This window comes from Primulina tabacum, chromosome 12 (assembly GCF_025594145.1).
Source record: "Primulina tabacum isolate GXHZ01 chromosome 12, ASM2559414v2, whole genome shotgun sequence".
Lineage (NCBI taxonomy): Eukaryota > Viridiplantae > Streptophyta > Magnoliopsida > Lamiales > Gesneriaceae > Primulina > Primulina tabacum.
In genome coordinates, this window is record NC_134561.1 from 8,383,994 (window position 1) to 8,456,082 (window position 72,089).

The window sequence follows — 72,089 nt, forward strand, 5'->3', positions numbered from 1 at the left end:
AAAGTAAAAAGCCTCTATGAGTCCATTCAAGATTCTTACTCAGAAATATTCTGAGATCTATTCAAAAGAAAAAATGATCGAGGTTTATATTGAAGAAATGAAAAAGGATCTTTTCCATAATATTGGATGTTCTGATTCAAAGTCAGATAAATCTATGGCGTCTGAATCCAACGAAAATCAATTCATACATCTAATGTAAATGCAAGATGTACAGGATCCAGAGGATGATACTCCTCAATTATCTCAAATTGATGACATCTTTGAAAATTTGAAGAAATCTTTAAAGAATAATATCAAAGATGATTAAAATCGTTGCAAGTGGAATCTCACTATTCAAAGTTGGTGGAATAACACATCATGGCATATCGTGACAAAAAGTGGGTGGCATATCACTTTTACTTTTTGAATTTTGTAACCATGTTACTATTTGCTTTAATAAAGCATTTTACTATTTTTATTTAGAGATGGAATTCGGGGTTTGATGTCCGGCTTTTCTATCTATTTATAGGTTACTTCTGTGTCTTTAGTTGGACACGGTCGAGTTTGCTCCCCTCTATTCTCTCTTGTAAAAAACCCTTCTGAAAGTATATCAATAAAAGCTTGAAGTTCTGGTAACAACTTTGTAAGTTCTTACTGTTTTTATTTTTTGTTTTTTTATACTGTTTTAAATTTTTATTTTTCATAAGATTAGCCTGAATGACAGGCTAAAGTATTCGTGCTAAATTATTACCTTACTATGACATGATCTATATTTATTTGTTTTTGAGATCAGATTGAGATAATAAAAGATTTATTTAATTTTTTGGAATTTAATGTAATATAAGAGTCTTTGGTTAGAATATAAGGTAAAAAGATGAACCAGGAAATGGTAAACACAAGGTTTGAGTTTAACCAGGAAAAATAAATTCATGTTGTAGCCCTTCGGCCTGCTTAGCCGAGAGATGGCGTTTAAGGCATTTATGGGTGTTTTTTATGAATTTATGATTCTTTGGGATCTCAGTAAAATCCTTTGTTGTTTAATTTCTTTGGTATATCTTTTATAAATCCTTTTATGTTTTGTAAAAGTTCCAAATAAGAATCTTATATTCATTATTATTCTGAGATTTAAATTCTTCCTTTTCTTAGCTCAGTGTGAGTTGAAAATGGTATATAGGCTGGAAACCAATAATCTCCATGTGTGCGAAAGCCACTAAGGAAAAATTTGGTAAAACAATGCCACGTATCAGATTCCTCACTTTGATCCCAAGCCTCAGATGGTTTTAACGCCGGTATATCCCTTTGAACCAGTCAAACGATCAAATTTTCCAAAACTCAAAGCTTGAAACTTCTATATCTTTGAATTTTCTACGTTATATCCAAATCTCAAATCATTTGGACTTAATATGACTAAGATATGTCACTAATTACCATTTTGCCCTTAAAATTAATTCATTAATTTTTAACTTATTTACGAAAATGTCATCAAAATAAATTGAATATTTTTCAACTTATTTACCAAAATGTCATCAATACTATTTTATTTTCGGGATCTCACATACTTAAACATGCTTCTAGACCACTCATTTAAATAACTTTTCAAATAATTTCATGCATGCATGTGGTTAGTGTGTTCGGGTTTTCGGGCGTTACAGAATATCACCTCTTGAAAAATAATCATTATTTGCTCATATTTCATGCTACCCGAGAGATAGCAGCAGCGCAGGAGGGCTCGCGGCTGGGGTCATGGGTCCAGGCTAGTTCGGTTAGGGTCTTGAGAGGGTTCACGAGGGGCTGGGCTAGGTGTTGGCTCGATGGTTGAGGTCCTACCTGGAGTATCGAAGAGTCTTAGTCTATTAAGGTTTCTCGGTCGCAGCACTCACCTGGTGCAGGAAGCTTCGGCGTGGGTTAGGGCTAGGTCCTAGGGGTCCAGTAGAGTCCATAGAGGTCTTGGGATGGGTTTGGCTCGATGAAATCGAGACTTGGCTCGAAGGTGCTTGCTAGGATGGTTCGAAATTAGGGTTTAAATCTTTAAAGCTTGAACCATGGGTCCACGGGGGTGGTCCATGGGTCACAAGGGTAGATTAAGTAATTAAAAGCTATGTTTAAAATTTGAGAATTTTATATTAAAGTTTGAATTAATTCAGGAATTAAACGCTGCGTGAATTAATAATTAAAGAATAAATAGAAATCCTAGAATTTAAGCTAAATAAAAATATGAGAAATTTAATTTAATCTTAAATAATTATTTGGGATGGTCTAGAGTAAATGAAAGTAAGAAAAAGATAAAATCGTGAAATTTTACGTCTATGAGTAAAACGGTCATTTTATACATGAAAAATAGTAAACGTTATGGAAGTGCTCTGAATACTGTAAAATATGTTAATATGATTATTTTATATGTTTATGGAATTTTATGATGAAACGTTAACGCTAAAAGATATGTTGCATGCTTGGTTTAAAAGAAAAAAGATTATTATATGCATGAATTTTATAAAGTCATGAAAATATAAAATGTTGAAGGAAGTAAAGTAATTGGGAGTGATACGATGATACGTAAGGTTAAGGCTCAGTTGACGGGTGAGAGTATCGCTGATGTCCCCGTCGCCCAGTATTGTGGTTACATGTAGATGGATCCATCGACCTTTAATACGAATACGAAAGTCGCAATTAACTTTCTGAATTCAACGAAATGGAAAACATATACGTATATGATGATATGGAATATGTTTATGGTGATATGGAATATGTTTATGTTGATATGAAAAATGTTTATGTTTATGCATGTTAACTAAAAGTATTTTCATTGTTGCATGTGATTGTATACGTATTACTTGTTATAAGGATTATGGTTTGCTGAGCTTTTAGACTCACTAGGTATGACTGATGCAGGTGAATATGATACTAATATTGACGGAGGTCTTGATGGTTTATCTTGCTGGACTGAAGATGCACATAACCCGAGGACCAATTCTAGTTTTTCGCATTTATGATTTAATGTTTATGTTAAAAATTTATACGACTTTTATTACGCTTTTGAGTTGTTTTTGAGAGGTTGTTAGAGTTAGCTTTATTTTGAAATATTGCTAGTTTATGTTGGTAAAACATTTGACGATTTTATGCTTTGAACTATTTCATTTGGATTTTCAAATATAGTTGGTTGTTTTATTTTTAAAACGGTGCAAAGTATTTTAAAATATAGATATATATATGCATATATATATATATATATATATATTAAGTTCGGCCAATTCATGAGAGAAAAAAATTAGTACTTTTTAAGAAAACAAGTAGTGGACGACTAATTGAGCTTTTCAAAGTCAATGATGATCTTGAGAAGGCCTAAAAAACACTTGCAAAATTCAACTCGAGTTCAAAAAAACTTTATTCAATGCTAATGGGAAAGGAGAGTAGAGCTTGTCTTGGATACATAAAAAAGTACATATGAACATGAAGAAATTTCCAATTTTGGATCACAATAAACTGTTTTTGTAAAGGAAAGGAAAATCACTCCAATCCCCTCGAAGATTGATCCTTTGGTGAAGACTCCTCTAACCAAGAATCCAGTTTCAGTTCAAAGGCCGAAACAAAGCAAGAGTATTTTTATTTGCCACTAATATCACAAGCCAGGTCACATCAAACCTTTTTGTTTTAAACTGAAAGATGACTACATGAACTGGCACGCAAATCGGGTGTTGCCCAACCCCAAGTGCAACACAGTAATCAATAAACCTCCCGTGAAGAAAATTTGGGTACACAAAACTGTAATTCAATGCGATGTCATTTATATGTCATTTAAAACTAACATTGTAGGTTTATATTATTTCGACAATGGGTGCTCACACCACATGGCTGGGTCCAATGAACAGCTCACTGACTATGTTGAAGTAAGAAGTGGACGTGCAACCTATGGAGGTGGATCAAAAAAGAGAATTGTAGGCAAATGAACCCTAAATGTTGTTGGAATTCCTAAACTTCACAACGGATATCTTTAAGTAAGAAGCGGGTGTGTAACCTGTAACGCCCGAGATTCGACGACTGTCCCCACCGTACCAAGACGAGTCTTTCAAGCGTGCTTATGTTATCGCTCACACGCACCCTAGGAAAATTCCCAGGGGTCATCCATCCCATAATTTCCCCAAGTCAAGCACGCTTAACCTTGAAGTTCTTATATGATGAGCTATCGACAAGAAGATGCACTTTCTTGATATGAGTATTACCTATCAAATCTTTTAAGCCCTCCTCAACTGCACAGTCCCAGACCTAAACAGTTTTTGGAATCCCTCTCTGACCGACGATTTCGGTTGGGAATAAATCTAGCAAGCAGACTAGTTCAAGTAATAGTAATTGGATGATGAGTCCAGGTATCGTACCCACAAAGATCGATGTTTTATTATTATAATATGAATTATTTTTCCTAATTTAGGCTTGAGATGAGATAAATTAATTGAAATTAAATTAAACAACTTAAATAATTAACTAAAACAAAAATAATCCAAACTATTATTTTAGACGGAAATTCAAATTATTTAAAAATGACTAAGGCGCACAACGGTATCGAGACAAACTTATAATCACGTGTCAATTTCAAATTCAATAAATTGTTTATTTAATTCACGAAGAAATTTTAAAAATTATTTATTAAACGATTTCTCGAATTAATAAATCTAATTAAATCTAACAGTCCAATTATTTCTAACTGAATTTAATTATATTCAACCGCATCAATACACTGTCAAATTTCAGTTTCTCAACCTAAAGTCACACACTGAAACCGAATACTATTTCTAGTCAATTGAACCATGTGTTGATTGATGGATGAAGCAAATATTAATCTATTGCCTTTCGATTTTAGATTAATCAACAAATATTCAATTTAATTTGCCAGATTAAAAGAACACATAATAAACGACATCACTCAATAAATAAAATAAATAATAGAATTGAATCAAACTCAAAAAATCAAAAATAATTTGTCTCGGCCCTATCGTGGCTTTAATCTATAAAAATATACTCCATAAATTCAAAACAAAAGTGCAAATCCATATTTAAATTCAATGAAGAAAACATAATTAAGAAAGAATGAAATGAATTCTCAGTGATTTGTAGCGTGTGTGAGGAATTCCTCCTGCTTCTGCCTTCAATCTTCCTCCCTTTTGCACTTCGTCACTGTTGTTGTTCACTTCCTGCTTCTTTTGTACACTTCCGTCTCTGCTCTTCTGCTCTCCTTTTACTATTACGGCTTTGCTCCCTTTCACTACAAAAAAAAGGCTAAAGACAACGGTGAAAAACTGTTGTCGTAGGTCGTGTAAAACCGTTGTTAAAGGCCCTGAGGTTAAATGGTGTGCTCAAAGACAACGGTGAAAAACCGTTTTCGTAGATGTCTAAAGAAGATGGTGAAAAACCGTTGTCGTAGATCATGTAAAACCGTTGTTAAAGGCCATGTGGTTAAATAGTGCGCTCCAATACAACGGTGAAAAATCGTTGTCGTAGACGTCTAAAGACGACGGGGAAAAACCGTTGTCGTAACACTGAAAAATCATTGTTAAAGGTCAATTAGCGACGGTTTTTCATATTATTTCCGTCGCTAAATAGCGACGTTGTTTATATGCTTTCCGTCGCTAATTAGCGATGGTTTTTCATAAGATTTTTGTCGCTAATTTTTTACGTGAAATAAAAAAATTAATTTTATAATATAATAAATCTAAAAAAAAAACTTACAATCTTACTAAACTAATAATATTTACAATCTTAACTAAAAGTAAAAAATTTATGAAGAAATCAAGAATTGAAAGGAAATTAAAATCGTGAAAGAGTGAAAAATTTATTGTGGGAAGAAAATAGATCCAAGACGCGAATATTTATAGACAATTTGCGACGATTTTTGTTTAAATCGTCGCTATTAGCGATGCTTTTGTCATAAACTGTCGCTATTAGCGACGACTCTTAATAGCGACGGTTGTTTAAACAACCGTCGCAATTTTTAAATTAGCGACGGTTTTGTTAAACTGTCGCTAAATATATCGACAGTTTTATTGTCGCTAATTTAAAATTGCGACAGTTTTGTTAAAACTGTCGCTTAATATAGCGACGATTTAAAAAAAAACAGTCGCTAATTAAAAAATGCGACGGTTTTATGAAACCGTCGTTATATTTAGCAACGTAAACATTTTTTTTTCTACCAACAACGGTTTTTTTAAATCGTTGTCTCAAGCCCTAAAAATGTACATAGACAACGATTTTATAAACCGTTTTCGTAGCTACTAAAAAACCGTTGTCTTTCACCGACGTTAATAGACAACAATTTTTAAAACCGTTGTCTTAGCTTCATAAAAACGCGCTCATAGACAACGGTATTAATAACCGTTGTCGTAGCTACTAAAAAACCCGCTCATAGACAACGGTATAAAAACCGTTGTCGTAACCAATAAAAGACAATGGTTTTAACAAAAATCGTTGTCTTTCGCTGACGTTAATAGACAACGGTTTTTAAAACCGTAGTCTTAGCTACATAAAAACGCGCTCATAGACAACGATATTAATAAACGTTGTCGTAACTACTAAAAAAACCTGCTAATAGACAATGGTATAAAAACCGTTGTCTTAACCCATAAAAGACAATGGTTTTAACAAAAACCGTTGTTTTAGCTAAATAAAAAACCAGCACAAAGACAACGATATTGAAAACCGTTGTCTTAGCAACCAAAAAGCACACACATAGACAACGTTTTTAGAAAACCGTTGTCTCGTTGACCCATAAAACAAAACAGTTTTTCAAAAACTGTTGTCTTTGAAAGGAAAAAATCACAAAGACAACGGGTTTTGTTAAAACAATTGTTAAAAGGAAAAAGACAATGGTTTATGATAAAACCGTTGTCTTTTGAGTGTTGTTGAATGTGGAATTTCTTGTAGAGTTTTATTATTCTTAATGGGCCTCCTTTCATTCTTTTTAAGCCCATCTCAAATTTTAACCTTGTAGATAAGATTGTATATTTTATTTTAAAATTTGAGATTTTATCTTTATCAAGATCTATATAGATTTTTTTCCAAAACTTCAATATTATCAAGGAATAAAATATTATATATTTTATTTCCTTTCTTTTGGTATTTTTTCATTTAAAGTCTTGTAAATTTATTTTATATCTCAATTTAAGCATTTTTTCTCTTTTATTCAAATATACAATTATTAATTCAATTAAGCATATAATTAGGGATAAAAATTCTAGATAAGGGAAAATATTATAAAATCAAATCCCTAAAATCTTTGTAAGATTTGGCCTTATCAATCCTCCCACACTTAGCCTTTGTTCGTCCTCGAGCAAATCAGAGTTTAAAAATATACGAAGGAATATTCAATGATCCACCACAAAAAATGACACAATCAACACTTTTCAACCTATCAAATTCCTCCACACTCAATCAAATGATCACACTTCGAAAATCATAAAATTCACCTTCGTTGCAACTTTAAAACTCAAGCATTCACTAGAAAAGATCAAAATAATGAGACGTGTGTAGTGTGAAAGTCAAAACTCATATTCCTCAAAGGTGTTTTAGTTAAAAAAGTTCTCATGTTTTCTGAATTTTTTTTATATATAAAGAAACTCACCATAAGCTTATCTTCCATATCTTTCTCCACTAAATGTTGGAGGAATAAGACCCGTTCAATAGGTCTTGTCAAGCTTATAACGTTAGGCCACGGTTCAAGGCTACAATAAAGGTAGGGAATTAAAAATGAGAGAAAATAAACAATTTAATCATACATCGCACTCCTTCATCTCTTATCTTCCCCTCTTATTGATATTCATCATCCTCCATCACACTTTTTCATCTTCCTTCTACTTTCGTTCATCTTCCCCCATCTTTTTTCTCTCTTCCTTCAGCTTTTTTTTTTCCAATCCTCAACAACATTTCTTTTTAGTTTTTTTTTCGATCACCATATTATATAACATTCATTCCTCATTTCCTTTTTCATTATATATATTTATATATATTTTGATCAATCCCCTTCCCTTTTTTCATAATCTTTTTTCAAACTCCTCCAATTTTTCTTAGCAGTTATCAACACATGTGAGTTATTGAAAATTTTAAAATTCTAAAGGGGTTTATTTCTCTCAAAATTAAGGTAGAAGAATAGTGTATATGCTAAAATTTGGGTAGTTGATGTGGGATTTTGAAGGAATACGAATGGAGGCTAATTGTATGTCTTTGACACACTACATTCAATTTTTATAGGCTCAAAATGGGGTACTAAGTATATAATGATGCATAGGGTAGGCTCGAAAGGCTCAAACGGTCCAATGATCTCCTAAATCATTCCCAAGTCATTTTCCTCTGTATTTTCGCCTCGAAAGATAATCAGACAAGTTCTAGATTGTTGCTTTTCTATTTTTTTTCTTTTTTTATGTATTTTATTTTTTTTTATGGGCACACCTCTTGCCAATTCAAAATGAGTTCATTCTATGCACTTTAAGTCATACTTATTATTACATGACACATTAGTTTTTGCTCAAATCCTTCGGCTACAACTACAGCTCATCTCAATTAATTCAAGGTGTGATTCAATCTCTAGAGTGATCAAAAATCCAGAAAACCAATTAGTGTGTCATGTAATCACAAGTGCAGTTTCTCAAAGAATAACCAGAAAAAAATTTCATGCCCGAGCATTAACCATTGAAGCGCATGCTAAGTGTTGTTTAGTAATCCCCCCCCCCACACTTTAGATTTACACTGTCCTCAGTGTCATGCCATTCTAAAAGAATATAAAACTTTGATGTTGAATAACAAGAAAGAACTTCCCTGGCAGTGTTGCTTTGAGATCCATGAAATGCTTTATGCGGCTGGTAGAATTCCTCAATGCTTGTAATATTTTATTTCAGCAGTTTAAGCTTTCCAGAATCAAAACATCTTGCTTCAGTCCAATATTCCCTACACACACCAAAATCACCGAGGATTAACCTAACAAAATGAAAAAAACTAATAAAATGAAATTAAATAAAATAAACCACTGGGTTGCCTCCCAACAATCGCTAAAGTTATTGTCTATAGCTAGACAACTCCCTTTAGAAATTAGTTCGGTTCATGCAAAAGAGTACTCGGATCCTCTTGCTCCAAAATTCCTTCATGAAAAATTTTCAGTCGATCTCCATTCACCTTAAAGGGATTTCCAGAATCTCCACGGATTTCTACAACATAAAATGAAAAAAATTCAGTAACAGTAAAAGGCCCAGACCATTAGGAACGAAGTTTACCTGACATGAGTTTCAAACGAGAATTATAAAGAAGCACATTTTGTCTAGACTCAAATTCCCTATTCACAATCCTTGCATCATGCCACTTCTTTGTCTTTTCCTTGTAGATTTTTGCATTCTCATATGCATCAAGATGAAATTCCTCTAGCTCATTGAGTTGTAGAAGACACTGATTACCTGTAGCTTGCACATCAAAGTTCAAAAATTTAGCATCCCATAATGCCCTATGCTCTAGTTCAACAGGAAGGTGACAAGCTTTTCCATAGACCAAGCGAAAAGGGGAAGTTCCTATAGGGGTTTTGAATGCTGTTCTATATGCCCACAATGCATCATCCAATTTATTAGCCCATTCCTTCCTCGAAGATCCAACGGTCTTCTCAAGAATTTTCTTAGTTTCCCTATTTGATACTTCTACTTGATCACTAGTTTGAGGATGATAAGGTGTTGCCACCTTGTGCGTGACCCCATATTTAGCCAAAAGAGATTCAAAATTACGAGTACAAAAGTGTGTTCATCTGCCGCTAATAATGGCTCTAGGTGTGCCAAATCTTGCAAAAATATTTTTCTTTAAAAATTGGATCACAACCTTAGAGTCATTAGTTCTACAAGCACTTGCTTCCACCCACTTAGATACGTAATCCACAGCCACCAAAATATATTTATTTCCTAAGGAATCTGGAAAAGGCCCCATGAAATCAATTCCTCACACATCAAACAATTCACATACTAAAATATTATTTAATGACATTTCGTGTCTCCTTGAAATATTATCAACACGTTGGCATTCATTGCAATTAAAAACATAAGTGTGTGCATCCTTGAACAGTGTAGGTCAGTAGAATCCAGCTTGAAGGATTTTTGTGGTCGTTTTACTTGCCCCAAAATGTCCTTTAGTTGGACCACTATGACAATGAGCAAGTATAGAACTTACCTCTTCCGCTGGAATACAAGTACGAATAATGCCATCTGCACAGATTCTAAACAAAAGAGGATCTTCCCAAAGAAAATATTTTAAATCCAAAAAAAACTTCTTTTTCTGTTGATATATAAGATGAGAAGGAATAAATTTGCATGATAAATAATTGACAAAATCAGCATACCATGGTAAATTAGAGATGGCATATAGTTTCTCGTCAGGAAATTCATCTCTAATTACATACTTACTTTCCTCGGGTTTCTCCAATCTCGATAGATGATCAGCAACTTGGTTTTCAGTCCCCTTGCGATCCACGATCACTATGTCAAATTCTTGCAGCGGAAGGATCCATCTTATCAATCTTGGCATGGCTTGGCCTCCTTGTTTAAGAGATACTTCAAAGCTGAATGATCCGTGTGGACTATCACTTTACTCCCTACAAGGTATGGCCGAAACTTGTCCAAAGAAAAAACAACAGCCAGCAACACATTTTCTGTGGTAGAGTAGTTCAATTGAGCTCCTGAAAGTGTCATGCTTGCATAGTAGATTACATGCAAGAATTTGTTCCTCTTTTGCCCCAAAACAGCCCCTAAAGCAATAACACTTGCGTCACACATGAGTTCAAAAGGTAGATTTCAATCTGGTGCAACAATGATTGGGGTGGTGGTCAACTTTTGCTTTAATGCCTAAAAAGCTTGTAAACAATCCTCAAAAAAACAAAAGGAACATCTTTCATTAGCAAATTAGTTAAAGGCTTAGTAATACTTGAGAATTCCTTGATAAATCGCTTATAAAAACATGCATTCCCAATAAAACTACGAATTCCCTTGACATTAGTAGGGGGAGGAAGCTTTTCTATGATATCTACATTAGCTCTATCCACTTCAATCCATTTTTCAGAAATTTTGTGACCAAGGACAATTCCTTCCCTTACCATTAAATGACATTTCTTCCAGTTAAGTACAAGATTCGTTTCTTCACATCTCTTTAACAATTTTGACAAATTAACAAAACAAGAGTCGAAGGAAGAACCAAATACAGAAAAGTCATCCATGAAGACCTCAATATACTTTTCAACCATATCATAAAAATTGCCATCATACAACGCTGGAAAGTAGCAGGAGCATTACACAAACCAAATGACATTCTTTTATAAGCAAAAGTACCATATGGACAAGTAAAAGTGGTCTTATTTGATCTTCAAGGTCTATGGGGATTTGCATATATCCAGAGTAACCATCTAAAAAACAATAAAAATCATGACCTGCCAAACACTCTAATTTTTATCAACAAAAGGTAAGGGGAAATGATACTTTCTTGTGGTATCATTCAATTTGCCATAGTCAATAGAAACATGCCATCCAGTCACAGTTCTAGTAGGGATTAACTCGTTATTTTCATTTTCAACAACAGTGATTCCCCCTTTCTTAGGAACAACATGCACAATACTTACCCACTTGCTATCAGATATAGGAAAGATCATACCTGCATCAAGGAGTTTGATTTTTTTTTTTGACAACATCTTTCATAGTTGGATTTAGTCTCCTTTGAGGTTGAGTTGCGGAGGAGTGCTCCTTCTCCATTAAAATTTTGTGCATGCACATGGATGGACTAACCCCCTTGATGTCAGCTATGCTCCATCCAATAGCACATGTGTGATCCTTCAGCACACTCAAGAGCTTAACTTCCTCATCACATGTCAAGGAAGGAGAAACAATTGCTGGCAGTTTATCTTCTTACTTCAAAAATAAATATTTTCAATTAGGAGGAAGTGGTTTGAGTTCGAGGAATAGGATTTCTTCTATGGATGGTTTAAGTGATTTTGGAATATTTTCAAGCTCCCCAATCTTCGAATTCAACGATCTTGGCAGAGGCTTTGATCCTTCCAAGTAGTTCATACATTCCTCCACCTCTTCTCTGTCTGATTCCGTGGATTTTGGGTTCACCAAAAGCATCTCCAGTGGGTCTTCAATAAAAGTATCCTGCACACTACACTCAACAATATCATCAATAGCATCTATTCTATAACAATCAGAAGATCCAAGATACTTCATACTACGAAAAACATTAAAAGTTACCTTCTCATCATTCAACCTCAAAACTAACTCACCTTTTTCCACATCTATGAGAGCTCTTCCAGTAGCTAAGAAAGGACGATCTAAAATTAGGGGGATCTCACGATCCTCCTCCATGTCTAGCATAACAAAGTCAAATGGAAATATAAATTTATCAACTTTAACCAAAACATCCTCTATAACCCCTAAAGGATATTTAATAGATCTATCAGCAAGCTGAAGGGGAATAGTGGTTGGTTTAACTTCTCCAATCCCCAATTTCTCAAAACAAGAATAAGACATAAGATTTATGCTAGCACCAAGATCACACAATGCCTTGTTAAAATTAGAAATTCCTATAGTGCAAGGAATGGAGAAACTACCTGGATCTTTAAGCTTTGAAGGTAATTTATTTTGCAAAATAGCTGAACATCCTCAGAAAGCTTAACAGTTTCAAAATCAATAAGTTTCCTCTTTTTAGTCAAAATATATTTCAAGAATTTAGCATAAGAAGGCATTTGAGCCAGAGCATCTGCAAAAAGAATATTTATGTGTATTTTCTTAAAAACTTCAAGAAATTTTGAAAATTGTTGATCCAATTGTAGTTGCCTTGCTCTTTGAGGAAGATGAAGTGTATTAGTATCAATATTATTATTGGAATCAAACTCCTTACCTTTCTTACCTGTCTTTGTAGTGCTGGTGTGAGTGTTATGTTCCTTAGCATCTTCCATTTTCGATTTCATTCCTTCATCATTTTTTTCCACATCTGTAGAATTCTGTCTCTTCCGTTATTCTTTTTCGGCCTTGATCACTGTACTCACTGCATTTACTCCTTTCAGATTTTTCTCAGTATCACTTGGTAGTGTTCCAAGGGCTCGATTTGCTAACTGATTGGATATTCGACCCATTTGAGCTTCCAACCTTCGCAAGATAACATCATGAATTTGCAACCTCGTTTCCATCCCTGCAAAATGTTTCATAATAAAATCCTCGTAAATTGGTCTTTGATCTTCTTGCTTGAATCCTGGAGGTGCTGCAGGCACCAATAATCCTTGTTGTCTCACTTGTTGAGGAATGGACAGTGGAGGAATATGTGTTGGATTAAGGGAATTCTCAGTATTCTTCCAAGATAAATTAGGGTGATTGCTCAATCCTGGATTATACGTGGAACTGTATGGATTTTATTGCTGTCTCCGTTGATTCCCCATGAAATTCACCGCTTCCTCATCAAAATTGGGTTTTTCCTCGATAACTATTCCTTGGACTTGATTTGCTTGATTTGGTTGTAGCTGAGAGAATTTATGGGCCAACCCATCAATCTTAGCAGTAAGTGCATTCAACACATCCATTTCAAGAACTCCAGCCTTCTTTTCTCGTTTAATTTCTTGCCAACCCGCACTATTTTCGGCCATATTTGAAATTATTTCCAAGGTAACTCGTGGAGTTTTCCAATAAAAACTACCATTGGCTGCCGCATCTAGCATGGAACGCACGGAAGGATAAACTCCATTATAGAAAATCTGAACTTGTTTACATGAAGAGAAACCATGTTGAGGACATCTCCTCAATATCTTTCTAAATCTTCCCCAAGCTCTATGTAGTGTCTCCCCATCCTTCTGGCGAAAAGTTGAAATATCCATACGCAGTTGTGCTAGCTTGGTGGGTTGAAAATATTGATTCATGAACATTTCCACTAAACCATTCCATGTAGTAATAGAGCCAGCTGGCAGATCTCTAAGCCATTCTGCTGCTTCACCATGCAAAGAGAAAGGGAATAGTCTCAATCTTATAGCATCAATGCTCACTCCATTAAATTTGATTGTGTCACAGATAGATAAAAATTCTTCCAGATGCGCATTAGGATCCTCGGTCTGCGATCCTCAAAATCTCACTTGATATTGTATAATTCGAATGATGGATGGCTTCAACTCAAAATTATTTTCTTCCACAGTAGGACGAGTGATTCTAGAACCATAACCTCCAGTAGTTTGTCTAGTAAGATCAAAGACAGTGCGATCATCCTCCTCGTTGGCCATTGCTTCCATCCCTGCTATTTCAACCTTGTCCTCTGGTTTTAATTGTTCTTCCACGTTAGAGTCTGAGGATTTCTCCCTCTGTGCTCTACGTCTACGTCGAAAAGTATTTTCAATCTCCAGATCAAATGGCTCTAATTCTGTGTCTCCTTTAGCACGTCTCATGCACAGTTAGATAATTCGTGAAAATAAATAAACAAACTTTAAATGTACGAATATTTGTAAAATCAACAAAATTAAATAAAAACCTAATCTTAAGAAAATAATAAATCTTAATATTAAACAATTTAAACCCCGGCAACGGCACCAAAAACTTGACTGACGATTTCGGTTGGGAATAAATCTAGCAAGCGGACTAGGTCAAGTAATAGTAATGGGATGATGAGTCCAAGTATCGTACCCACAAATATCGATGTTTAATGATTAGAATATGAATTATTTTTTCCTAATTTAGGCTAATAAAATTCAAGTGAGATGAGATAAATTAATTGAAATTAAATTAAACAATTTAAATAAATTAACCAAAACAAAAATAATCCAAACTAATAATTTAGACGGAAATTCAAATTATTTAAAAACTACTAAGCCGCACAACGATATCGAGACAAACTTATAATCACGTGTCAATTTCAAATTCAATAAATAATTTATTTAATTCACGACGAAATTTCCAAAATTATTTATTAAACGATTTCTTGAATTAATAAATCTAATTAAATCTAACAATCCAATTATTTCTAACTAATTTAATTAGATTCAACTGCATTAAATCCCTGTGAAATTTCAGTTTCTCAACCTAAAGTCGCACACTGAAACTGAATACTATTTCTAGTCAGTTATCGTAAGGCCCTGGCCCTGTCCTCATACCCTGAAATCACAGTTCCTGGACTCAGACCAGCTTGCACTTACTCATCGGACTTCTCCACGCCAGGAAAGTTGAGTTTGTGCCTTCCCAGGATTCGACCCCTCAACCTCCTGGCATATAGGTATATTGGCTACAATCCTGGTAGCCACTTGAGCTGCCACTTAGCAGCTCAAGTGGCTACCAGGATTGTAGCCAATATACCTATATGCCAGGAGGTTGAGGGGTCGAATCCTGGGAAGGCACAAATTCCACTTTCCTGGCGTGGAGAAGTCAGATGAGTAAGTGCAAGCTGGTCTGAGTCCAGGAACTGTGATTGCAGGGTCTGAGGACAGGGCCAGGGCCTTACATAAATCCTCTCAAAATCCCTCAAAAGCATATAAGTCATAAAATCTTTAAAGTAATCCTAAATCATAAACACAATTTTGCAGAGAACTAGCGACGATCCTTGGGTTGTGTGCTCCTTCAGTCCAGTTAGTTCAACAATCAAGTCCTCCATCAATATCATGCTTACCTGTATTGATCACACCTAGTGAGTCTATTGACTCAGCAAACTTTAAACATGATAGCAAGTAATCCATATACATTCACAAGCAACAATGAAATATACTTTTAATAAAATAGCTTTTCATGAACATTAAACATTTTCTTTTCATCTTATACTTTTTCCTTTTTAGCATATACATATATGTTTCCCTTTTTATTGAATTCAGATCCTCAATTGTGACTTTCGTATTAGACTTAGGTCGATGGATCCATCTACGTATTACCACAGTACCAGACGGTGGGGAAATCAGCGACACTCTCACCCGTCAACTGAGCCTTGGATTACATATCATTGTATCATTATTAGTTACAATCAATTCACTTCCTTCAACTTTTTCTATTTCCATCACTTATAAAAATTCATGCACATATATATCATTTTTTTAAACAAAGCATCCAAAATATCTTTTAGAATTAACATTTCATCAGAAAATTCCATAAAAATTTTCGATAAATATTTTATTACATCATTCAGGGCTTCTTGTACCTCTAACATTTTTTCAGGTGTAAAATGACCGTTTTGCCCCTGAAACCCTAACTGCCCTATATGGATCGAACCCTAACTCATGTCACCCTCCAATCTTTTGACCTAGACCCTAACAAATTGGACCAGCCCCTGACCAACCCTCATATGACCTATACCGAACCCTTTAGGGTCTCTCTGGACCATCCCCTGAGAACCATGCATGATAGTCCCCTTCCTACGTTTGCCCCACGATCGCGCGGCCCTGGAGTGCGGCGTCAGCCTTTGCCCCCGGACCAAGTGCGACTCCTCCTATCCCAGACCACCTCATGACCCTCCTACACCCTCTGGATGCAGCCCATGCCTTGCACACAGCCTACACCCTCCAATCCCCACAAGCCGAAACCCTAGTCTCCTTAAAACGCCAATTTTCGTTCAAGCCATCAGCCCTTCATGTACAACCCTTATCTATGAATCTATGGACCCTTAACGTATTGTAAAAACGTCCCTTCAAGTACCCCTATCATAGCAGACCTTTGTGCATCAATAACAAGAGGTTTAAAAAATGAAAACTCTAGTATTATCATGTTTACACCATAAAAACAAAAATAAAATAAGTGTATCATGTTTTTCATGCAATCATATAACAAAACCCATAATATGGTGTGAAAGATGAGTGAAGAAAGATTAAGACGTGCCTTTGAGTATTTCATGCACTAAAAATAATTTGCGATGCGAGGGACGCTAGCGGCGAGACGGGGAAGAAGCTTGCTGAATTTTTCTTCAAACCTTGCGTGAATTCCTCTTGAAACGGATGGTGTGTGTGTTTATATAAGGTCTAAGAAATTCGAACTACGTAAGTTGACTGCATGCAATCTATGGTTTTATTTAAATTCGTGTTTAATGAGTTTTATATATTTTATTGCATGATTATTATATGGTTAGGTGTTTATTTCTTTGGTTGTTTAAGTTTCATGCATTAGGGTTTCAATTTGCATTTCGCACTCGAACGGGTAACGGAGATAGGGGTATATTCATGAAATTTTTTTATTGAATAATTATTTAAGATAAGATGTATTTATGGGAGAATTTTGAAAATGAGCCTTGGTTGGTTATTTTTACTCGTCGGGACGTATTTTAAACTGATACACAAATTTTATCAATTAGGAGGGCTTTTTGAGGGTTCGTGCATTATTTTTTCAAAAATGTACCAAAATAAAATATTTTTCGAGTGTGTTATCAGGCTCGATGGGTTTGTTTTAATGATGGGCTCAAAACCCTTTTAATCCTTTTAAAAATTTAATTAGGGCCCATTAGTGTGTTAATTTTCTACTTAAAAATTTCTAAACTAAACCCTAACCATAAAACTAGCAGCACTCGTCCCCTCTCTCACTTTTATCAGTAGCCACCTTCGAAAACCAGTAGCCTCTTGAATTTCTCCATTGCTTTCAAGCAAGCTCCTTCCCCGCCTACCCGGTTCACGTCCCGCTCGTAGTTCTTCGAGTTTTCAAGCGTATAATCGTTAAGGCACACCTTGTATCTTTATTTTTGCATTATTCATACTGTATTATGCTGTTATGCGTGCCATGTGTGAAGATTTCATTAGCCCTGCATGCGTTAAACATTTCTTGCTTCGGTTGTTCATGAAAACACATGTTTTTGCACATAACTCGCGTTTTTATGATTATTGTGCAAGGGGACAGCCGCGGTAGGTGGTTAAGGAACTCTACACATCGATGAATAGGGTGTCAAGGGTCTGGGGTCGGGTGAGGCTCGATTTCTAGCATAGGCCAATCGAGTTCCTTGGGTTTGCGGCTAGGTTGTGAGTAGATTAGTTTTTGGGGCTGAGCTGGCGGTGCAAGGGCCGATCCAAGCTATGAACCAGACCCTGGTGGGTCTAAGACATGGTCTATGAGGGCTCGGACACTACTGGATCTAACCCCAAAGCCGATCGATCGAGTTGAGGGAAGGTTGGCTCGGTTGGAGCATGTTTCATGTCATACAAGGAATGAGCGTACAACAACATGCATGGGGCTAGGGTTCATGGTTAGATTGGTCCACGAGGGGTCTAGGGGTGAGCTAGGTGTGGTGGTTCGAGGCTGGTTTGATTTGGTTAAGATTAGGGTAGAGGTTAGCTTGGATATGTGTGGATTCGTTTCTGTCGCAGGGTTAGCACAGTGGCGCTGCCATTTAGGCGCCGCAGCGCCTGTGATTCGAATTAAGTAGCGCTGCAGTGCTATTTTCAGGAGCCTAGGCACTAACCAAGCGCCGCAGCACCACAGTGTCAGCGCCTAGGCGCTAGTCTATGATTTGAGGAGCTTTTAGTTTAAGTGTGGTTTTCTCGTTGGGTATTAATACGTCGTTATGACCAAACTTAGTGAATGTTAGATTAGGTCATGTGAAGCTTGATTAGGAATATTTGAGTTATTATTTAAGCAGGGTAATCTTTGGGTAGACTTAGAGGTCCTGGCAGCGCACTAAACACGATTTTACATGTTTCAAAACGTTTATGTTATCATGTATATTAATTTTTATGCAAAATACGTTGAGTTGGAAAATTTCATGTTCCCAATCTTGATTTTGATGTTAACAAAACTAGTCAATTTATATATAATGATATATCGAAGTGCGCATGAAGATGAAATTGATGAGGCATCGAACTGATCAGTTACCGAACCAAAACTGAAGCTATCGAAGAAGTAACTGAAAAGCCAATTGATTGCTCAAAACTGAATCAGTCCAACTGATATACCAAGTGTAGTTCAACTAATTGTCCAGTTGATAGGTGGTTCAGTAGAAGACCTTCAGAAGCCCGACCAACTGATTAAGAAACCAACTGATAAATTCAACTGAATCATTGAAATTATTTCAGCTGATGAGCCAGCTGATTTCACCAAACCAGTTCATGGCTAGTTTAACTGACTAGTTCAGAGCATCCTGATTTCGGTCTTTAATCATCCGGTAGGGTTCTGAGCTTTACCTGTCAAGACGTTCAGCTAAACTGTTCAGTGGACAAGATTTCACCAGCAAGCCTACCAGTTCAGCTGATCAATAGATGGAACCCAGCTATGTTGAGATGTTGGATTATTAGGAGCTGAATCATCAGCAGTATACCACCGCTTCATTGCCATATCAAATAAAATAGCTGATCAATGTGGTTCAACATCAGTTGAGTCCAGTTTGAGTTAGCTTGACCAGTTAGCTAGAAAAGAAATCAAGTACAAGGAAAATTAGTTGATCTTCTGGCAAAGAGACTCAAGATCGATGCAACATTCAAAGCGGTCAAGCCAACCAATTGTTGGTACCTCCAATTCTGTCATGCATAAACTGATTGATATTTGATGTTGTTTAAAATATGCTAGTGCAATAGAAATTTTCCCTTACAACTGATGATGTACTTAAATGTACAATTCAAGTTAATTCTATTTGATTAAATAAACATCATGTTTATCTAATTAAGTTTCTATATGAAGGAACTGCTATATTCAGATTTCATGCCTAAACTGCTTGAATGATTAAGGCTGCTAAATTCCTTTTGGGCGTAGATAATTTTATTTTCAAGTATTTGTTTTTAATTCAGTTTTTGAGAGGGGGCTTTCTTATCCCTCGAACTGAAAGTTTTTTTACTCAGTTTTTAAATCAGTTGTTGAGGAGGATTTTCCTTTTAAAAGATCTCTCAAGCTGAAAAATGTTTTAAACTAGTTTTTAATTTAGTTTTTGACGGGAAGCGTTTAACTATTTTTTAAATATAATATCTCTCGAACTGAAAATTTCTTTTGCTTAAATTTTTTTTAATATACTTTTTTGATTCTCACAAAGGGGGGAATCAATTTTAAATTTTAATCACTTTGATTGTTCAAGTTTTGTGATCATAAAAAATGGAGAGATTGTTGGAACATTTCATGTTCGGAATCTTTATTCTGATGTTAACAAAACTTTTCATTTGTTTATAATGATTTATCGAAGTGCGCAGGAAGATGAAAATGATCAGTTACCGAACCAAAACTGAAGTTATTAGAGACGTAAACTGAAAAGCCTACTGATTGCGCAAAACTGAATCAGTCCAATTGATATATCAAGAGCAGTTGCACTGATTGCCCAGTTTATATGTGGTTCAGCAGAAGACCTTCAGAAGCCCGGCCAACTGATTAAGAGTTCAATTGATGAAGAACCCAACTGATCTATTCAACTGAATCACTAAAATCAGTTCAGCTGACGAGCCAACTGATTTCACCAAACAAGTTTAAGACGAGTTTAGCTGACTAGTTCAGAGCATCGGTTATGAATCAATCAATTTGTAGAACACAACAAATTTATCTTATGAAATCCAGCTACGCACAACGATACAAAATCATTTGCATTATCAATAGTACAATAATGGACATTGTAGCAAAAATTAAAGCAAAAATGTTCCAAAATGGCTGTCGGAAAATTCGAGACACAAATTTCAAAGAACGCATTCAATCTGCAACAGATACAATAATTGAGTCTCATTGTACGATCAAGCTTCCCGCGTATAAATAGAAGATGAAGATCAGTGAGAGGCAAGTGTGGAAAAACAAGAGAGAAAAGAGAGGGCACGCATATTGCATATCTGCTTATAAGGAACGAATCAGCCCAAAGGGAACACTTCAACGTGTTATCAGCTTAAGTATAGAACCAAAAATCCTCAATGTGTGAGAACACCGTTTCGTTGTATTCATTGTTCAGTTCTCACACACGCACACACAATCACGCACAAATATACAGAGAGTTGAGCTTATTAAATAGCTGAGTGAGTCTTACACAAAGAAAATAAACTTGTGTATGTAGTCTTTGAAACAGACGTTAAAAAAGTGTTGGCTGGAAGGTGATGCCTTCATTCTAGACTAAGAGTTCAGTTAGGCAGTTGGGTTAGTCCTAAGCTGGGTGGGTTTGTACAATCAGTTGTATAAATCAAAGTCTTCTAGTGTATCCTACCCAAGGAGGTAGAAGGGGTGACGTAGGAGAAGTTGAAATCTCCGAAAATCCATAAACATATCTTGTGCATTAACTGATTAACTGTGCTTAAACTGATTTATTCAGTTCAGATGATATTAGTTCAGTTCTCACCATAACTGAACTGATATAAGCCAGAACTGATTCCCCGTATTTCAGTCGATCAGTTTACACAAGTTAATATGCTTTAAAATCTATCAGTTTTCTTAACGAAGGATTATTTCGAGTGTATTCCACTTGATTTAAAATCAAACTCGATTTAATTCACCGATGTAATCATTCTTAGAACACGAGCTATTGCAGCTCGTGGGAAATATTCTTTTTGAAGCACCTCGAAGGTGACCAGCACACGTTGCTTCAGTTGGTATCAGAGCTAGTTGTTCTAATAAGAACATTTGAAAACTGACTAAAATTATTTTCTTTAAAATAGTTTTAAATGCTATTTAAAAGTACTTTATATTATTTTCAAAACTATTTGAAAATGTTAATCTAACGCTCATTACGAAGAGTAGAGAGGATTGGTTCTGCAACTAACATTGTAGTCATTTCTCTGGACTTTGAACTATGGGGCTTTAATCAGCCTGCAGTGTTCTGAGCTTTACCTGTCAATAAGTTCAGCTAAACTATTCAGTGGACAAGATTTCAGTTGCAAGCCTACCAATTCAGCTTCTCAATAGACAGAACCCAGCTACGTTGAGATGTTGGATGATTAGGAGCTGAATCATCAGTAGTATACTGCCGCTTCATTGCCATATTTGATTAAAGTAGATGATCAATGTGGTTCAACATCAGTTGAGTCCAGTTTGAGTCAGCTCGACCAGTTATCCAGCAAAGAAATCAAGTTCAAGGCAAATTAGCTGCTCTTCTGGCAAAGATACTCAAGATCGATGTAGCATTCAAAGCGGTCAAGGCAACCAGTTGTTGGTATATCCAGTTCTGTGATGCATAAACTGATTGATATTTGATGTTGTTTAAAATATGCTAGTGTAGTAGTAATTTCCATTATAAATGATGATGTACTTAAAATGTATACTTCAAAGGAATTCTATTTGATTAAATAAACATCAAAATGGATTTTTGTATAACCAGCTCTGGGAATCCATAGATGGATTTTGAAGTGTAAAACGTAATCGAATGAATCGATGCCAATGAGTAAGACATATGAGCTCATACCTTATGTGTTTATCCAATTAAGTTTCTATATGACTGAACTGTTATCTCCAGATTTCTTGCCTAAACTGCTTGAATGATTAAAGGCTGCTAAATTCCTTTTGGGCATAGATATTTTTATTTTCATGTAGGGTTTTTTCATTATGTTCTTGAGGAGAAACTTTCTTGTCCCTCTAACTGAAAGTTTTTTTTACTCAGTTTTTAAATCAGCTGTTGAGGGGGAGTTTTCTTTTAAAAGATCCCTCAAGCTGAAAAATGTTTTAAACTAGTTTTTAATTCAGTTTTTGTTTTAAAAGATCCCTCAAGCAGAAAAATGTTTTCAACTAGTTTTTAATTCAGTTTTTGAGGGGGAACGTTTAACTGTTTTTTATATATACTATCCCTCGAACTGAAAATTTCTTTTGCTTAAATTTTTTTAAATATACTTTTTTGATTCTCACAAAGGGGGAAAATCAGTTTTAAATTTTAATTGCTTTACTTATTCAAGTTTTGTGATTATAAAAAAGGGGGAGATTGTTGGAACATTTCATATTCACTATCTTTATTTTGATGTTAACAAAAATTGTCATTTTGTTTCTAATGATTTATCGAAGTGCGCAGGAAGATGAAACTGATCATGCTTCGAACTGATCAGCTACCGAACCAAAATTGCAGCTATCGAAGACGTAAACTGAAAAGCCAACTGATTGCGCAAAACTGAATCAGTTCAACTGATATATCAAGAGCAGTTCCACTGATTGTCCAGTTGATAGGTGGTTCAGCAGAAGACCATCAGAAACCCGACCAACTGATGAAGAGTTCAACTGATAAAGAACCCAACTGATCAGTTCAACTGAATCACTGAAATCAGTTCAGCTAACGAGCCAACTGATTTCACCAAACCAGTTCAAGACCAGTTCAACTGAGTAGTTCAGAGTATCATTTAGGAATCAATCAGTTTGCAGAACAAGATAAGCTTATCTTATGGAATCCTGCTACGCACAACGATACAAAAGAATCTGTACTATCAATAGTAAAATAAAGGATGTTGCAGCAAAGCTTAAAGGCAATATGTTCCAGAATGTCTGTCGAAAAATCCGAGACACAAATTCAAAGTAACGCATTCAAGCTGAAACATATACAATAATTGAGTCTCATTGTTCAATCAAGCTTCCAGCCTATTAATTAGAAGATGAAGATCAGTGAGAAGGAAGTATGGAAAAAAAGAGAGAAAAGAGAAGGCACGCATATTCCAGATCAGCTTATAAGGAAGCAATCACCCAGAGGGAACACTTCAACGTGTTATCAACTTAAGTATAGAAGCAAAAATCCATCAGTGTATGAGAAGACCTTTCTGTTGTATTCATTGTCCAGTTCTCACACATGCACACACAACCACTCACAAATATACAGAGAGTTGAGCTTATTGAATAGCTGAGTGAGTCTTGCACAAAGACAATAAACTTGTGTATGTAGTTTTTAACACACAGACGTTAAACAAGTTTGTTGGCTAGAGGGTGATGCCTTCAGTTTAGACTAGGAGTTCAGTTAGGCAGTTGGGTAATTCCTAAGTTGGGTGGGTTTGTACAATCAGTTGTATAAATCAAAATCTTCTAGTGTATCCTACCTGAGGAGGTAGAAGAGTGACATAGGAGCAGTTGATGTCTCCGAACATCCATAAACATATCTTGTGTATTAACTGATTAACTGTGCTTTTAACTGATTTATTCTGTTCAGCTGATATCAGTCCAGTTCTCACCATAACTAAACTGATATAAGCCAGACTGATTCCCCTTATTTCAATCGATCGGTTTACACAAGTTAATAAGCTTTAAAATCTATCAATTTTCTTAACGAATGATTACTTCGAGTGTATTTCGCTTAATTTAAAATCAAACTCGATTTAATTCATTGATGCCATCATTCTTAGAACACGAGTTATTGCAGCTATTGGAGAATATTCTGTTTGAAGCACCTCGAAGGTGACCAGCACACGTTGCTTCAATTGGTATCAGAGCTAGTTGTTCTAAGAAGAACATTTGAAAACTGACTAAATTTATTTTACTTTAAAATAGTTTTAAATGCTATTTAAAATTACTTTGTATTATTTTCAAAACTATTTGAAAATGTTTATCTAACGATCATTGCGTAGAATAGAGAGGATTGATTCTGCAATTAACATTGTAGCCACTTCTCTGGACTCTGACCTTTGGGGATTTAATCAGCCTGCAGTGTTCTGAGCTTTACCTGTCAAGAAGTTCAGCTAAACTGTTCCGTGGAAAATATTTCAATTTCAAGCCTACCAGTTCAGCTTATCAATAGATGGAACCCAGCTATGTTAAGATGTTGGATGATTAGGAGCTGAATCATCACAAGTATGCTGCCGCTTCAATGCCATATAAGATCAAAGTAGATGATCAATGCGGTTTAACATCAGTTGAGTCCAGTTTGAATCAGCTTGACTAGTTAGCTAGAAAAGAAATCAAGTTCAAGGAAAATTAGTTGCTCTTCTGGGATAGATACTCAAGATCGATGCAGCATTCAAAGCGGTCAAGGCAACCAGTTGTTGGTATATCCAGTTCTGTCATATATAAACTGATTGAAATTTGATGTTGTTTAAAATATGCTAGTGTAGTAGTAATTTTTCCTTACAACTGATGATGTACTTAAATGTATATTCAAGGGAATTCTATTTGATTAAATAAACATCATGTTTATCCAATTAAATTTCTATATTACTGAACTGTTATCTCCAGATTTCTTGTCTCAACTGCTTGAATGATTAAAGGCTGCTAAATTTCTCTTGGGCGTAGAAAATTTTATTTTCAAGTAGGAATTTTTAATTCAGTTCTTGAGGGGCAGCTTTCTTATTCCTCGAACTGAAAGTTTTTTCTTACTCAGTTTTTATATCAGCTGTTGAGAGGGAGTTTTGTGACACCCTAAAAAAAAGGTGCATAAATGCATTTTTATTAGTATAAATTTTATTATTTTCACTTTTAAAATTTTATCATATTATTTTTCGGTACAAATTTTATTTGTCCAATGTATCTAGAAATACATTAAAATACATCATAATACACTTAAAAATTCATCAAGCACTATGAGGTTCCCATTTCAAAATCAAATACACAAAATATAATAAAATATTATAATTGAACTCAACATATATGTTAAGTAATTAATTACAATAATTATTAAGTTCAATATAAGATAATTAGTTTCAATAATTAGATATACGAATATAATAATATTATGTTTGGATAAACATAACATTTTTTTCATTTAATAAATAATAAATAAATAATAATAATAATAATAAAAAAACGAGGGATAAACTTGAAGTTCGGCTATAAATAGCTGAACCTTTTCCTCACTTTCCCCGAGACCAGACGAGAGAAGAAAAAAAAAGGGAAGAAGGAAGAGGAAAAGAAGGAGAAGAGGAAGAAAGAAATAGAAGGAAAAAGCTATACTCTTTCCGAAAAATCCCAATAAATCACCAACTATTCACCTCAAATCATAAAGCAATATAGCCCTGAAGGTGACGAAAAAGGATCGCTCAAAAATCAGAAAAAAACAAACAGAGATATTCCGCAACGGCATCGGTATCCCGTATTCAAGCTAGGTACTTTTCATTCATTTTTCTTATAGCTATACACCATACTAGAGGTCGGTTTGAATATAAAAGTTGTACCTCTTGTTGCATGGATGAGGTACATACCGCCCGTCGTCCAAAAATATTGCCGGAACTAACATTTGCGGAATGCCGGAGTACTTAGTTAACCATACGACGGTATTTAAATCTGGTATCGATGGGTTAGGAATTTGACAAAACTTTCAACGGAAGAATTAAAGATCTTCAAAAGTTACATATGCTGGAAAAAAACCGGCCGCGCGTGACCGTCGGAAGGCCACTCACGCGCCGGCAACGTCGGCGCGTGTACTGCACGCGCCGCCGGATCTGCAATTTTCCGGCGGCCGAACGTTCCTGATGATATTCCCGAATTTTTGGCCAACTTTCGTAATGTTTGGATATACCTTCTAATTAATATGAATTTTGGAAACTTAACTAAAATCAACTGGGTTAAATTTTGAACAAAAAATAATCTGGAAATGATCAGCTAGTTACTTAAAAACCTCTAACATATAAATATCATTCATAATATATTTTTAGGACTTGCTTCAGGAACTCGGAGTATTAATCAAGCCTAAACTATAAGTTAACAGGTGAGAAAATTACTATTCATTCTTCTATTAAAGCCTTTGGCATTTGCCCTGGAAATTGCAATAGCATTTATTTAATGTTCAAATATCATCCACAGTTCATTTCAATTACTTATATACTTTCTTGCATATTTATGAATGGATTAATATATCATTAGTGAACGGAGTCTTGGACAACGGATTTCGGTCCGGAAATTGAGTCCACTGGACAACGTGGCTTCGGCCCGGAAAATGAGTCCAATGAACAACGGGTCAAAAGTCCCGGGTATATGGTTCATCTGAACAACGCGCACCGAATATTTCGGTCCGGAGAATGGTTCACCCGGCTCGTAAAAAGTGCTCAATTAGAGCCACCAATGTTAATTTAAGGAATTTTCATTTATCTATTATTTCATTGCATATCATTCATAATATCTAAATTGTTATGCCTATTATTTCATGCATAATTATGATAAAGTGTTATTTAAAATCCATATACTAATTTAAACTCACTAAGTCCTCAAAGATTTAACCCTCTGTTTCTTTTCGTCTATTGTAATTTCCAGACACAGGAACCCCCGAATTGGAACAAGAGGAAAATAACTGAAGCTGAAATAAGAGCATTTGAAAGTTGGGATGATCTGTTTATAACTGAATGTTAAACTTCCGCTGTAACATAATTGTACATATGAATGTTAAACTTGCGCTGTAAAATAATTGTACATGTTTGAAATAAGTATGTAAATATTTGTAGATAATCTTTAAATTATGGTAGAAAATATTTAAATTTTTATCTACAATATCTTTCTAATAATAACACTGGTAAAAATAAAAATAGAAGTTCAATAAAGAAAGATTGTAAAAAAATGTGGCACTTAGTAAGAGAATAATTATGAATTCCTAAACCGGGCGCCACAGAGGTGGTATCAGAGCCTAGGTTTCTTAGAGACTAGAATCTAGAGACAGGAGCCTAAGGTTTATTATAATGTCATACATTAATTTTTATGTTTTCCTCATAATTGAAATGTCTCTTTTCAGGATGACAGAGTCTAGTGGGACATCAAAGAAAAAACAAACTATAATCATCAAACAAATGGAGGAAGAAATACTAAAATTAAGCAAAGAAAACTCAGATTTGAAATGTCTAGTGAATATGTATCGGGAGCATTTTGAAACCTTTGGAACAACTGAAACTTTTCATGGATTTATTGAAGAACGGATGAGGGCTGATAATCTAGCATATCAGGGAGAATTAGGTCATGTACTGTATGAAAGAGACCGCACTCTTATAAACTTACTAGACATGCATGAATTCTATGACCGAGGTTTGATTAGTTTCTTAAAGGGAGTATCACACCCTTTGATCCACATTGACCACTTAATCATGCATGGGCGTGAACTGGTTTATCAATCTATCCACGGAATGGAACCTGGTGTTATCGGTCCATCTTACACAAATCAGACCACAGCTCCTCCCATCACTAGCACATTTGAAACCGGAGGTAGTAGTATTCCAGAGTATGTACCAGCCCCTTTTGCAGAATATTTTGGAATCATGAACACAACAATAGATCAAGACCCCTTTATGATAAACAATTATCTGTTACAGTCACCGAAAGTTGAATTTCTTCCTGACCCCATGTGGGAAAACTTTGTATTTGGAGTAGATGAACTTATTCCAATGACTCTCCTACCTGAAAGTGAAAATGAAAATGAGCTTAGTTATGCACAGGACCCAGTTGATCCACATACATCACGGCCAAGTACAGATCAAAATGTTACCATGAAAACCACATGCACAAATGAAGGCTCGAGCAACACAACTTTTATAGATCTCTCCGACGACGAATGAGGACATTGACTATTTGGCATTAGTATATAACTAGTATTAATAATCATCATCTTTTGTAGGCATGATGATTATCATGGTCATGATTTTTTGTAGGCATGATGACTCAGTTTGCTTGTTCTGTTTGTATTTTGCTTGGGTATTGTAAATATTTGAAACATGTCTTGTTTATAAATAAAACTGACTGTTTACCCTCTGACATAACTATGTACATTCATTGCAAGATATGTTCATATTTTATATTTATGTGTTTAGAATGACGTCTTCACAAAATAGTACTCAAGCCAGAATCGGACAAGACATCCCCCCTCAAGATGACCACAACTCGGCAACTGGTGAAAATCCAGAAACGCTCAACACAATCCCCCCCAAGAACAAAACCTACAAAATATGTTTGAAATAATGCATCAATTTGTGCAGTTTTGTCAGCAAAATCAACCACGACCTCATGATCAAGCTCAAGAACATCACATTGAGGCAAATGATCGAGCTCTTGAGAGATTTTTAAGATTCAAGCCGCCAAAGTTTGAAGGAAAACCAGATGCTTATCAAGCAAAATCTTGGTTAAGCAAAATCAATAAAATATTTTCTATTCTCAATTATTCTGAAGAACAAAACGTGAATTTTTCCACTTACTTATTTGAAGAAGCAGCTCATAACTGGTGGCGTACAGTGGAACATAGGTGGACAAAGAATCACACCCCAAAAACATGGGAAAATTTTCTGCAAGAGTTCGAAGGTAAATATATAACTCAAGTTATATTAAATACCTGAGAACATGAATTTATGGATTTAGTTCAAGGTGACATGACCGTAGCTCAATATGAGGCAGAATTCCACCCTCTTATACATTATGCACCACACTACATGGAAGATGAGGTAAGAAAAATGAAAAAATTTGTTCAAGGGTTAAAGCTCGATATTCGTTGGGCAACACTGTCCACAGAAGTTACCAGTTATGTTTCTGCTGTTAATCAAGCCCTACGAGTGGAAGAAGACATCAAAACACTTCTTAAAAAAGAGGAAGAAGAAAAGAAAATCGGAAAGCCCAACCCTTTTGAGGATAATAACCGGAAAAGAAATTTTGAAAAGAGAACACAACAAGTCAGGCAAGGAGAAGCTGTCAAAGGAAAAGTTCCAAAAAACAACAATAAAAAGTGTGGATATTGTGGATTACCAAATCATGAAGAAGAAAAGTGCTGGAGAAAAGGTGGGAAATGTCTTATTTGCGGAAGTGAGCAACACCGTATTCAAGATTGTCCAAAAAAACACGCAAAAGACCCAACCCACAACAAAGCCAAAGATACATGCTCGAGCCTATGCTCTCTTAAGAAACCAAGACGAGGAAGTTGATCCCACTGCAGTCGTAGAAGGTACTATTACCATATTATCCAGTTCTGCAAAAACTTTATTTGATCCAGGAGCTACTCATTCTTTTATCTCAAAAGTTTTTGTACGTAAATTACCACTGTTATTTGAGCAGCTACCATGTAGCTTCGAAATTTGCTCACCTTTAGGGACAACGATGATTACTGACTTCATTTACAGAAACTGTCCCTTAAACTTCCAAGAAAAATAATATCTAGCAGATTTGATTGAATTACCTATCAAGAACTATGATATTATTCTTGGAATGGACTTAATATATAGACACCAAGCCCAACTCAATTGCTACACAAAAGAAGTTTATCTTCAAACTTCTCATCCAATCATTTCCAAAGCTAACCATACCATGGGAATAGTATCAACCGCAGAAGCTAGGGCTATACTAAAAAACAACGGACAAGGATTTCTAGCTTATTTGATAAATAAGCCAAAAGATCAAATCAAGATCTCAGAAATCTCAGTTGTACAAGAATTTCCAGAGGTTTTTCCTGAAGAGATCAATACTTTACCTCCTCAGAGATACGTAGAATTTTCCATTGATCTAATACCTGGAGCACAACCCAGATCTAAAACTCCATACCCAATGGCACCTTCATAGTTAAAAGAATTAAAAATTCAATTACAAGAGCTCATGGACAAGAAATACGTCCGGCCTATTACATCTCCATGTGGTGCTTCTGTGTTATTTGTCAAAAAGAAAGATGGAACTCTAAGGATGTGCATTGATTATCGAGAACTTAACAATGTTACCATCAAAAACAAATATCCTCTCCCGCATATCGAAGAATTGTTTGATGTTTTACAAGGGTCTCAAGTATATTCAAAACTTGATTTGCGACAAGGATATTACCAATTGAGAATTAAGGAGGATGACATCTCCAAAACGGCTTTTAATACCCGTTATGGACACTATGAGTTTGTGGTAATGCCATTCGGATTAACCAACGCTCCATGATGCATCGAATATTTCAACCATTTTTGGACAAATTCGTTGTCATATTCATAGATGACATTTTGATATTTTCAAGAAATCATGCGGAACATGCTCAACATTTACAATTGATTCTCAAAACTTTGAAAGAGCATCAGTTGTATGCTAAATTCAAGAAGTGTGAATTTTGGCTAGAAAAAGTGTCATTTCTTGGCCACTTTATCTCTAAGAAAGGACAAGAAGTAGATCCTGCAAAAATAGAAGCCATATCTCGTTGGAAACAACCAATCAACATCACAGAAATTAGAAGTTTTCTCGGCTTAGCAGGATACTACCGAAGATTCATTAAAGATTTTGCGAAAATTGCTGTCCCCCTGACACAGCTAACTCGCAAAGACAACTTTTTCTTATGGAATGATGAGTGTGAGAAATTTTTTTGCAAATTAAAAGAAATGCTTACCAGTGCACCTGTATTAGCTTTACCAGAAGGGACAGAAGGATTTGTGGTTTACACAGATGCCTCAAAAGAAGGCTTTGGATGTGTATTAATGCAAAACGATAAAGTTATTTCATATGCATCTTAAAATTAAAGAATCACGAGTTAAATTATCCCACTCATGATCTGGAATTAGGAGCAATAGTGTTTGCATTAGCAAAATGGAGACACTACTTGCACGGTTCCACTTTTGATATTTATACAGACCACAAAAGCCTAAAGTATTTATTTACTCAAAAAGAGCTGAATATGAGGCAAAGAAGATGGATTGAATTTTTGGAAGATTACGATTGTTCCATTCTTTATCAATCAGGTAAAGCTAATGTAGTAGCTGATACTTTAAGTAGAAAGATCAGCATGGCTTGTTTGGAAATGAAAGAAGTAAAAGAATGGGTACACATCAATTCTCGTGGGCACTTGGCCGGATTGAGAATTGAACCTGAATTTCATACCAGAATTAAGCAAAATCAAGAATTGGACCAAGAAGTTTCAAAACTCCGTACTGATACCAATTTCGTCACCAATTCACAAGGAATACTATGCTATCATGACCGTATTTGTGAGCCTAGCTCAATGAAAAAGGAAATAATGGAAAAATTACATCAGTCTCGGATCAGCGTTCATCCAGGAGGATCTGAGATGTACCAAGAGATTAAAAAACACTTCTGGTGGAAGGGAATGAAACGAGATATTGCAGATTTCATTTCACAATGCCTATCTTGCCAAATGATAAAGGCTGAACATCAAAGACCAGCAGGTCTTTTGCAACCACTTCCTATACCAGAATGGAAATGTGATCAAATAACTATGGACTTTATGACTGGATTACCCCAGCTCCCAGGAGGTTTTAATAGCATATGGGTAATCGTTGATCGCTTGACCAAGTCAGCACATTTCATACCATAAGTCACAAATATGGGGTGGAAAAACTGGCTGAACTCTATCAGAAGGAAATTATACGGTTACATGGTATCCCCACTACCATAGTGTCATATAGAGATCCGAAGTTTACGTCAAGATTATGGAAAAAACTTCAGGAATGCCTTGGTACGAAATTAAATTTTAGCACAGCAGCACATCCGAAAACCGATGGTCAGTCTGAACGAACCATTCAAATATTGGAAGACATGCTTCGCGCATGTGTGCTGGATTTTGGGGCAAACTGGGGAAAACATTTGCCTCTAGTTGAATTTTCATACAACAATAGTTATCAATCCTCAATAAAAATGGCGCCATATGAAGCATTATATGGAAGAAAATGTCGCTCTCCTCTTAACTGGGATATGGATGAATGGAGAGGCACAAAGAATGGACAAGAACGAGCAATCAGGCCTGACATTATACAAGAAGCTATCGACAAAATACAACTTATCAGGCAACGAATACAAACAGCTCAAAGTCGACAGAAGAGTTATGCAGATAAGAGGCGGAAAGATTTGAAATTTGAAGTTGGAGATTTCGTATTACTAAAAGTATCACCAAGAAAAAGGAATCAAGCGTACTGGAAAGAAAGGAAAGTTGCATCCTTGATTTGTTGGACCTTTTGAAGTAATAGAACGAATAGGCACTGTGGCTTATCATCTATCTCTACCTGAAAATATATCTGGTATACATAACGTATTCCACGTATCACAATTAAGGAAATGCAAAGTAGATTCAGCCCAATTGATTGACCACCAACAGATAGATCTGGAAGAAAATCTAATATATGAAGAACAACCTGTGAAGATTTTGGACCAAAGAATAAAGGAACTTCGTGGCCGACCAATTCAGTTGATAAAAGTTTTATGGAAAAACCACAACATTGAAGAAGCAACGTGGGAAACAGAGAAAGATATAAGGTGTCAATATCCTCATTTATTCCAATAACTCTTAAATCTGGGGACCAGATTTTTAAAAGGAGGGGATATTGTGACACCCTAAAAACAAAGTTGCATAATGCATTTTTATTATTATAAATTTTATTATTTTCACTTTTAAAATTTTATCATATTGTTTTTCGGTACAAATTATATTTGTCCAAAGTATCTAGAAATATATTAAAATACATCACAATACACTTAAAAATTCATCAAGCACTATGAGGTTCCCATTTCAAAATCAAATACACAAAATATAATAAAATATTATAATTGAACTCAACATATATGTTAAGTAATTAATTACAATAATTATTAAGTTCAATATAAGATAATTAGTTTCAATAATTAGATATACGAATATAATAATATTATGTTTGGATAAACATAACATTTTTTTCATTTAATAAATAATAAATAAATTATAATAATAATAATAAAAAAACGAGGGATAAACTTGAAGTTCGGCTATAAATAGCTGAACCTTTTCCTCACTTTCCACGAGACCAGACGAGAGAAGAAAAAAAAAGGGAAGAAGGAAGAGGAAAGGAAGGAGAAGAGGAAGAAAGAAATAGAAGGAAAAAAGCTATACTCTTTCCGAAAAATCTCAATAAGTCACCAACTATTCACCTCAAATCATAAAGAAATATAGCCCTGAAGGTGACGAAAAAGGATCGCTCAAAAATAAAAAAAAAACAAACAGAGATATTCCGCAACGGCATCGGTATCCCATATTCAAGCTAGGTACTTTTCATTCATTTTTCTTATAGCTGCACACCAAACTAGAGGTCGGTTTGAATATAAAAGTTGTACCTCTTGTTGCATGGATGAAATACATACCGCCCGTTGTCCCAAAATATTGCCGGAACTAACATTTTTGGAATGCCGGAGTACCTTAGTTAACCATACGACAGTATTTAAATCTGGTATCGATGGGTTAGGAATTTGACAAAACTTTCAACGGAAGAATTAAAGATCTTCAAAAGTTACTTATGCTGGAAAAAAACAGGCCGCGCGTGACAGCTAGAAGGCCACTCACGCGCCGGCAACGTCGGCCGTGTACTGCACGCGCCGTCGGATCGGCGATGTTCCGGCGGCCGAACGTTCCTGATGATATTCCCGACTTTTTGGCCAACTTTCGTAAAGTTTGGATATACCTTCTAATTAATATGAATTTTGGAAACTTAACTAAAATCAACTGGGTTAAATTTTGAACAAAAAATAATCTGGAAATGATCAGCTAGTTACTTAAAAACCTCTAACATATAAATATCATTCATAATATATTTTTAGGACTTGCTTCAGGAACTCGGAGTATTAATCAAGCCTAAACTATAAGTTAACAGGTGAGAAAATTACTATTCATTCTTCTATTAAAGCCTTTGGCATTTGGCCTGGAAATTGCAATAGAATTTATTTAATGTTCAAATATCATCCACAGTTCATTTCAATTACTTATATACTTTCTTGCATATTTATGAATGGATTAATATATCATTAATGAATGGAGTCTTGGACAACGGATTTCGGTCCGGAAATTGAGTCCACTGGACAACGTGGCTTCGGCCCGGAAAATGAGTCCAATGAACAACGGGTCAAAAATCCCAGGTATATGGTTCATCTGAACAACGCGCACCGAATATTTCGGTCCGGAGAATGGTTCACCCGGCTCGTAAAAAGTGCTCAATTAGAGCCACCAATGTTAATTTAAGGAATTTTCATTTATCTATTATTTCATTGCATATCATTCATAATATCTAAATTGTTATGCCTATTATTTCATGCATAATTATGATAAAGTGTTATTTAAAAGCCATATACTAATTTAAACTCACTAAGTACTCAAAGACTTAACCCTCTGTTTCTTTTCGTCTATTGTAATTTCCAGACACAGGAACCCCCGAATTGGAACAAGAGGAAAATAACTGAAGCTGAAATAAGAGCATTTGAAAGTTGGGGTGATCTGTTTATAAATGAATGTTAAACTTCCGCTGTAACATAATTGTACATATGAATGTTAAACTTCCGCTGTAAAATAATTGTACACGTTTGAAATAAGAATGTAAATATTTGTAGATAATCTTTAAATTATGGTAGAAAATATTTAAATTTTTATCTACAATATCTTTCTAATAATAACAATGGTAAAAATAAAAATAGAATTTCAATAAAGAAAGATTGTAAAAAAATGTGGCACTTAGTAAGGGAATAATCATGAATTCCTAAACCGGGAGCCACAAGTTTTCTTTTAAAAGATCCATCAAGCTGAAAAATGTTTTAAACTAGTTTTTAATTCAGTTTTTGAGGGGAAGCGTTTAACTATTTTTTATATATATTATCCCTCGAACTGAAATTTTCTTTAGCTTAAATTTTTTTGATTATCACAAAGGGGGAGAATAAGTTTTAAATTTTAATCGCTTTCATTGTTCCAGTTTTGTGATCATCAAAAATAGGAAGATTGTTGGAACATTTCATGTTCGCATTATGCAGTTGAGTAAGTCCTAAGTTGGGTCGGTTTGTACAATCAGTTCTATAAATCAAATTCTTCTTGTGTATCCTACCCGAGGAGGTAGAAAGGGTGATATAGGAGCAGTTGAAGTCTCCGAACATCCATAAACATATCTTGTGTATAACTGCTTAACTGTGCTTTAAACTGATTTAATCAGTTCAGCTGATATCAGTTCATTTCTCAGTATAACTGAAATGACATAAGCTAGAACTGATTCCCCGTATTTCAGTCAAATAGTTTACACAAGTTAATAAGCTTTAAAATCTATCAGTTTTCTTAACGAATGATTACTTCGAGTGTATTCCGTTTGATTTAAAATCAAACTAGATTTAATTAATATGTGTCATCATTCTTAAAACACGAGTTATTGCAGTTCTGGGATAATATTGTTTTTGAAGCACTTCGAAGGTGCCCATCACAAGTTCCTTCACGTTGCATGCTTGATTTTAAGGAAAATTTTTATATATGCATGTTTTTGTTCAAGTGATGAATATTATTACATGTTTTTAAAGCAAGGGAGTTGGTTGTGACTAATACGAACACGTTAATACGATGATATGTAAGGCTAAGGCTCATTTGATTAATACTGTTGCTGATGTCCCCGCCGCCAGGTACTGTGCTTACACGTAGATAGATACATCGCCTAATACGAAGATAAGAAAGTCACAGCTAATGAACAGAATTCAAAATTAAGAAAAGGAACACATCTATGTTGATATGTTGAGATATGTTATGAAAATGTTTATGCTTTAACATGTCATGATTATGCATACGATTTTGTAAGTTCATTGAACGTATCTTTATTATAGTATTTTTCACTGTTGCTTGTTATGTATACGTATTTCCTAAAACGTTACATGTGTGTTGACTTTTTAGACTCACTAAGTGTGATTGATGCAAATGAGTATGTTGATCAGGGGATTGGAGGTGCCGAAGACTAAGTAGACAGGGCTGGATGTCCGCACTCTAACCCGAGGACCTTACTTCTTCCGCACATCATGTTTATGAGATAGGAGTGTTTTGAATATTTTCAAACAATTTATTTTTATGTTGAAGATTCGTCAGGAGTTTTGAGAATATTTAAATTTAGTAATATTCAGTATCAGATTACTCATATTTTAAAAATGCGTGAATTACAATGGTTATTGCATTCAAGCTTGTAAATGTGTATTTTCAAAATTTAGCTTCGCAAATTAAAAAAAATTAGTAGATGTTTTAGTTGGTATCAGAGTAAGGGACCTATATAGGTTTGTGCCACCGCCAGCTTCTGCAGCTTAACCATCAAGCATCAAGTCTGCAAGTTTACGTGTTTTAAATGTTTTAATTCTATCACCTGCATGATTACATAGTTTATGATTTATAGTACATGTTTAGCTGCTTTCATGATTTAATGATTGAAATGTTCTGAAAACTAGATTAAATTGCATGATGGGTTACGTTTAGAATTTGGACTGTATTCAGATATCATGCCTCCGAGACACGCCCACGGTACAGACCAATAGAATGATAGCCCAGAAGGTGGCAGAGGCCCACCTCCACCTCCACCACCACCACCGCCAGGAGACGCAGCTACCTGTGTACTGGATGGTGTTGCGATGCTTATGGAGCAGGCTCTCCGACCTCAGACCGACATTTATGAGCAGTTCAGACGGCTAAACCCGAAAGAGTTTGGGGGCACTACTGATCCTTTTGTAGCGGAGGGTTGGATTTGGTCTTTGGAGCTACACTTACAGTACTTGCAGATGATGGATGACGCATCCCTATGGTGGGAGGGATCAGCCCATGGAGTAAACTTGGCTACCCTCACTTGGAAGCAGTTCAAGGAGGTGTTCTACGACAAGTATTTCTCAGCTGATGTCAGGGGTCGTCTGACGAGGGAGTTTATGAGTCTCCACCGGGGGGATTCGACTGTGGTCGAGTTTATTCGGAAGTTCGACAAGGGCTGCCACTTTGTGCCCCTTATCGCTAGAGATGCGGCCCAGAATCTGAGGAATTTCATGGATGGACTGAGACCCACCCTGCATAGGGATGTCATGTTGATGAGATCAGCGAGCTATGACGAGGCCACCACTTGTGCTTTTCAGGCGGAGCACTTGCTGAGGGACGTCGATTTTGAGATGCAGCAGAAGAGGAATCAGACTCAGCCTAGCGCGCAGCCGCAAAAGAAGCAATACACAGGGCCACCAAAGCAATAGGGGCAGCAGAAGCCCTGGGGACAATTTATGAGGCCAGGACAGTAGCGGCCCCCAGGCTCCAGGGGCTCCTAAGCCAGTGGAGAGACAGGTGTTCAAGCAGTGCAACAGATTGCACTACGACAAATGCGTGTGGGGCTCTTTCAGGTGCTTTGTATGCAAAGAAGAAGCCCACAAGGCTGCTGATTGCCCCAGGAAAAAGGGCCCTACGACTGGTAGGGTCTATGTGATGCATGTAGAGGGGGCAGAGGAAGAGCCAGACTCTACGCCGATCACCGGTAACCTTTACGCTTAAGAATTTTAAATTTCCGCTTTGATTGCATGGTTTTTGTCTGATTGTTATGGGCATTATTTTGGTATGGAGAATCTAGAATTAATTAGGTTGCATGTTCTAAATAGTTGGATTTAAAGAAATAATTGGGCTAAATTCGAAAATTTTTGGGCCCAAATTGAAATTTCAGTAATGTTTGAGGTAAAATTCGAGTTTTTGATTGGGTACTAGTGTTAGATCAGTAACATTTTGATGTTTTTGGGATAATTACGGGTAGAAATTTCTTAAGTTTCAACGCGATCAGATTTGATGGTATGTTTAGTCGCAGGACGGATATATATTTCAGGTGTAGCCACGTATGTATTGCTAGATTCCGGAGCTACACATTCTTTTTATATCCAAGTTATTTGTTAAGCGACTAGGAATCATACCAGAGGCTACGGATTTGGGATTTAGAGTTTCGATTCTGTCTAGAGATCAGATGTATACCTCCTAGATAGTGAAGGGATAAGAGCTTCGGTTACAGAAAAATGCACTGCAAATAGACCTGATTGAGATACCGCTACCAGAGTTCGATATTATTCTCGGAATGGACTGGCTTTCTACGAACAAAGATGTCATTGATTTTTGACTGAGATAAGTAGCTATCTGACCGCTCAGCGGTAAGCCGTTTTTATTCGAGGCAGCCAGACATCAGCAGATGCCTCACATCATTTCTTGCATCTGTGCGAGAAAGCTCATGAGGAGAGGCTGCCAGGCATTTTTGGCCAGTATCTTGTCAGTGATTGAGCCAGTTAGTTAGAGGCTAGAGGAGGTCAAAGTGGTCAGGGACTTCTCCAGTGTTTTCCCTGATGGAATTTCAGGCATTCCACCAGACTTCTAGGTGGACTTTTTTATCGAGCTTATGTCAAGTACCATGCCTATTTCTAAGACACCCTATCTTCTAGAACCTGCAGAGATGAAATAACTGAAGGATCAGATTTAGGACTTGCTATATAAGGGTTTCATTCGCCCTAGATTTTTTTCCATGGGATGCGCCGGTTCTTTTTGTTATGAAGAAGGATGGCAGCATGTGGCTCTGCATTGATTATAGAGAGCTGAACACAGTCACGGTCGAGAACAAGTATCCACTGCTCAGGATCGAGGATCTATTTGATCAGCTTCAGGGAGCATCATTATTCTCGAAGATAGATCTCGGATCAGGATACCACCAGCTGAAGTTGAGAGAGTATGACGTGCATAAAACGACATTTAGGACGGGTTATGGGCATTATGAGTTTATGGTGATGCCCTTCGGTTTGACGAACACGCCAGTGATCTTCATGGATCTCATGAATCACGTGTTTCAGCCGTATTTGGATAAGTTCGTCATAGTTTTCATAGACAACATCCTGATCTTTTCGAAGAGCAGAGAGGAGCACAGTCAGCATTTGAGGACCGTACTGTAGACTTTACAGTACATACAGTATATGCCAAGTTCAGTAAGTGCGAGTTTTGGCTTCACAGAGTGGCGAGATGGACTGGAGGTCGATCCCAACAAACTTGAGTTAGTTCGAGATTGGCCAGCACCTAAGAGCTTGACATAGATCCGTAGTTTCTTGTGTTTGGATGGGTACTACGGGAAATTCATTCAGGGCTTCTCTTCTATCGCGGTGCCTATGATCTCCTTGACGAAAAAGAATTCGAAATTCATCTGGGAATCAGAGTTCCAGGAGAGTTTTGACAGGCTGAAGTAGGCATTGACCACAACACCATTTCTAGCTATGCCATCAGGGCATGGAGAGTTTGTGGTTTATACAAATGCTTCAAAACTCGGTTTGGGTGCGGTTCTTATTCAGAATGATAGTGTTTTAGCTACGCGTCCAGGAAGATGAAGGTCCATGAGAAGAACTATCCGACTCAAGACCTCAAGCTAACCGCATTGGTTTTTGCCCTGAAGATTTGGAGGCATTATCAGTATGGGGAGAAGTGCAGGATTTTCACTGATTAGAAGAGCCTGAAGTACTTCTTCTCACAGAAAGAGCTGAACATTAGACAGCGGAGGTAGCTAGAGCTAGTGAAGGATTACGATTGTTACATTAGCTACCATCCGGTTAAGGCTAATGTAGTTGCAGATTCCCTGAGCAGGAAGACTGCAGTGATCGCTCAGTTTTCAGTAGAGAGACAGTTGCAGGTAGAGATTTAGAGGTTTGAGCTTGTAGTCTATGCCAGGGGCGAGGCCCCTAATCTTGCTATGCTGACACTGCAGCCGACACTGAGAGACAAAATTCGGGCAAGGCAGACTTCAGAGGAACAGTTACTGAAGTGGAGACAGAGGGATGAGGCTAACGGCCAGATTTTGTACACAGTTGTGGACATCATAGTCAGATATTGTGACCGACTATGGGTTCTTAGCAGTGATTCCATGAGAGCAGATATCTTGAGTGTGGCCCACAACACCCCGTACTCCATCCATCAAGGGAGTACAAAGATGTATAAGGATCTTCAGTCTTTATTGGTGGCCATGCATGAAGAGAGATATCTTTCATTTCTTCTAAGAGTGTTAGACATGTGAGTAGGTCAAGGCCAAGCATCAGAGACCTTCAGGGAAGCTGAGACCACTCCCTATTCCCTAGTTGAAATGGGAGAACATTACCATTGATTTCATGACTGGGCTTCCGAGGATGACTGGAGGATATAACGCCATTTGGGTGATAGTCGACCGTCTCACTAAATCAGCACACTTTTTACCGATCAGGAAGACTTTCACCATGACTCAGTACGCAGAGCTGTACATCAGAGAGATAGTCAGAATGCATGGGATTCCAGTGTTCGTCATGTCAAACAGGGATCCGAGATTCACGTCTGCGTTCTGGAAGAGTCTGCATCACGAATTGGGTACTAAGATGCTACTCAGCATTGCCTTCCATCCTCAGACCAACAGACAGTCAGAGAGAGTGATACAGATTTTGAGGACCTACTTAGAGCTTGCATGATCGACTTCCAGGGCAGGTGGAAGCCGAAGTTATCTCTCGTGGAGTTCGCGTACAACAACAGTTTCCAGGCATCCATTGGCATGGCTCCATATGAGGCATTGTACGGGAGGAAGTGTAGGTCCCCAGTGTATTGGGTCGGATATTGTCAGTAAAACTGCAGAGTTAGTGGTCAAGATCCGAGACAGGATAAGACCGCTCAGAGCCAACAGAAAAGTTACGCAGATCAGAGGCGCAGAGATCTTGAGTTCACAGTAGGAGATCATGTTTATTTGAAAGTCGCACCGATGAAGGGTGTGATGAGGTTCGAGAATAAGGGAAAACTCATCCATAAATTCATAGGACCGTTTGATATCCTAGAGAGAGTTGGGACACGCGTATACAGAGTTGCTTTATTGTCAAATCTGGCGGGAGTTCATAACGTGTTCCACGTATCTATGTTGCGGAAGTATATGTCGAATCCTTCGCATGTGCTGAACTATGAGCCACTTCAGCTGACACCGAACCTGTCTTTCGAGGAGAGACCCACTCAGATTTTGGAAAGATAGGAGAGTAGGCTCTGGAACAATGTGATCCACATGGTCAAAGTCAAGTGGCTGAATCATTCCGAGGAGGAGGCTACTTGGGAAACAGAGACCGAGATGCGGAGTCGCTACTCGGAGTTATTCGTAATGTTTTAAATTTCGAGGACCAAATTCTGTGTACGGGGGGGAATTGTAAGGTCTAAAAAATTTGAACTATATAACCTGACTGCATGCAATCTAGGGTTTTATTTAAATTTGTGTTTAATTATTTTTATCCATTTTATTGCATGATTATTACATGATTAGGTGTTTATTTCTTTGGTAGTTTAAGTTTCATGCATTAGGGTTTTAATTTGCATTTTGCACTCGAACGAGTAACGAAGACCGGGGGATATTTAGGAAAATATTTTTTTATTTAATAATTATTTTTAATTATTTAATATATGGTGTATTTAAGGGAGAATTTCCAAAATGGGCCTTGGTTAGGTATTTTTACTTGCCGAACCGTATTTTAAACCAATACACAAATTTTATCATTTTGAAGGACTTTTTGAGGGTTCGGCCAATAATTTCAAAAACGTACCAAAAAGAAATATTTTTCGGGAGTGTTATCGGGCTCGATGGGTTTTTTTAATGTTTAATGGGCTCAAAACCCTTTTAATCCATTTAAAAATTTAATTAGGGCCCATTAGTGTGTTAATTTTCTACTTAAACATTTCTTAACTTAACCCTAACCCTAAACCTAGTAGCAGCCGCACCCTCTCTCACTTTTATCAGCAGCCACCTTCGAAAACCAGCAGCCTCTCGAATTTCTCCATTTCTTTCAAGCAAGCTCCTTCTCCGCCTCTCCAGTTCACATCCTGCACGTAGTTCTTTGGGTTTTCAAACTTATAATCGTTAAGGCATGCCTTGTATCTTTATTTTCGCATCATTAATACTGTATTACGCTGTTATGTGTGCCATGTCTGAAGATTTCATAAATCATGCATGCGTAAAACGTTTCTTGCTTCGGTTGTCCATGAAAACAAATGTTTTTCACGTAACTGACGTTCTTATGATTCTTGTGCAAGGGGACTATCGAGTTAGGTGGATAAGATACTGTACACGTCGAGGATTATGGTGTCAAGGGGATGGGGTCGGGTGAGGCTCAAGTTCTAGCATAGGCCAATCGAGTTCCTTGGGTTTGTGGCTTGGTTGTGAGTAGATCGATTGTTGGGGCCAAGCCGGTGGTGCAAGGGCCGATCCAAGACATGGACGAGACCCTGGTGGGTCTGAGACACAACCTAGGAGGGCTCGATCACTACTGGATCTAACCTCGAAGCCGATCAAACGAGTTGAGGGATGGTTGGCTCGGTTGGGGCTTGTTTCGTGTCATACGAGGAATGAGCGTACAACATCATGCATGGGGCTATGATTCTTGGTTATATTGGTCTAAGCTAGGTGTCGTGGTTCGAGGCTGGTTTGATTTGGTTAATAGTAAGGTAGAGGTTAGTTTGGATATGTGTGGATGCGTTTCTGTCGCAGGGTTAGCGCCGCGGCGCCAATGCTTCTAATTAAGTAGCGCTTCAGCGCTGATGCGGGGCGCCTAGCGCTACAAAGCTTCGCAGCGCCACAGTGTCAGCGCCTAGGCGCTAGTCCAGGAATTGATGAATTTTTAGTTTAAGCGCAATTGTCTCGTTGGGTATTAATATGTCGTTATGACCGATCTTAGTGAAGGTTAGATTAGGTCATGTGAAGCTTCATTAGGAACCTTTGAGTTATGGTTTAAGCGGGTTCATCTTCGGGTAGAGTTAGCGGTCCTGGCAGCGCCCTAAACACGATTTTACATGTTTTAAAAAAAAATGTAAAATACGTTATATGCTTGATTGTAAAAAAAATTTATGTATACGCATGTTTTTATATAAGTGATGAATATGATGACATGTTTTTGAAGGAAGAGAGTTGGTTGTGACTAATACGAATACTTTAATACGATGATATGTAAGGCTAAGGCTCAGTGTATGGGTAATATTGTTGTTGATGTTTCTGGCTCCGGGTACAACGGTTACCCGTTGATGGATCCATCGCCTAATATGATGATACGAAAGTCACAGCTAATGAACGGAACTCAAAATTAAAAAAACTAACACGTATATGTATATATGTTGAGATATGTTATGAAAATGTTTATGTTTTAAAAGGTCATGATTGTGCATCTGATTTTGTAAGTTAATGAAATGTATATTTATTACAGTATTTTTCACTGTTGCTTGTAATGTATACGTATTTGCTATAACTGTAACGTCCATGAATTTAATTCACGTAACATGAATGCGTGCAATCTAGGATCTTATTTAATTATGTGTTTAAATATTTTTATGCATTTTATGCATAATTTTTGCATTATAGAATTTATTTCATGAAATTTTAAAAGTTCATGCATTAGGGTTTCTATATGCATTTGGCGCTCGAACGAGTAACGGAGACCGAGAAATTATCAGGAAAATTTTTTTTATTACATGATTAATTTTTATTAATTATTATAAGGTGTTTTAAATATATTTTTCAAAAAATGGGCTTTGTTGGGTATTTTTACCAGCCAGAGCATATTTTTCAGAGGTACGCAAATTTTATCGAAACGAAGGACTTTTTGAGGGCTCGGGCCGTATTTTCAAAACTTACAAAAAAATATATTTTTCAGGAGTGTTTTGGGCTTGATGGTTTTTTTTTAAGATTAATGGGCTCAAAACCCTTTTTGTAAACCATTTAATTATTATTAGGAGCCCATCAGGGTATTATATTTTAAATTACACCTATCAAGCCAAACCCTATCCCTAATATCTTAAAGTGGCCGCCCCTCCCTAACTCCATCAGCTACATTTTTCGAAAATTACCGTAGCCACACCATGGTGCTCTCAACTTTCAAGAGAAAAGTTTATCCACACTTCTCTGACGCTTCCCCGCCAAGTTCTTCTCCAAGTTTTCGTTCATCTACACATCAAGGCATGCTTGTGTTATCCATTTTCTCTTCATTCATGCCATTATACGCTGGATTTATTGTGTGTGTCCGAAAATTTTAAAGATCTCTCTTGTATTTGCATTTTTGGCTTCAACTTGGCATGAACATGCATGGTGTGATTTGTTGCTCACATTTGTTTTTGTATTTTCGTGCAAGGCTTCTAGATTCTCGAAGCCAAGGGCTGTGTCTGTCGTGTGTAGGGGTGACTAAGTATTAAAGCTTCGATTTTTGTCAAGCTCGAAGGGGAATCGGTCGGGTCTAGCGGGGGTTACACGTTTGAGGGCTAGATCGAGGGGTTTGGGTTGTTAGCCATGCATGGCTCAATTCCAGCCTTGAAAGCAGATCCCTTGGGTCCATGGTAGGGCTGGAAGGGGAATGGGAACGGCTGGTCACGTCAAGTATATAAGTGAAGGAGCTTAGTTTGAAGGTGGTCTCGGCCGCAGCTATGGTTATAAGTTTTAGGGTGCTCGGGTGGTGTTGCATTTGGGGGCTGCAAATCTCGTTTGGTTGGGTTCCAGTAGGGTCCTAGGGTGGTCTAGGTGAGGTTGAGTTGTGGTTGGTCCCATCGGTTGTGGGCTAGGACCGCCAATAGAGTAGTAGTGTACTAGGGTTTGTAGAATAAAGAAGTCACAAAAATTCAGCAGCTTGATGGCCTAAATTTCTAAAGTTTAGGGGTCTGGATTTTGGGGATTTTAGGACCTTTTAGATGTTTATAAGGCATGGTAGAAAGTTGGGAGAAATTTGGTTAAATTTCGGGTCGATTCGGTTTAAAACCGGGACTTCGGTCCAAGTTTTAAAATGAATCAATTTAGTTTTGTATCAGGGTCAAGTTTAAGTCTAGGAATGCTTAAAAATATGTTTTGGGATGTTGTAATGAGTTTGGTATGCTTCGGGTCAAATTTTAGAGGTCCAGGGGCAAAACTGTCATTTTGGATTTCCAAGGGCCAAATGGTCATTTTGCACCCAGGATGAGATCTTTGTACTGGCAGTGCCCTGAGCACATTTTTCATCATATTTTAAATGTTTATGAATCATGTTCACAATTTTTAAGAATTTATGATAAGTAGGTTGCGTGCTCGGTTTTAAGGTAAATTTCATATGTGCATGATTTTTATAAGTGATGATAATGATGATGTTTTGAATGATGGGAATTAGTTGTGGCTATCGAAGTATATTTAAATGCTTAAGACATATATGTAAATGATGATGATGAGGCCAAGGCACAGGGGATGGGTAATCTTGTCACTGATGTCCGACAGCCGCCGGTTACCGCGGTTCTATGTATGATGGATCCATCGTAAATGGTGATGATGTACGATAGTCACCTCTAATAAACTGAATTCACTAAAAGAAATGATAAATGATAAATGATAAATGATGAATGATGAATGATGATTAACGATGAGCTATTTGACATGTCACGATTTCATATGACACGTCTACATTACGTTTTTAAAGTTCATGAAATGTATGTTTAGTATGGTATTTTCATTGCTGTGTGCCATGTATGTACTTGTTATTTCTGGTACAGGCGTGTTGAATCTTTAGACTCACTAGGCGTATATGATGCAGGTGAGCATGATATTGACGGGACTGGAGGTGCCGAACTATGAGTAGGCAGGTCTGGTGGGGCGACACGACCCGAGGACCACATGTTTTCTGCATATTTATGATTTTATGAGTTGAGAGGATTTGAGTATTTTTATATACGCTGTTTTATTTCACTGATCGATGTTAAGATTTTTCTTGTTTATGCTTCCGTTGTATTTTTATTGGCAAATACTTATGATTATTTTTAAATGGTATTTTTGGTTGGACTACATGCATGCAAGATATTCAAATGCTTATTTTAAAGATGTGAGTTATTTTTTTTAAAAAAAGGAAAAATATATTTCCGCCTTTTAAAATACTAGACGTTACAATAACATTACAGGTGTGTTGAGTCTTTAGACTCATTATGTGTGATTGATGCATGTGAGTATATTGATCAGGGGATTGGAGGTGCTGAAGACTGAGTAGGCAGGGCTAGATGTGTGCACGCTAACCCGAGTACCTTACTTCTTTCGTGTTTATGCGATGTGAGTGTTTTGAATATTTTCAAACTATGTATTTTTATGTTGATGATTCATCAGGAGTTTTGAGAATATTTTAAATGCAGTGATTTTCAGTATCATATTACTCTTATTTTAGAAATGCGTGAATACAATGGTTATTGCATGCATGCTTGTAAATATGTATTTTCGAAATTTAACTTTGCGAAAAAAAATTAGTAGACGTTTCAATTTATGTGTTGATGGAAGAGTCCTAGTAAATTTCCTAGGGTGGGGCGTGCGTTTGTGTTGAAAAGGGTCGGGTTACCTAGTATATTAGGCCCATTAAAACCATTGTATAATAATTACAATATTTTGTTTGAAAAAATTTGTGAAAATATTAACCGAGTTCTCAAAAAGTCCCTATTTTCAACGAAAATTGAGTACCAATTGAAAATACGACTCGGCGCGTGAAAACATCACAAAATACCACGTTTTCTAAAATTTTCATTTAAATATACCGTAAATTAAACAATCAAAAATAATTATTTAATAAAAATATATGATTCCCGGTCTTCGTTCCTCGATCGCATCTCAAATAATCTTTAAAAACACAGTTTTTTGCATTCTAATATAAAATTACATTTAAACATGTACATATGCCTATCACATTTAATTAATGCAATTAAAATAAATTAGTAAAATACATAAGAAATTTGATAATTTAAATGCATGTGGTTCGCGTGGACCTTCAAATTTTCGGGACCTTACAATCTACCCCTCTTAATTTGAACTTCGTCTCCGAAATTCACTTATCCTCGATAATCAAAAAAGTTTAGACTCTTAATCCACGCTTCCGCTGCACCACTCTGATAAAATAAGTTTTAGGCTGTCCTTATGTGAGACGTCCTGCTCTTTTTATTGCTTTAAAAGTACTAGAAAATTTTTTTTTCCTCACTTAGCATCGGCCGAACCATAAAATATTTTTGACATCATTTTAAAAATAAACATCCAACTGCTATTTAAAAATCCAAAGAAAAATATTTTAAAGCATAAAATCGTCAAACATTTTACTAAACCTAAAAAGCAATAATTTGAAAAGTAAAGCCCATACTAAACCTCTCAAAAATCTCTCAAAAGCATACATAAGTAATCTTAAAAATCTTTAATCATAAAGCATGAGTCAAAAGTCATAATGCGGAAAAAGTAGAAGCGCTGGTCCTCGGGTTGTGTGCGCCTTCAGTCCAGTCAAATCACTCATCAAGTCCTCCCTCAATACCCCCTGCATCCATCACACCTAGTGAGTCTAAAGACTCAACACACCATAATCTTGATAACGAGTAATACGTAATACAGTCAACATATAACGGTGAAAAATATGTGTACTTAAAATATCGTTTTCATGAAGATGCATAAACATAAACATTTTCATAAATATTTTCATGATGCATATACTTTAAACATAAACATTTTCATAAAATACTTTTTCATGACATGCAACCATAAACCTTAACCTTTTCCCTTTTTCCTCAACATGACATGACATAAAACATTTTTCATGATCATAAACATTTTTCCTTTTCCTTTTCCTTTTCCTTTTCCTTTTTGTTGAATTCAGATCGTTAATTGTGACTTTCCTGATCATGCTCATGAGGGTCGATGGATCCATCTACATAAAACCACAGTACTGGGCGGCGGGGGACACCAGCAACACTCTCACCGGTCAACTGGGCCCTGGCCTATCATGATTCGAATAGAAATACGCTCGTCGGGGCTCCCTCTGGGGCCTTTTCCCCTCACGATATTCCCATTCTTCCGTTACCACATATCCGTTACCACATATTCGCAATGATGGAAACACGATCGTCGGGCTCCCACTGGGACCATAACCCTCACGACATCGCCAACATTAACGAATTAGTCACAATTATTTCACATCCTTCAACATTTTTCATTCACATCACTTTAGAAAAATCATGAATATCATTACGTTTTTCATTTTTGAAACCAAGCATGCAACATGTATTTTAAATGTCTTCCCTCAATCATAAAAATCAAATAGACATTTAAAAATCATCATTCAATCATGAACAATTCATAAACATTTAAAAATAATCATATTTTCATAAAATAGCATTTAGGGCACTGCCATGACCTTAACTAATTTCTAGGTGTAAAAAGACCGTTTTACCCCTGGACTCGACATTTTACGTTTTCGACTTTTTCCTTGATTTCACGACTCTAACATGTCCCAAATAATTATTTAAGTTTACTTGAATTTTTTTCATAATTTTATTTGGCTTAAATGTTAGACTTTTTCAATTATCTTTTCTTAATTGTTTTAACAGAGTTTTAATCCCGAAAAATACCAAACTTTAATATAAAATTCTTAAATTCTAAATTTAGTCTTTTTATATTATTTTAGCCCTTATGGACCCCGACTCGACCCCCGTGAGCCGTTTTCCAATTTTTTCTTTACTTAAAACCCTATTTTGACACCTAAACTTCGACCCCGAGCCAACTTCTGATTTTCACGAGTTACCCCCGAACCATGTCGAGCCAAAACTTGCCCAACACAATAATTTAGCCTACTGGACTCTAACTTTAACAAGAAACCCTCCCCAAAACCAAAAACGAAGGTCCCCTCTACTGCCCATAAGCTGGCCGAGAGTTATATCCTGCATGGACTCTATGTTTGATGCAATAAGGACCCTAGCCGACACTCTAGCCACGAACCAGCGTACCTAGCACTTACCCAGGATCCTAAGGACTCGCCCTAACCCTGCCCAGCAAGCTTGGAACGAGCCCTTCCCTTCCCTGCAGCCGCGCACCTCCTGCACGCGAACTGCCATGCTTCTCGGGTAGAGTCCTTCCTACGATGGACTCTTCGCCGCCTCTCCTCTCGAGTCCTAGCATGGCTAGGGCTCTTCCTTTGTCTCCCCCACGCCCCTGGCTAGCCCCTGGACAAGAGTCGCACCAAGCCCGGCCGTGAGGACCCCTAATCGAACCCATGTTCTTCCCATGACAGCAACTTACGTTTTATTTGGTGCTCTTCAAATTCCAGCGTGTATGGTGCGCTTACAGGACCCTAACTCACGTGTAAACCCTTGTAAATCATGGCCTAGATCATGGCAGTCCTTAAACAACATACAATCATGTTTTAAGAATCAAAAACCTTGCTTAACATATCATGCTATGATCCAAAACGAAAATTTAGAAAAGTGGCACTTGTTTTTCTTTCATGTTATTCATGCATCCAATAATTTAAGCATTAATATGATATGATGGATGAGTAAAGGGAGATTAGGGTGTGCCTTTGCGTTTTATACGCACGAAAAACCGTTGACGACGAAGAACGGGACGCGACGATGGCTTGCTCTTGGCTTGATGCCTTCGAAAACCTCTTCTAGCTTGGTGTGGTGAGTGCCGTGTGTGTATGGGAGTGTTTTCAGATTTTAAAAAGTGTGTGGCCGATCCCTTGATGCAAAAAGTGTAGGGTTTTGGGGAGACTAAATCATGTATTATATACTAATTATTTGCTAACATGGCTTTAGGCCCATTAAGCCAACAATTAAGCCCATTAGCCTTTAATTAGAATTAAATAAAATATTAACAAGGTTTTTGTTTAAATAAATTTGTGAATTTATTAGCCGGGTTGCCAAAAAGCTCGTATTTTAGTTGAAAAACCAACACCGATAAAATTTACGCCCCGGCGTATAAAATCACCTCAAAACCCTTAATTTCATAAAAATACTAAAAAGCATCGACCATCTTTTAAATAATTAAAAATAATTATTTAATATAAATATTTTACGTTTTTTCAGTACTCGGTCCCCGTTCCTCGATCGTCATTTGAATATTCCTAAAAATACATTTTTTTTTATGCATGATGACAAATAAATCTCATTTAGCATATAAACAAGTACGTCACATAATTAATTAGCAGCTAAAATCAATTAATTACTCAATTTTTCATAATTTCCTAGATTCGCATGCAGTTGGATTACGTCGTCTTAATTTTGGACCTTACAATTCCTCCCCCCTTAAATAAAATTTCGTCCTCGAAATTAGAACTTACCGAATAGATCCGGATAGCGACTCTTCAAGTCCCTCTCAGTTTCCCAAGTAGCTTCCTTTCCGAGTGATTCAGCCACTTGACCTTGACCATTGGAATTACTTTGTTACGCAATCGTCTTTCTTGTCTAGCCAGAATCTGGACAGGTCTTTCTTCATACGACAAATTTGGAGTTAGTTGAAGAGGTTCATAATTAAGCACATGCGACGGATTAGACATGTACTTCCGCAGCATCGAAATATGGAACACATTGTGAACTCCAGAAAGTGCGGGTGGCAATGCCACTCTATAAGCTAGTGTCCCAATCCTCTCCAAAATCTCGAATGGGCCAATAAATCTAGGACCAAGCTTGCCCTTCTTGCCAAAACGCATAACACCCTTCATGGGTGCTATCTTCACAAACACGTGGTCGCCTACTGCAAACTCCAAGTCCCTTCGTCTTTTGTCCGCATAACTCTTTTGTCGGCTTTGTGCAGTCTTCATTCTATCACGAATCTTGACTACAAGCTCAGCTGTTTCTTCAATCACATCTGGACCAATGTCTCTTCTTTCCCCAACCTCGTCCCAATGAATAGGAGATCTACATTTTCTTCCATAGAGTGCCTCAAAAGGAGCCATTCCTATTGATGATTGATAGCTGTTATTGTAAGTGAACTCCACTAGAGGTAATTTTTGTTCCCAACTGCCTTGGAAATCAATGACGCATGCTCGCAGTAGATCTTCCAAAATCTGAATAACCCTTTCTGACTGTCCATCGGTTTGAGGGTGGAACGCTGTACTGAACAATAACTTGGTCCCCATCGCTGCATGCAGACTTTTCCAAAAAGACGACGTGAACCTCGGATCCCGGTCAGAAACGATGGATACAGGAATCCCATGCAGCCGAACTATCTCCCGAATATACAAGTCGGCATACTGAATCATGGTGAATGTCGTCTTAATAGGTAGAAAATGCGCTGATTTCGTAAGACGATCCACTATCACCCAAATGGCATTAAATCCTTTAACTGTCTTTGGCAATCCCACAACAAAGTCCATGGTGATATTTTCCCATTTCCACTCGGGAATAGGGAGTGGCTTCAATTTTCCCGCTGGTCTCTGATGCTCTGCTTTGACTTGCTGACAAGTCAAACACTCGGATACATATCTCAAGATGTCTCTCTTCATGCCTGGCCACCAATATAACAACTGCAAATCTCTATACATCTTTGTACTGCCCGGATGAATGGAATATGGTGTGTCGTGGGCTTCCTTCATAATAAGATCTCTCAAAGAATCGTCACTAGGAACCCATAGACGGTCTCGATAACGGACTAAGCCATCCACTACTGAATATAAATTCCGGCCCTTGGCTTCATCTCTTGCTCTCCACTTTTGCAACTGCTCATCAGTAGGCTGTCCATCCCGAATTCTGTCTCTCAAAGTCGACTGCACTGATAATGTGGCAAGATTAGGGGCCTCGCCCCTAGCATACACGGCAAGCTCAAACCGCTGTATCTCGGACTGCAACGGTCTTTGGAGTGATAATTGAGTGATAACCGCTGCTTTTCTACTCAATGCGTCTGCCACTACATTAGCTTTCCCCGGATGGTAGCTAATGTCACAATCATAGTCCTTTACCAATTCAAGCCATCTGCGCTGTCTCATATTCAACTCCTTTTGGGTGAAGAAGTATTTCAAGCTTTTATGATCAGTGAATATTTTGCACTTCTCCCCATAAAGGTAGTGTCTCCAAATCTTTAATGCAAAGACTACTGCTGCAAGCTCAAGATCATGAGTAGGGTAGTTCTTTTCATGAATTTTCAACTGTCTTGATGCATAGGCGATAACTCGGTCGTTTTGCATCAGAACTGCACCTAAACCTAGCTTAGAAGCGTCGGTATAAAGAACATACTCTCCTTGCCCTGATGGCATGGATAACACTGGTGCTGATATCAAGGCTTGCTTCAACTTGTCAAAACTGTCTTGACACTCGGATCCCCAAATAAACTTAGCATTTTTCTTCGTCAAAGATGTCAAAGGCACTGCAATAGATGAGAACCCCTTGATGAATTTGCGATAATAGCCAGCTAGTCCCAAGAAACTGCGAATCTCGGTGACACTCTTCGGTACTGGCCACTCTTTTACTGCCTCAACTTTACTCGGATCAACTTCCACGCCATCCCTAGAAATGATGTGGCCTAAGAACGCCACTCTATCAAGCCAAAACTCGCACTTGCTGAATTTTGCATAAAGCTTTCTGTCTTGTAAAACTTGCAGTGCTGTCCTCAAATGGAGACTATGCTCCTCTCTGCTCTTGGAATAGATCAATATGTCATCAATGAAGACAATAATAAACTGATCCAGATACGGCTGAAATACGCGATTCATGAGATCCATGAAGATTGCTGGCGCATTGGTCAACCCGAATGGCATGACCATAAACTCATAGTGCCCATATCTTGTGCAAAATGCTGTCTTGTGCACGTCAGACTCCTTGACTTTCAACTGATGGTATCCAGATCGCAGATCAATTTTAGAAAATATCGAAGCTCCTTGCAACTGGTCAAATAAATCCTCAATTCTTGGCAGTGGATACTTATTTTTTATAGTGACCCTATTGAGCTCTCGATAATCGATGCAAAGACGCATACTACCATCTTTCTTTTTCACAAACAAAACCGGTGCGCCCCATGGAGAGTAACTAGGGCGAATAAAACCTTTGTCTAGCAATTCTTGAATTTGATCTTTCAATTTTTTCATTTCAGCGGGTGCTAGGCGATAAGGTGCTTTAGATATAGGAACAATGCCCGGCATAAGGTCAATAGAGAACTCCACCTCACGATCGGGCGGAATGCCAGAAACGTCTTCGGGAAAGACGCTAGGAAAATCCCTCACAATATCAACATCTTCTAGCTTCTGGCTGATGGATTCATGTGTAGTAGTGACACATGCTAAATACGCCTGACATCCATGCTTAATAAGCTTCCTCGCACATAGACAAGAGATAATGTGCGGCATTTGCTGGTTTCTTGCCGCCTCGAAAACAAAAGATTTACCACTGGGTGGCCTGATAGATACTGATCGCTGACGGAAATCAATCGAAGCTCCATTCGAAGATAGCCAATCCATCCCAAGTATAATATCGAATTCGGGCATAGGAAGCACAATAAGATCTGCCCGAACAACATCTTTGAATAAACGAAGCTCCAGATTCTTAACAATCTTAGACGTGAGCATCTGATCACCGGATGGAATCGAAACTTTGAAACCCAAACCCATATCTTGAGGAGTAACATTCAGTTATTTGATGAAGGTTTCTGATATGAAAGAGTGTGTAGCTCCTGAATCTAGCAAAGCATAGGTAGCTACGCCTAGAATGATGATCCTCCCTGCGGTGAAAATGTCTTTTAATTCTTTTCGTGTTGACACTTGAGGATTTACTATTATTAATTCCCAAATTTGAATGAAGATTTCGTGTTGAACTTAAACATTTCTTAGAGAAGTTTTGCTTTAGTCCCTCAATCTTTTAAGTCTGCATTATTGACCCATAATTTTCGAATTATTGCACTTAAGTCCCTTAAATTTTCGAAAATTGCATATTGGCCCCCCAATAATTTCGAAACCCCCTTTTATGGTTTTCTTTAATTTTGGCCCTTAGACTTTTTATTCTGAATCATAACATCCTTCACATAAAATAAGGCACAAAAATTCGAATCATTTTTCTATGGTTTCTAAAATCATCGCTTAAGGCCAACTAAGTAGAACATGCAACCTAATTTATTCTAGGTTGAAACTTAATCACAATTCAATTCTAATAACCAATTTAACATTTCATGCAGAAATAAGGAATATAAAAATGTTAAATGACTAGGTTACCCGTGATGAGTGTAGTGTCTGCCTCTTCCTCGGCTTCCTCGGCATTCATCACATAAGCTCGGGCCGTAGTAGCTGCTTTCCTCTTTGGGCAATCAATAGCTTTGTGACCGGCCTCCTTGCAGTAGAAACATTTATATGATCCCAACTCGCATTTGCCAAGATGTAGACGGTTGCACTCCTTGCATGGTTGCCTCTCAGCAGGCTTTGGTGCTCCCGGATTCTGTGGCTTTGGTGGCGCTGGCTTCTTGACTTGACCTTGGGGCTTTTGAGGCCCTTGAGGTCTAGGAGGACCCGTATTTGGCTTCTTGTTGGGTTGATTGTTATTCTGATAGTGCTGCCTCTTGCGCTGAATCTCAAAGTCAATGTCCTTTAAGGACTGCTCAGCCTGATATGCATAAGTAACTGCCATAGCATAATTCTCCGGACGCATCATCATGACTTTATCCCGAATGGTAGGTCTTAGGCCATCCTTGAAATGCCTAAGTTTTTCTTCCGCGTCTCCAGCAATAAGGGGTACAAAGTGGCAACCCCTATCAAACTTCTTCACAAAATCGGCAACAGGTACGTCTCCCTGGCGGAGAGTCATAAATTCCCTCTTTATCCGGCTTCTGACGTCAGCAGTAAAGTATTTCTCATAGAATTTCGCCTTGAACTGTGCCCAAGTGAGTGTAGCAAGGTCAACACCATGCTCGGCTCCTTCCCACCATAAAGAAGCGTCATCCCTAAGCAGATAAGTAGTGCACCTCACACGGTCGGCGTCTCCCATGTTCAGATAGCGAAAATGTACCTCGAGTGATCGGATCCAACTCTCTGCAGCAAATGGATCGGTGGTGCCAGAAAATTCCTTCGGCCCTAGCCTCCGGAACTGCTCATAAATATCATGCTGTGGCCTAGGTGGCTGCTGTGGCTGCTGCTGCTGCATCTGCTGTAACTGCAGCTGTAGCTGTTGCTGCTGTATCTGCTGCTGCTGTAACTGTTGCTTGAAGAGACGAGCCATACCCTCTAATGCACGAGTAGCAGGATCCCCTGGAGGAGGTGGTGGTGGTGGTGCATTTCTTTGACTATTCCCTCTGCGATTAACACTGTTCTCTGCCTGATTCTCGATAACGGGTACGCGTCTAGGAGGCATTTTATCTGAATGTTTTCCAAATTCTAACGTAACCAACATGCATTTAAATCTAAGTTCTCTAATCATGTAACACATCCTGACTTAATTATCATTTTAAGCATGCAAGGCAATACTACTCAAAAAGCTATTAAACATGTATCATAAACATAATATCCATAACGTCATGCAGGTTAAATCATATAAAATCACATAAAGCAAGTAAATCTTACAACTTGAGGCTTGACGACTGATATTCCCGGCGCTGATGGTGGCACAACCCTTTGCAGGACCTTTGCTCTGATACCAACTGAGACGTCCTGCTCTTTTTATTGCTTTAAAAGTACTAGAAAATTTTTTTTTTCCTCACTTAGCATCGGCCGAACCATAAAATATTTTTGACATCATTTTAAAAATAAACATCCAACTGCTATTTAAAAATCCAAAGAAAAATATTTTAAAGCATAAAATCGTCAAACATTTTACTAAACCTAAAAAGCAATAATTTGAAAAGTAAAGCCCATACTAAACCTCTCAAAAATCTCTCAAAAGCATACATAAGTAATCTTAAAAATCTTTAATCATAAAGCATGAGTCAAAAGTCATAATGCGGAAAAAGTAGAAGCGCTGGTCCTCGGGTTGTGTGCGCCTTCAGTCCAGTCAAATCACTCATCAAGTCCTCCCTCAATACCCCCTGCATCCATCACACCTAGTGAGTCTAAAGACTCAACACACCATAATCTTGATAACGAGTAATACGTAATACAGTCAACATATAACGGTGAAAAATATGTGTACTTAAAATATCGTTTTCATGAAGATGCATAAACATAAACATTTTCATAAATATTTTCATGATGCATATACTTTAAACATAAACATTTTCATAAAATACTTTTTCATGACATGCAACCATAAACCTTAACCTTTTCCCTTTTTCCTCAACATGACATGACATAAAACATTTTTCATGATCATAAACATTTTTCCTTTTCCTTTTCCTTTTTGTTGAATTCAGATCGTTAATTGTGACTTTCCTGATCATGCTCATGAGGGTCGATGGATCCATCTACATAAAACCACAGTACTGGGCGGCGGGGGACACCAGCAACACTCTCACCGGTCAACTGGGCCCTGGCCTATCATGATTCGAATAGAAATACGCTCGTCGGGGCTCCCTCTGGGGCCTTTTCCCCTCACGATATTCCCATTCTTCCGTTACCACAAAACCGTTACCACATATCCGTTACCACATATTCGCAATGATGGAAACACGATCGTCGGGCTCCCACTGGGACCATAACCCTCACGACGTCGCCAACATTAACGAATTAGTCACAATTATTTCACATCCTTCAACATTTTTCATTCACATCACTTTAGAAAAATCATGAATATCATTACGTTTTTCATTTTTGAAACCAAGCATGCAACATGTATTTTAAATGTCTTCCCTCAATCATAAAAATCAAATAGACATTTAAAAATCATCATTCAATCATGAACAATTCATAAACATTTAAAAATAATCATATTTTCATAAAATAGCATTTAGGGCACTGCCATGACCTTAACTAATTTCTAGGTGTAAAAAGACCGTTTTACCCCTGGACTCGACATTTTACGTTTTCGACTTTTTCCTTGATTTCACGACTCTAACATGTCCCAAATAATTATTTAAGCTTACGTGAATTTTTTTTCATAATTTTATTTGGCTTAAATGTTAGACTTTTTCAATTATCTTTTTTTAATTGTTTTAACAGAGTTTTAATCCCGAAAAATACCAAACTTTAATATAAAATTCTTAAATTCTAAATTTAGTCTTTTTATATTATTTTAGCCCTTATGGACTCCGACTCGACCCCCGTGAGCCGTTTTCCAATTTTTTCTTTACTTAAAACCCTATTTTGACACCTAAATTTCGACCCCGAGCCAACTTCTGATTTTCACGAGTTACCCCCGAACCATGTCGAGCCAAAACTTGCCCAACAAAATAATTTAGCCTACTGGACTCTAACTTTAACAAGAAACCCTCCCCAAAACCAAAAACGAAGGACCCCTCTACTGCCCATAAGCTGGCCGAGAGTTATATCCTGCATGGACTCTATGTTTGATGCAATAAGGACCCTAGCCGACACTCTAGCCACGAACCAGCGTACCTAGCACTTACCCAGGATCCTAAGGACTCGCCCTAACCCTGCCCAGCAAGCTTGGAACGAGCCCTTCCCTTCCCTGCAGCCGCGCACCTCCTGCACGCGAACTGCCATGCTTCTCGGGTAGAGTCCTTCCTACGATGGACTCTTCGCCGCCTCTCCTCTCGAGTCCTAGCATGGCTAGGGCTCTTCCTTGGTCTCCCCCACGCCCCTGGCTAGCCCCTGGACAAGAGTCGCACCAAGCCCGGCCGTGAGGACCCCTAATCGAACCCATGTTCTTCCCATGACAGCAACTTACGTTTTATTTGGTGCTCTTCAAATTCCAACGTGTATGGTGCGCTTACAGGACCCTAACTCACGTGTAAACCCTTGTAAATCATGGCCTAGATCATGGCAGTCCTTAAACAACATACAATCATGTTTTAAGAATCAAAAACCTTGCTTAACATATCATGCTATGATCCAAAACGAAAATTTAGAAAAGTGGCACTTGTTTTTCTTTCATGTTATTCATGCATCCAATAATTTAAGCATTAATATGATATGATGGATGAGTAAAGGGAGATTAGGGTGTGCCTTTGCGTTTTATACGCACGAAAAACCGTTGACGACGAAGAACGGGACGCGACGATGGCTTGCTCTTGGCTTGATGCCTTCGAAAACCTCTTCTAGCTTGGTGTGGTGAGTGCCGTGTGTGTATGGGAGTGTTTTCAGATTTTAAAAAGTGTGTGGCCGATCCCTTGATGCAAAAAGTGTAGGGTTTTGGGGAGACTAAATCATGTATTATATACTAATTATTTGCTAACATGGCTTTAGGCCCATTAAGCCAACAATTAAGCCCATTAGCCTTTAATTAGAATTAAATAAAATATTAACAAGGTTTTTGTTTAAATAAATTTGTGAATTTATTAGCCGGATTGCCAAAAAGCTCGTATTTTAGTTGAAAAACCAACACCGATAAAATTTACGCCCCGGCGTATAAAATCACCTCAAAACCCTTAATTTCATAAAAATACTAAAAAGCATCGACCATCTTTTAAATAATTAAAAATAATTATTTAATATAAATATTTTACGTTTTCTTCAGCCCTCGGTCCCCGTTCCTCGATCGTCACTTGAATATTCCTAAAAATACATTTTTTTTTATGCATGATGAAAAATAAATCTCATTTAGCATATAAACAAGTACGTCACATAATTAATTAGCAGCTAAAATCAATTAATTACTCAATTTTTCATAATTTCCTAGATTCGCATGCAGTTGGATTACGTCGTCTTAATTTTGGACCTTACATTATGTATCCTCAATCCTAATTAAATTTGCCTTTAAAATCCTCGTTTGCGAATCGCGACTTAAAACGACCTATGGTGACTTAGTTCTATTTTACTAGAACCTCGAATTTCGACTTTTATCACAATTCCCAGTATTAGAAATGGAGGTCCAAATTTATCGTATCTTACTTTCCTTATACTATACCCAAGATTTTCATCAACCTATTATATTTCAACACTAAAATCCCAAAAGCATACTTTCTTAAATTTATTGAAGTAAGGTATGCTAAGGCTTTAAATCAAAATATTAGCATTTATGCATTTCAACTTAAGAGATCTTAGCACCACAATTTACTAATCAACTTCTATCATGGATAATACACTTAATAATTAAACCTTATCTCAACCCCATAATAATATTAGTCTAAGATCTTTGAATCGAATTTTTAATTTATGACATCAAACTAACGTAACTTAACTTTTTACAAATACATCCCAAAAATAAAATTGTTGCAAACCTTAAATTTCGCCCAAAATTTTCATATAAACACCTATCTCATAAACTTGTAATTCAAACTTACACAACCTAAATAGTCTTAGTTAACATAATTCAAACATGCATATTCACTTAATCTCAAGTTTCTTAACGACTTTTAAAAATTCCTCAAGTGGCTTTATTTCTTATAAAGCATAACATCTATTTTTTTTACTATTCCATATATACTTACTTCCAAATATCACAATATTACTAGACTTTTAAGAGCAAACATTTTTTAATTTCTCCAAGACATGATGTTTATCTCACTTCTTACATATGTCTCCCAAGTAACCTAACTATCAATCATATCCAACTTTCTAAAAAAAATTAACTCTAACAAAGATATAATTTTAACTCTAAAGATCATGACTAAAACTTATGATACATAAAACGTTAAATTCCCAAAAATATGTTAACTTAATGTCTAATCATATAGCTTAACTAATTGATTAACTTTACCTTAAATTGTCATCACTCTAAATTCTTAATTTGCCATAACATTATTCCACTAACGCTTAGATTTTCAAGCTCAATATTGATTCATCCTACAATGCCCTTGTTTACCATTCCTTATAACATTATAACCCAGATATTTCAAAGTTCTAAATAATTCATATCATTTAAATAATTCAATTCTCACTTATTGATAAACTAGTCCCTAAATTTATTAACAATTGTAAAATTAATTCATAATTTCCTCGAATATTATCCAATTGGTCTTAAATTTTGAAACTTCTACAATTAAAACGTAAGGTCTTGGCATTCTTACATCCTATAGGTTTCCCGTAACATAATGTTCGATAATTTTAAGCTTATTAAACTCAAAATCAATTCTCATAACCAATACTACATTTTCATCAAAACCTAAAATCCAAAATTATATATTTTTATACTTCTAAAGATCGTCGCATTTTTCGAATCATTATTCCTTGTATGAAATTCTCAACATTATCTCAACTAGTAACCACGAATCATCAGTATTTTCTTAGAAAATCTACATGTCCCAAAAGCATTAAGTTTCGTCATGATTAACTCATCACCCAAAAAGTAGAACATCAGTACTAAAACCCAAAAATCAATATATTCAAATCATTTTCAACTTTTCCTAACGCCCATTAAACAAATTCTTAAACGTGTCCAATTCCACTATGAAACCAGCATGCATGAAAATTATATAATTTATTATTTCATATCGTAACATGCATAAAATTCTAAATCATATAATCTTTTAGCAAATAAAAAAATTCATGCAACCATGCATGTTTAATCAAAAAAATCATTTATCATGAAAACTTAAACATAAATGTCATTTAATTTCAAAAAGCTTTTAAACATGTAGCGAAAATGTATAAACCATGTAAAAATACATGTATCATCATAAAAATCATGTAAAACAATTAAACTTACAGATTTGAGGCTTGACGACTGAGCTTTCGGGAACTGACGGTGGCACAACCTTTTACAAGAACATTGCCCTGCTACCAATTGAAACGCCCCAAATTCGACGACTGTCTCTACTGTACCAAGACGAGTCTTTCCAACGTGTTTATGTCCTCACTCACACGCACCCTAGAAAACTTCCCAGGGGTCACCCATCCCATAATTGTCCCAAGTCAAGGACGCTGAACCTTGGAGTTCTTATATGATGAGCTACCAAAAATAAGTTGCATTTTCTTGATATGAGTAGTATTTATCAAATCTTTTAAACCCTCTCAATTGCACAGTCCCATACCTGAATATTTTTTGGAATCTCTCTCCTTTCGGTGTAATTTCCAAAAGGTAGAGTAATTTCCTTATCTCGGAAATGTCCTTCCTCAACTTATTGTAGTCAAGATAATACAATATCCTACATATCCCAATTTTAGTGTACATTTTTATGCATCCAAACTTAATATTCACAAGGTTAGTCATTGACCCAAAAATAATTCTTATATTGGAGCCTGAAAATTGCTCCATGGAGTTTCAGTTCCATCTATTCCCATAAATCTCATAGTCCACATAACCTAGCATCCATAAAATCATAAATTACTTACCTAATAAAACACACTACAAAATCTAAATATATATTTCCAATTGGTCCCAAAATAAGTGTCTCCTAGTAACAATTATACTTTTAATCACCAATTAGAACTTAGATTCCCAATTTCATAGTCCAAAAATAAATAACTATTTTATGACACTACGAGTTGTTTCTTAATAACGTTAATCATTTCCACAAATGAATCCAACCTTATAAGATTAAGCGACAAAATTCAAGATAGAGGTTTCCAGACCTTAGAAATCACATCAATTGTAGTGTCAACCCTAAATAATTGTGAAGTCTTCGATAAAGCTTACATTTGTGTTATGTCAGGATTTAGATCTGCCGACAACTACTACCAATTGGGTGAAGACCATGCTTACCGAAATAGCAAACTAAGTGAGTTCAACTTATGGCATTAACTTGGGTTATGCAAACTTCAAGACGTTGAAAAACCGTAGTAAATATGATGTTGTACGAGGTATGCACAATTTAAGCTCAGGAACTACACACGTTTGTGGACCATGTCAAAAAGGTAAGGAAACATGGGTTCCGCACCAAGTGTTGCAACACTTTAAGATAACATAGTGCCTTGAACTCTTGCACATGGATCTCATGGGTCCAATGGAAGTGGAGAGCCTAGATGGTAAGAAAAACTCATTTGTCTGTGTTGACGATTTCTCACGTTTTACTTAGGTAAGTTTTCTTAAAAATAAATTTGATAAATTTGATGTTTTTAAAAAAACTACACGCCGAGATTACAATTTTGCATAATCTAACTGTTGGTAAAATCAGAATTGATCATGGTAAGGAGTTCGAAAATTCTAAGTTTGCATCCTTGTGTGACAAGAAGGAGATAATTCATGAATTTTCAGCCCCCAAGACTTCTCAACAAAATGGCATAGCTGAAAAGAATAACTAACCTTGCAAGAAATGTCTCGAGTCCTGCTAAGTTCTAAAAATATCTCAAAATGTTTTTGGTTCGAGGCCTTGAACACATCATGCCATATTTCAAATCGTGTATATTTAAGGAGTGGTTCCAGATTAACCTCCTATGAGATTATCATGAGAAGGAATGCCAAACCTTAAGTATTTTCATATCTTTGGGTGTGTATATTATGTGCTAAAAGATCGAGATCATCTAGAAAAATTTGATTTCAAAGTTGACAAATGCCTATTTCTTGGATATTCTACTAACAGCTGTGCTTAACGTGCATTTAATCTACGAAGAAGGACGACTATTGAATCAATTAACGTTGTGTTTAATGATCTTTCTAATCTGACATGTAAAATAAGGGGGGATGATGTAGAAGGATTTATGGACACGTGCGAGTCTCTGACTAGAACTAGTGTTGAGGCTGGTGTTAAGCTAAGTACTACAACACCCGGCACAACACTGCCACTAAGGTGCACAGAAACAGTGGATAATGATGATTATGATTATTGATACCCCCATAAGAGGCCGGGTCATGGATGACCCGGGGAACTAAATGGATAGCCCAAATTAGAGTCATTATGCAGAGTAATTTCTTCAGCAGTCGGGCATGGTGATGCCCGAGATATTTCCTCCCTAGGCAATCAGAAGCCCGGGCTCTCGTGCAAACTCCCACAAACTTTTACCCAGGCTACCTCGAGAAGTGTGCCACACTCGAGTGTATAAGTATGGGCTACATTATGCTTAGCAATCATTTCTGTCAGAACTACATGTGTTTGGCGCGTCAAAGAAGTCATTAGAAGCTGGGTATGGGCAGCCGCCTTACCATATTTAGCAGGTGGACACTGAAAACAAGGTAATCATTGGATTTCTTCGTATAAATAGCAGATATACTTCCCATTTACAGATTCTAGAATTTTGAACTCTCAAGCACTCACCTATATCACCACATATACAATCATTTTACTCTTCTTCACCTGTTGACTTAAGCATCTGAGTGGCTACGCCCATTCACGAGTTCATTTCATTGTCTGCAGCTTTTAGTTGAAGCCATATTACAGAGAAATAACTTCATCACAAGTTTTATTTCCTTGCTCACTGTCCTAAACACAACACTTATATCACCATCTGGTTAATTGTCTCGACCCAGCTCAATCGATTCACCCGGATTACATCATTGGCGCCGTCTGTGGGAAATTGAGCTCAATAAATTGATATGGCTCATACCAGAAGAACCAACCAATATAGTTCTCGGGCTCTAAGAGATGATGCACTTGTCTCTGGACAAGGTGGTCTTCCACTCACAGGACCTCCAACTATCATTACTTTATCCCCGGAAGATTTGGCTCGAATTATATCCGAGGCGGTGGAGAAAGTTGTAGCCCGGAGAGACCCCTCTCATCATGCTACACAGCCGGGAGGAGAACATGGGAGAGATGAGGAGGTAGGGGAGGAGGAATCAAGGATGGAAGAAAGAGAATCCACCACCGAGTCCAGGTCCCCGACTGTGGGGGAGAAGTTGCAAAAATTAAGGCAAGATATCAGAGTGTTGGAGGGGCAGATGGAAGGCCGAAGTAAATCTCGGGTAATCATCAAAGGATGCCCGTTTGCTGAAGCTATTGTCTGGGAACCTCCTGCCAGGAACTTTAAATCTGCCAAAGTCAAGGATTATGATGGCAATGCAGACCCCGAGGAACATTTGGCTACGTTCGAGAACATGGCCATGTTGCATTGTTATGTTGACAGAATCAAGTGCAAGGTATTCTTGACTACTCTAGTTGACTCGGCACAAAGGTGGTTTGAGGGATTGGTCCCTCAGAGTATTCATTCTTCTAAGGATATTCACAAGGTGTGTCTACACCATTTTAGTAGTAGCAATAAGTAAAAAAAGATTGCATTTAGTCTTTTCGAAGTCTAACAAAGCCCGGAAGAGAGTCTGAGGGCTTATATCCGAAGATTTAACAGAGTTGCTTTGGATGTCCCTTCATGTGCCCCCGAGACCAAGACAACTGAATTCACCCAAGGGCTGAGGGAGGGTGAATTTTTTTGATCAATGACAAAAAAAAACGCCCGGGGACTTTGAGGATTTGTTGGCCCGAGCAGAAAAGTACATTAATATGGAGGAGGCACAAAAAAAAAAGAATCGGGAGACGATGAGGAGAGAGAGGGGAGATCGGGTATCTAAGCCCGAGGAGAGAGGACAGAGAAGGGGTAACCCGGGGTATTTTTTTCATCACGTGCCCCTAAAGATTACCCGGGACATGGAGGTCAAAGAATGTAGTAAGGATTTTCCATCTCAACACTTTACCAGGCCTGAGAAGAAGGGATTTTGTACCATTCACAAGGTGTGTTACCACAACACAGAGGACTACAAAACGCTAAAGAGAGATTATGTCCCACAAGCTGTCCAGGTACATAATCAACCAAGAAAGAAGCCGAGATTGCCACCTTGGACAGCTCGGAAGCCTTGTCACAGTGCCAGGGAAGATTTGAGAAGTGCCCGGAGGGGGAGAAGAGAGTAGGAGCCCGAGAAGAAGATGTCTTCACCCCGTCTTGGGGGTAATTAAAATGATATCTGGAGGCTCCATTGACGATGATTCTAATCGGGCTCGGAAGTCAAGGAGCAGAAGAGATTGCATGGAAGTTGAATGGGTGAGGAGGAGCGAGGCAGTTATTAGTTTTGGCCCGGAAGATCTTAAGGGCGTTAATCTTCCTCACAACAATGCCCTGATAATTCAAGCTAGGGTAGAAAATTATGATATTATGAGGGTTTTCGTTGACTCGCACAGCTCTGTCAATATTATTTTCAAGGAGGCCCTCATACAAATGGATTTGCAGGGATATCAATTGGAGACAATGGAAACATCACTCTTTGGCTTTCCTGGTCATGCTGTCTATCCAGAGGGGAAGATTGTCCTGCCCTTAACCCTGGGCACCAGGGAGTTGAAGAAGATAGTTATGACCACTTTCACTGTGGTGGATGCCCCATCATCATATAATATCATCTTGGGGCGGCCAACCATGAACTAGCTAAGGGCCGTAGCATCCACCTACCACCAAAATATTAAGTATTCGGTGGGAAGCCAAGTGGGTGAAGTCCGGGGAGATCAACCTTCTTCTTGAAAGTGTTATGTAGAAGCGGTCCGGGTGGACCAGAAGAGAGAGAGAAAGGAGGGGAAATGACCAAGTGGTTGTGAAGAAGTGGAGAGGGTAGTCGAGAAGGGGGAAGTCCAATTTGTGACAGAGGAAGAGCATGAGGTGGTGGAGATCGGGCCAGGCAAGGAGATCCGGTTGGCTCGAGACCTTGATTTGTCCATCCGGGTCAGTATAATAATTTTTTTGAAAACTAATCTTAATATTTTTGCCTGGTCCCAGCAGGAATTGATAGGGATCTCACCCCTGATAGCTGAGCATCACTTGAATATTCTCTCGAGATCTCAACCTGTGAAGCAGAAGAAGAGACACTTTGGTCTTGAAAATGACAAATTAATTGATGTACATGTTAGAGATCTGCTGTAGGCCGACCACATTCGGGAAATACAATTTCCTACCTGGCTCTCGAAAGTGGTGCTGGTACCAAAATCTACCAGGAAGTGGAGGATGTGTGTTTATTTCACGGATCTCAACAAAGCTCGCACTATTATCCTCTGCCCATAATTGATCAGTTGGTGCATTCCACCTCTGGCTATGATCTGCTGAGTTTCATGGATGCTTACCAGGGGTATCATCAAATTCCCCTGGCCGAGAACGATCAAGACAAGGCCAGCTTCATCACCTCGGGAGGCACATTCTGCTATGTGATCATGACTTTTGGGTTGAAGAACGTCGAGGCCACCTATCAATGTCTCATGAACAATTTGTTTGAGAAGCAGTTGGGCAGAAATGCAGAGATATACGTGGATGAAATCTTGGGCAAGTCCAGGGAGGTTTCTGGTTTCATCTCTGACTTAGAAACGACTTTTGCCACTCTGATGCAATATGGAATTAAGCTCAATCCAACCAAATGCATCTTTGGCGTAAAGAGTGGTAAATTTTTGGGTTTTATGTTCACTGACAGAGGGATCAAGGTGAATCAAGAGAAAGTCAATTCAGTGCTAAACATGCCATCCCCTCGATCTGTCCGAGAAGTACAGAAGTTGACTAGGAGAATCGCTTTTCTTTCCCGGTTCATATCTCGATCAGCACATCGGAGTTATCTATTTTTTCAGGTTTTTAGGAAGGCACAAAAATTTTGGTGGGATGAAAAATGTGAACATGCCTTCCGGGATCTTAAAATTCATTTGGCAGAGCTTCCTGTCCTAGTGAAGCCGAATCCCGGGGAGAAATTATTTGTCTATCTTTCAACTACTGAGTATGCTGTTACTTCAGTACTGATAAAGGAAGAAGGCTCTAATAAAAAGCATGTCTATTATGTCCACCATGCTCTCAGAGGCCCCGAGCTCCGTTGTAGTGAAGTGGAGAAGATAGCTCTCTCTCTTGTTATGACTGCCTGGAAACTACGACCTTATTTTTTGTCGCATCAAATTATTGTGATTACTAATAGTCCTTCCGGAGGATTATTACTCATTCAAAAGTTTCTATGAGAATGATCAAATGGACAGTCGATCTGGGAGAATATGACATTGATTATAGGCCCCGGGTTTCCATCAAAGCACATGCCTTGTCAGATTTCTTATCAGAGATGATTCAGCCTGATGAAGAGGAGGTATGGAGGGTTCTATGGATGGGTCGTCTAGCCTTTCTCTATGTGGGGTAGGAGTAGTGGTAATAGCTCCCCCGGGAGAGAAGATTAAACTGACACTAAAAATTGACTCCCGGGTGACTAACAATGAGGCAGAGTATGAGGCTGTTCTCCCTGGTATCTGAGCTGCCCGGGAAATTGGAGCTTCCCAGATCATTTGGTATTATGATTCACAGCTGATCACTCAGCAGATAAAGGGAATTTATGAAGCTAAGGATGACATGATACTTAAATATCTCAAGTTCATTAAAGTTAGGGCAGAAGTTTTTCTGGATTGGAGTATTAAGCAGATACCATGGGACGAGAATGGGGAAGCAGACGCTTTGGCGAAGATGGCCTCCTCTTTATCAGAAGTCAGTACCCGAGAAGTATTGCATGTTCCCCTGCTAATCCTCTCCACGGAAGAAGAGACATTGCCATCACCAGAGGATTCTTGGATGGCACCCCTGATCAAATTCATTGTAAGACATGAATTACCTGAAGACAAAGCTCGAGCTCAGAAGATCAAGAGACAAGCTCCCAGGTTTGTTTTCTTAAATAATATCTTGTATAGAAGATCATTTCAGGGACCTATGTTAAAGTGTTTATATGTGAGAGAGGTGGATTAAGTCCTCCGGGAGATTCATGAAGGGTGTTGTGGAGAGCATCTCGGAGGAATAGCATTAGCCCGGAAAGCTATGCTTGCCAGATTTTTGTGGCCCACTATTAGACAAGACTCTGCCCGAATGGTCCGGACTTGTGAGGGTTGTCAACATCACTCGATTTTTCAGCACAAGCCGGCCACTCTCAGGAAGCCTTTATGGGCATCTTGCCCCTTTGATCCGTGGGGCATGGATATTGTTGGTCACTTTCCAGTTGCCCGGGCTTAGAAGATATTTCTTTTTGTAGCAGTTGATTATTTTTTTAAATGGGTAGAAGCCGAGCCCCTGGCAAAAATTACTGAGTAGGAAGTTTTGAAGTTTTTGTGGAAGAATATTGTATGCTGATTTGGAGTCCCCAGGAGACTAATCTCGGACAACAGGAGGCAGTTTCAGTGAAAATAGATCACGGCTTGGTGACAAGAAATGAAGATCACTCAATATTTCACTTATGTTGCTTACCCTCAAGCCAATGGTTAAACTGAGATTGTGAACAGAATTATTAACCAAGCCTTAAAAAATATGCTACAGGGCAAAGGAAAAGACTGGGTGGAAGAATTTCATGGTGTTCTCTGGGCATACAGAACTGCTCCTCGAGCACCTACTCAAGAGACTCTATTCAATTTGATATATGCTTCTGAAGCAGCTCTTCCTCTTGAAATCGGTCAATCATCTGCCAGGGTAGAATTTTACCCGGATGACAATGATCAAAGTCGGGCAATGGAATTGGATCTAGAGGAAGAGAGGAGAGAGCAGGATATGATTAGGATGGAAGCTTATCGTGGCCAGGTTATGAAATCATACAACAAGCGAGTATGAATCCGAGAGTTTTAGATAGGAGATCTGGTGATTAAAAAAGTCAATCCAGCCGGAGATGTTGGAAAATTCAAAGCTCGGTGGGAAGAACCTTTTAAAATAACCCGAAAAGTTAGTTCGGGAGCTTTTTATCTAGAGGATGCTCAAGGACGCTCTTTCAAAAGACCCTGGAATGTATTTCATTTAAAAAAGTATTATGTTTGAAAGATTTAATTATTTGTTTGAATACATAATGAAAGTTCTATTCTTCTCAGAAAGTATATGAATGTGAATGTTATGTCTAAATTCGGGAGGTACAAAGCCCCGGTTAATATATAAGTCTCGGGACATGATCCTCGGCCCAAGGCTCCGTACCTTGGTCATTAATAAGCTCAGGGCTCTACACTCTGGCTCGGGGCACCACACCTCGACCATTCCCAAGTCCCGAGACAAGATCCTCGGCCAAAGGCTCCGTATCTTGGTTATTAATAGGACCAGGGCTCTAAACACTAGCTCAGGGCACAACACCTCGACCATTCCTAAGTCCCGGGACATGATCCCCGGCCCAAGACTCCCTACCTTGGTTATCAATAAGCATAGGGCTCTACACCCTGGCTCAGGGCAACACACTCCCAAGTCCTCGACATGATCCCCGGCCCAAGGCTCTGCACCTTGGTTATTAATAAGCCCAGGGCTCTACACCCTGGCTCGGGGCACCACACCTCAACCATTCCCAAGTCTCGGGACATGATCCCCTGCCCAAGGCTCCATACCTTGGTTATTAATAATCCCAGGGCTCTACACCCTGGCTCGAGGCATCACACCTCGATCATTACCAAGTCCCGGGACATGATCCCCGACCCAAGGCTCCGTACCTTGGTTATTAATAAGCTCAGGGCTCTACACCCTGGCTCGGGACACCACACCTCGACCATTCCCAAGTTCAGGGACATGATCCCCTACCCAAGCCTCCGTACCTTTGTTATTAATAAGCTCAGGTGTTGGAAACTAAATTTCGAAAGTTTGACAAATGGATAGTTTAATAGATTGAACTAACTGATAAGAAGACTGGAAGAAACTGATCTAAAATATGCAAACTATTGATTGTTCATAACTGAAGATTAGTACGCAGTTCTCGAAGACAACTGACTGATCAGTTGGAACTGATTAGTTACTACTAGAAAACTGAACTACGCAGAAAACTGACTGATCAATTACAACAATCAGTTGTAAGCTTATCATCTGTATTCTATCAGCCGATCCTTCAGCTATACACGTCAACAGTTAAGGAAAATGATGTTCAACCAACAACTACAAAAAAACTGACTGCAATAAGTAGTGGGATAGCCGCATGTAAGAAAAGTTGCAGTGTACGATTGTCAGAAAAATGTTGACGTGACAAACAATAGATAGAAAGTTTCAAATCGGATTTGATATTACCATTGGAGGCAAAACCTATAAATAGCAGAGAAGAGCAGCTGAGAAAACAACACTCTGAATCTCAACTCTGAATCTGAATCAACCAAATTGATATAATATTACTCTGCTGAAATCTTTGCTCACTCTCATTGTATACATTCATATCATTCAAGGCTATACTTCGAGCTTACAAGCACGAACCGTTATTGGTGTAATACTTGATGTTGAAGAGATCAGTAGTGCTAAGTTATTTCAGTCCAGTTGAGTACTGTAAATTGTTTTATAACTAAGAGTTTCAGTTTGGCAATGTTAAGTCCAAAACTGAAGTGGGTCTGTACAACTGTTTGTATCGATCAAAGTCTTTTAGTGAATATCATATCCTTGTGATAGAAGAGATAACGTAGGAGTGTTTGAAATCTCCGAACAACCATAAAATATTGTGTCTTCTTATTTCATTTTTTATTCTATTTATCAGTCAGTTTATTTTCACACTTTTATTGTTAACTAATTGATATTGACTTAAAAGATTCCTGATTATCAATTTATCACTAAACCGACTCATCAGTCGAAAAGGTTGTGAAAATTGTGAGTGTTTATTCAACCCCCCTTCTAAACACTCTTCCACCCTTGATCGATCCTATCAAGTGGTATCAGAGCTGTTGAATCTTATTCAAGAATATTTCAATATATAAACTGTTTATCATGTCTTCATTCAACAAAATTCTAATGTTCTCTAGAGAAGATTTCGATGATTGTAAAATCATAATGCAGGCTCATCTAGCTGCACATGACGGTGACATGTGGTACGTTATTACAGACAGATCCATGAAAATATTGAAGGCAAACACTGTTGTTGCCATAACTGTTGGGGCACCACACAGCATTGAAAAACCCCGAGATGAATGGACAGCAGAAGACAAAAGAAAAGCCAAATTGGAGAACGTGGCTAAAGATATTTTGTACAAGACGCTGGATAAAGTCACTTTCACCAAAAAAAAAAAGTGCAAAACTGCTAAGGAAATTTGGGAGAAACTGATTCAGCTCTGCGAAGGCAATGGGTAAACTAAGGAGAACAAGCTATCTGTTGATGTTAAAAAGTTCGACAATATCAAGATGAAGATTGGAGAATCCATGCATGAATATGATGAAAGGATCAGCAGCATAGTAAATGAACTGAATGCACTCGGAAAGGTGTATTTAAATAAAGAGGTAGCACTGAAAGTAGTCAGAGGTCTTCTCAAGGAATGAGATGTTAAGACCATGGCAATGCGAGTATCAAAAAACCTGAACAAGGTCGAACTTCATGATTTCTTTGCTGATTTAAAAGCCTACGAGTTTGAATTGCAAACCGGAGAAAGAGAACCTTCTACATCTGTTTGGACATCGTATTCTCGCACCCAAGACGCAGCGGAAGTTTAAAAATTATGTTCTTGCGCGTCATGTGTTCAAAAACATTCTCAGGATGTTTAGGATCATAACTTTGCGTTCTTAACGCTTGACTCCAAACTATTCTGATGTTTAAATAGATATAGTCATTCTTGTAAATCCTTACGAACGGCTCTTCTCCTTTGATCGCCTAATTGGGTCCATGATCGAAGACTGTTTTCCTTGTTTGGTTTGCACTAGAAAATCCAAATGATTTGTGCGTTGAGATTGTAGCCTCCAAATTTTCAAAATCCGGAGATAATGCGGCGCCTCGATGGAACAAGGGAAGTGCCCGAAACTTTCAGAAACAATTTGTAAAGTGGCCGTGAGTTCCATGATTCATAACCATGGATTTTTGCTTAATTGGTTCTTAATCTATCATTAACAAATATTAATGATTCTTAATAAATAATTAATAAAAAACAATTTTCCTTTTTGTTGCAAAATTTCATCCAATGTTTCAAGAGGTGGCCGTCGGTTTCAATGAAGAGGGATGACGGATTTTGTCTGCAAAATTAGGGTTATGTATTATGAGTTATAGAGTGAGACTCCTAATCCAATTAGGAGTTCATCTCTCACAAAGACTCTAATAATTTCATTATATTTAAACTCCCATATAATTAATATATAATTTATTTATTAACCTTTAATAATACATGATATAATAATATC

General features: G+C 37.5%; 3 protein-coding genes across 3 annotated transcripts; 1 reads left to right on the forward strand and 2 right to left on the reverse strand.

Annotated features, from left to right (window-relative positions):
- Positions 1-5,048: 5,048 nt before the first annotated feature.
- Positions 5,049-11,224, reverse strand: LOC142520192 (uncharacterized). The gene is made up of 7 exons (XM_075623193.1): positions 10,909-11,224; positions 10,540-10,732; positions 10,159-10,193; positions 9,814-9,902; positions 9,228-9,678; positions 9,072-9,161; positions 5,049-5,233 (listed from the first exon to the last, which is right to left on the reverse strand). The coding sequence occupies exons 1-7, from the start codon at positions 11,222-11,224 to the stop codon at positions 5,049-5,051; spliced, it is 1,359 nt and encodes a 452-aa protein (XP_075479308.1).
- Positions 11,225-11,900: 676 nt separating this feature from the next.
- On the reverse strand, positions 11,901-12,928 carry LOC142520193 (uncharacterized). Its single transcript, XM_075623195.1, has 3 exons — positions 12,880-12,928; positions 12,581-12,729; positions 11,901-12,533 (listed from the first exon to the last, which is right to left on the reverse strand). Exons 1-3 carry the CDS (start codon positions 12,926-12,928, stop codon positions 11,901-11,903), a joined length of 831 nt encoding a protein of 276 aa, XP_075479310.1.
- Positions 12,929-28,678: 15,750 nt separating this feature from the next.
- On the forward strand, positions 28,679-31,177 carry LOC142520194 (uncharacterized). The gene is made up of 3 exons (XM_075623196.1): positions 28,679-29,015; positions 29,073-29,486; positions 30,669-31,177. The coding sequence occupies exons 1-3, from the start codon at positions 28,679-28,681 to the stop codon at positions 31,175-31,177; spliced, it is 1,260 nt and encodes a 419-aa protein (XP_075479311.1).
- Positions 31,178-72,089: the final 40,912 nt, after the last annotated feature.

Excerpts from the sequence above, each read along its gene's own strand:
- LOC142520192 (XM_075623193.1), bottom strand. The coding sequence starts at position 11,224 with ATGGTTGAAAAGTATATTGAGGTCTTCATGGATGACTTTTCTGTATTT. Across the intron at positions 9,903-10,158 it reads CTTGTATTCCAGCGGAAGAG|ATTCCTTAGGAAATAAATAT; the intron begins GTAAGTTCTATA and ends GGCCTTTTCCAG. Across the intron at positions 9,162-9,227 it reads TCGTTTGAAACTCATGTCAG|AAATCCGTGGAGATTCTGGA; the intron begins GTAAACTTCGTT and ends TTTATGTTGTAG.
- LOC142520194 (XM_075623196.1), top strand. The coding sequence starts at position 28,679 with ATGCATCAATTTGTGCAGTTTTGTCAGCAAAATCAACCACGACCTCAT. Across the intron at positions 29,016-29,072 it reads TTTTCTGCAAGAGTTCGAAG|TTCAAGGTGACATGACCGTA; the intron begins GTAAATATATAA and ends TTATGGATTTAG. Across the intron at positions 29,487-30,668 it reads AGAAAAGTGCTGGAGAAAAG|ATGACATTTTGATATTTTCA; the intron begins GTGGGAAATGTC and ends TCATATTCATAG.
- LOC142520193 (XM_075623195.1), bottom strand. The coding sequence starts at position 12,928 with ATGGAAGATGCTAAGGAACATAACACTCACACCAGCACTACAAAGACA. Across the intron at positions 12,730-12,879 it reads CACCAGCACTACAAAGACAG|ATGCTCTGGCTCAAATGCCT; the intron begins GTAAGAAAGGTA and ends TTCTTTTTGCAG. Across the intron at positions 12,534-12,580 it reads TTCAAAGCTTAAAGATCCAG|GCATTGTGTGATCTTGGTGC; the intron begins GTAGTTTCTCCA and ends AATTTTAACAAG.